The 61,343-nt window shown below is 40.4% G+C and overlaps 1 protein-coding gene across 1 annotated transcript; it reads right to left on the bottom strand.

Annotated features, from left to right (window-relative positions):
- Nucleotides 1-27,759: 27,759 nt before the first annotated feature.
- ALDH9A1 (aldehyde dehydrogenase 9 family member A1) lies at nt 27,760-48,113 on the bottom strand. Its single transcript, XM_020979013.2, has 11 exons — nt 47,909-48,113; nt 45,517-45,662; nt 42,769-42,898; nt 41,535-41,669; nt 40,229-40,425; nt 39,121-39,261; nt 37,525-37,713; nt 33,927-34,014; nt 31,171-31,312; nt 29,614-29,726; nt 27,760-29,272 (listed from the first exon to the last, which is right to left on the bottom strand). Exons 1-11 carry the CDS (start codon nt 48,090-48,092, stop codon nt 29,178-29,180), a joined length of 1,560 nt encoding a protein of 519 aa, XP_020834672.1. The 5' UTR covers nt 48,093-48,113; the 3' UTR covers nt 27,760-29,177.
- Between the last annotated feature and the right edge of the window lie 13,230 nt (nt 48,114-61,343).

Raw genomic sequence — 61,343 nt, 5'->3', positions numbered from 1 at the left:
AGGAAGTTGAGTGTAATAAACAGGCAAATGGTCTCCCTCCACCAATGACTGCTGGGAAGAGGTTAAGAAGTCCCAGGGTATGAGTAAAGTGGGATTGATTCAGAGTTACTTCTAAGAGAAGTGGGATGAGAGAAAGAACTCAGCATTTAGCTGAGAGTGAGTGCCCAAAACCTGTTGGAAATGAGGCAAGGAGATTGGTAGACTGGGTGAGGAGGAGAAAAGGGAAGGTGACTGGCTCCCTACTATGGTGGCCACGGGTACAACCATGAAACATCAGTCAGAATTGTGTGGGACTATGGAGCAAGTAGATGAAAGAAAAGAAAATATTGGCATGTGACTTATCAAAAACATAGAAAGTGACTTGTAATGATAGAATCATAATTCTATAGGTGAAAAGAACTTTTAACATAACAAGCTAGTGTTAATAAGAGGAAGAATGGTATAATGAATAGAGAGTTGGCCTTTGAGGCAAGATAACCTGTGTTCAAACTCTGGCAAACCATTTGTGTGAACCTGGGAAAATCACAACCTCTTAGTGACCCAGCCAACTCTCTAAGTATATAAGTTGCATAATAATTATTGATTAGTATTAACTAAGGGTGTTTCTTCATTTTGTAATGAAGTTACAGATCTAAACAAAAACAAAAAACTCATAATCCATGACTTCTAAGCACTTCTACTGGAAAAAAAAAACTAGAACTGAAGAGATTTTAAAAGAAAAACATAGAGAGCAACATTAGAAGTATAAGGAAGCTTTTTTCAGACTGTTTTGCAGTGTCTAAGTCCGTAGATCCTGAAAGTGGAAGAAGAGACTATCCCTAAGAGCTAATTGTGTGCGTGACAGGGGTGGGGAGTGGGGGGGGGGCAAGCCGTGTGCTTGAGTATTCAAAACAAAATGTCTAAGGGAAGAAACACCATAAGGAGTCTCATTAACCTCACTCTTATCTAGTCTGGGCAAAGAAAGGTCTCTTTTTTAAACCTTAAAAAAATAAAATTAAAGAATATAACAGTCATAATAGTGAAATAGGTAGGGTACATGGAGGGGGAGAAGATAAGTTTGGAAGGGAAGTTAGAGTGGGAAAGGGGATGGCCTCAAAGGGAAAGAAGGAATGAATAAAAGAAAGAAGTAAGAAGGGGAGGAGGGGAGGAAGGAAGAAAGGAAGGAAGAAGGAAAAGAGGGAAGGAAGAAGGGAGGGGGAAGGGAGAGAAGAAAGAGTGAGGGAGAGAAGCAAGAAAAGCAAGCAAGAAGTAAGGAAGAGACAAAAAAAATTAATAAAAAATAAATTTTTTTAAAAAGTAAGGAAGAGATGGAAGGAAGGAGGAAGGAAACATTAAGCATTTACTATATGCCAAGTATTATGCTAAGCACTAGAATTACAGATAAAAGCAAAAATAAAGTCAGTTTCTGCCCTGATAGAGCTTACATTTTAATGGGGGGAAAACAACACACAAAAGGAAACTTAAAAGGGATGGAGTGAAGGCTGCTCTGGGTCTTTCCACAAAATTAAGACTGCAGGAGGAATCCACCAGTGGGAGAAGAGGACATCCCGTTACAGTGGGATGATCCAGGTTGAGAAAGTTCCTAGGGATGGGTGGGTTTCCATGGCAAGGAGGACCCTAGTGCTGAGGGAAGTTCCAGGATAAGGCCGAGAGAGTCAAACTAATAGGGTCTGAATGAATGTAGTTTCGTACTCTCATAAAGATGTCAGTGACAATGGGATCCCACTTGCTTTGTTTCCTAATCACCTTTAGCCAGTATTACTGTGGTGCTGAAACTTGAAAATAACTAAGGTCGAGGGGACAGATTCAAGATTGCTGAGTTAAAAGGAAACATTTTTGCCTTAGCCCCCCAGAATACCTCCTTCCACAACAACCTAGAAAATGCTCCAGACTGAATTCTGAATAGGAAAGCCAAGAAAATGTCAGGGTAGCTTAGGAACACATAAAGAGAGGACTGCTTGCACTGGGGCGGAGGATGGCCAGGAGGCCACAATAGCAGTGGCAAAGGGGATAGGGGAGCATTCTAGCACCCATGAATTGAAAGGGAGCCAAGACTGAATACCAGAGCACCACCACCAGGGCAGAAAGAGAACATAGGGGAACAGCAAACTAATTCTGAGAGCAAAAACAGCTGCTCTATAACCTATTACCCATTTCTGGGTGGTAGACCCAGGGCAAAGAAGAGTAGTGGCTAATGAGAAGGGAGGGCACTAGCTGTGTACTGAGCACAGAAGAAATTCCAGAGACTCAGACATGTGGCTTTGAGCCCAGGAACAGAGAGTAACTCAGTCCTAACCATTAGCCCAACATATAAGCCTGCGGTGGAATAACCAGGGCAGGGGACCAAGACCAAAGGGGAGCCAGCAGTTCAGTCACTTTGAACATGCAGAACCCATTCTCTATATGCTAACAGTGACAGAGTCCAGTGGGGGTCTACTAAAACTTAGCTATACAAAAGCCAACATACTGAATTTGCAGAGCTCAGACCAGGAAAGCAGTGAACAAATCTTTCTCTGGAACATGCCATTTTAGAAGCATTGAAAACTTGCAGGCCTCCAGACTGAGCTGTGAAAGACAGCTCAGGCCAGACACACACATACACACACACACACACACACACACACACACACACACACACACACACACACACACACACACGAAGAAAACAAAGCCCAACATTAACATAAAGTCTTAAGTCAAGAAGTAAGCTGGAAGAATAAGCAAACAAACAAGCAAACAAAAAGAACTCAACCATGAAGAGCTACTATGGTGACAGGGGAAGCTCAAGACTTAAACATAGAAAAAGACAATGACTTGAAAACATTTATAAGTAAAGCCTCAAAATACAAATATAAATTGGACACAAGCCCACCAAGAATTTCTAGAAAAGCTAAAGAAAGAGTTAAAGGAACTAAAAAATACATTTTAAACACCAAATAAGAGCTATGGTAGAAAGACATGAAAAGAGTTCAGTAAAAGAGTTATGAAATCTTACTGAAGAAAACTCCTTGAAAATTAAAATAGGCCAAATGGAAGTTAATGACTCCATAAGACATCAAGAAATAATAAAACAAAGTCAAAAGACTGAAAAATAGGAGAAAATGTGAAATTCTTCATAAAAGAAACAATTGACCTGAAAAAATAGATCAAGGAAAGATAATTTAAGAATCATTAGACAACCTGAAAGCAATGAACAACAGCCAAAAACAAAAGAGCCTAGACATTATATTTCAAGAAATTATGAAGGAAAACTCCTAGATGTCTTAGACCCAGAAAGCAAAGAAGAAATCGAAATATCCAATGGTAACCTCCTGAAAGAAACCCCAAAATGGAAACTCTCAAAAATATTATAGCCAAAATTTAGAGCTCCTAGGTCAAGGAAAACATTTTGCATCTAGCCAGAAAGATCTTGTCCATTAAAAAATCTTGCAAGATTTGGTTAAATTCTTTGTTAAAGTTGAGTAAACCCTACATACAGAATTCCCTGTAAGTCTAAGCTGATTGATTTTTTTTTAACCAGTCTTAGATACCAATTTATACCTTGTCCAAGCAGAGCTGGAGAGGAAAAAAGAAGCAGTTGATCACTTAGAGCCTTCAAGCCAGCCAGAACTCAGTACCAGTAGTGGTCATCTTTGAAGGGCTCTTTTTTGGGCAGGCCCAGGTACTGACACTGTTTTTACATTGATTGACCTATTTTTAACAAAGCCATGGTGATTCTTTGTTGTTATTCCTTCCTTTTCTAGACATTCTCTTTAACAATATAATCAGCCATTTACCCAAGTAATCAAAGCTAACCCACTGGTCTGTAGGATACATTTCCTTTTAGAAAATCAAGATATTTGCCCTTCCTAAGTTGAGAGATTCCTTTGCTATTCTCTGTAATCTTTTGTGGATCACCTAACCTGGATGTCATCAAGCTCAAGGAAGGATTAGCAATGTGACTCATTTTCCTTCCTTTTAATCTGTTTTGATAGGTTGTTTTTAAATCAAAAATGTATTTATGCTTGTGATAACAAAATTTGCTATTGGTTTGTCAGGTGAAGACAACTTAAGAGTGCAAATCAACAGACTTCCATGAAGACTCAAAAAGAAATAAAAGTCCTTGAAACAGTTAGCATTAATAGTTAAAATCTACTGCATAATTATACAAAGTAGAGCAATTATATTCTATCCACTTTGTTAAGCTGGCTACCCTTGACAATATAATGAGAATACATCTCATAAAATTGTCACTAAGCCAAAATATAACCATTCTGATCTCCCTCTTCATTTCCCAACCAGCTGCACTCCCTTGAACTTCTCCATCATGCCCTCCAGGAACCTCATCATCACTTAGTACAATGCCTGACACATAATAGGCACTTAAGAAATGTTTACTGACTGACTGACTAAGACCTACGAGCAATTCATGATACACTAAATATAGGTGACTAACAGCGACCAGCGTTCCCTGGAAGGGGCAGACCCTCTTATTTCCCGACAAATCATGAAGAGTTGTCATTGAAGGGTCTAATAGAAATTCATGGAGAATTAGACCTCTCTTGATCAGTCTAGAAGGCATTGGTGTAGATGTTTGATAGGAAATAGGACTGAAAAAAGAGCATCCCTCAATTCTTTCCTTCTAAACAACAAAATTTCCAAAGGACGGAATGGGACTCTATCCAGTGTAGTGCTCAATTGTGCTGACAGCCAAAAGTTGTCTGTTTTATTATCCCTATATTTCCAGTTTGGAAAAGTTCTGACAATTTTTTCTCAGTTCTTCAGAATGAAAATTCCACATTACCCATCTCTACCCTGACAGTCTTCAGCTGTGATTTATCACTTGGCTATTTTTCCTGACAAATCCTATATGAAAAAAAGAACAAGAAATTAGGTGTGAGGTCTCACTAATTTTAACACCCAGATAATCCTCTAATTGTTTAGCAGACCCTGCTTGACAATTGCCTCTAGAACTATTATCAATGTTGATAAAGATCTAGTCCTGGTAGAAATGACCTCATGCTAGTTTGGTGCTGTTAACACTATTTGGGGGGTGGGGGGAGGTAGTAGGGAAACAGAATCCGGGGTGTCTGCTCTTCTGCTTATATTTGCTCCTTTGGTGATTAATGTTCTTTCCTATCAACATTTTTGATAGACAATTGATGCAGATTGGAATCAGAGTAAAGCATAGCCTTACCCCAATAGTCAGCCTGGCTCCCTGTAAAGTTAGTGATAAAGCTATTAGCTGGAATTAAATTTTAACTTATTAACTTATTTTTCCTTGACCAAGTTTTGAGATGAAACCTCTTCTAAACAACATATTATCCACCTTTGTAGTAGGAAGAATATGTTTTTTTATTATTTATTATTTTTCCCAATTAATTTTAACACTTCTTTTTCAAATTTTGAGTTCCAACTTCTCTCCCTCCCTCCCCCACTTTGAGAAGGCAAGAAATTTGACATAGGTTATATATGTGTAGTCACGCAAAAAACACATTTCCATTTAAGTCATTCTGTGAAAGAAAACATCGACAAAAAAAAATCCAAGACAAATAAAGTAAAGAAAAAGTATCTTTAATCTGCATTCAGGCTCTGCCAGTTCTTTCTCTGGAGATGGACAGAACCTTTCATCATAAGTCCTCCAGAATTGCCTTGGATCATTGTATTGCTGAGAATAGCTAAGTTATTCACAGTAGATAATCATACAACATTGCTGTTCCTGTATGTAATGTTCTCCTGATTTTGCCCATTTCACTTTGCATCAGTTCATGTAGGTCTTTCCATGCTTTTTCTGAGAGCGTTCTGTGCATCATTTTTTAAAGCACAGTAATATGCCTTCACAATCATATATGACAACTCGTGTAGCCATTCCCCAATTGATGGGCATCCCCTCAATTTCCGCTTCTTTGCCATTACTAAAAAAGTTGCTATAAACATTTTTACACACATATGTCCTTTTCCTTTTTGTTTTTTGTCTCTTTGGGATAAATATAGTGGCGTTACTTAGTCAAAGGATATATGCATGGTTGTATGGCCCTTTGGGCACAAATCCAAATTGCTCTTCAGAATGGCTGAATCAGTATGCAACTTTACTAAAAGTACATTAGTGTTTTAATTTTCCCATATCCCCACCAACATTTGTCACTTTCCATTTCTGTCATATTAGCCAATCTGACAGGTGTAAGGTAGTAGCTTAAAGTTATTTTAATTTTCATTTCTCTCATCAATAGTGATTTAGTGCATTTTTTCATATGACTATAGATGGCTTTGATTACTTTGTCATATCCTTTGACCATTTATCAATTGAGGAATGGCCCTTATTTCTATAAATTTGACTGTTTTCTGTATGTTTGAAAAATGAAGTCTTTATCAGAGAAACTCACCGTAAAAAATTTTTTTCCACAGTAGTGATTACCACCTGTGTTTTTCCCTCCATTCTATTTTCTCCCTGTTTATCCTACTCTCTCTCTCCTTTTACCCTGTCCATTCTCAAAAGTGTTTTGCTTCTGACTTTTACCTCCCCAAAACTGTCCTCCCTTCAATCAACTCCTCCCACACACACTTTTCTTACCCCCTTCCCTTCCTACTTTCCTATATGGCAAGATAGATTTCTACATCCAACTGGTAGGCATATTATTCCCTCTTTGAGCCAGTTCTGATGAGAGTAAGGTTCATGTTTTCCCCTCTCCACTTCTCCCATTTTCCCTTCCACTATAAAATCTTTTTCAGACCTCTTTTATATCACATAATTTATCCCATTCTACCTCTCCCTTTTTCTTCTCCCAGTGCATTCTTCTTTCTTATCCCTTAATTTTTTAAAAATAATTTTACCTTACACTTCTGTTTTCCAGTTATGTATACTCCTTCTAACTGCCCTAATGATGAGAAAGTTTTTAGGAGTTATAAATATCATTTTCCCATGTAAGAATATAAACAGTTTAAGCTTATTGAATCCCTTATGATTTTTCTTTCCTGTTTACCTTTTTATACTTCTCTTGATTCTTGTATCTGAAAGTCAAATTTTCTATTCAGCTCTGGTCTTTTCATCAAGAAAGCTTAAAAGTCCTCTGTCTCATTGAATATCTATTCCCCATCCCCCACCCCTGAAGGATTACACTCAGTTTTACTGGGTAGGTGATTCTTGATTGTGATTCTAACTTTTTGCTCCGTGGAATATCATATTCCAAGCCCTCCAATCCTTTAATGTAGAAGCTGTTGTATCTTATATTATCTTCCACCATACTTGAATTGTTTCTTTTTGGCTGCCTGCAGTATTTTCTCCTTGATCTCGGAGGTCTGGAATTTGGCTTATAATAATCCTGAGTTTTCATTTTGGCATCTCTTTCAGGAGGTGATTGGTGGAGTGTTTTGTTTTGGTTTTTCTTTTGGTTTTCAAGGCAATTGGGGTTAAGTGACTTGGCCAAGGTCACACAGCTAGTAAGTGTCAAGTGTCTGGTCTGAGACTGGATTTGAACTCAGGTCCTCCTGACTCCAGGGCCAGTGCTCTATCCACTGTGCCACCTAGCTGCTTCAGTGGAGTGTTTTAATTTCTATTTTACCCTTTGGTTCTAAAATATCAGAGTAGTTTTCCTTGATAATTTCTTGAAAGATGATGTCTAGGCTCTTTTTTTTTTATCATGACTCTCAGGTAGTCCAATAATTCTTAAATTATCTCTCCTGGCTCTTTCCCAGGCCAGTTATTTTTCCAATGAGATATTTCATGTTTTCTTCTATTTTTTCATTCTTTTGATTTTGTTTATTTCTTGATGTCTCATAAAGTCATTAGCTTCCACTTGCCCAATTCTAACTTTTAAGGAATTATTTTCTTCAGTGAGCTTTTGTACCTCCTTTTCCATTTGGCCAATTCTACTTTTTAAGGAGTTCTTTTCAAAAATTTTCCATTTGGTCAGTTCTGCTTTTCACGGCATTCTTCTCTTCATTTGGATTTTTGTGCCTCTTTTACCATTTGGCCTGCTCAATTTTTTTCAAGTGTTATTTTCTTCAGCATTTTTTTATGCCTCCTTTACCAAACTGTCATGATTTTCTTGCATCACTCATTTCTCTTCTCAATTTTTCCTCTACCTCTCTTACTTGATTTTTTAAAATCCTTTTTGAGCTCTTCCATGGCCTGAGACCAATTCCTATTTTTCTTTGAGGCTCTGGATGCAGGAATTTTGATTTTGTTGTCTTCTCAGTGTGTTTTTTGATCTTCCTTGTCACTATAGTTATTTTCTATGTCAGAATTTTTTTTCTGTTGTTTGCTCATTTTCCAGCCTATTCCTTGATTTTAACTCTATGCTAAAGTGGGGCTCTGTTTCCCAAGAGGAGGGGACACTATTCTGAGCTTCAGGGTTTTGTGCAGCTGTTTTCAGAGGTAATTCTGGGGACCTATAAGTTTTTGGCAGTTCCAAGGTGGTATAATCTCAAGAGAGGTAGGTTTATTCCTGTCCTGTACTATGTACTGGTTTGTGAGTGATCACAAGCACTCTTTCTAACACTACAACTGTGACCAAGGTCCCTGTTCCCCTGTGGCTACAAGCTGTGCTGTGCTAGTGCTCCTCCTCTAACTGGAACGAAGACCCAGGACCGTGATCCACATCCAATTATAGCCAATGCAACAGAGTCCTGACCCTGGTGCCAGCAAAAGGACCCCTATAAATCTCCTTCTGACTGGTTGTCCAATTCCCTTCCTATCTGTGAGCTGAGAGGTCTGGAAAGCACCACTGCTGCCACTGATTCAGTCACCTGGCTGAGGCCAGATCTGGGCTGGCAAGGCCTATGCTGGACTGTGTGCCTCTTTCACACTGGTGCAACAGACCTTTCCTGCTGACCTTCTAAGTTGTGTTGGGCTGGAAAATCATTTCTCTCCATCTTTTCATGGGTCCTGCTGCTCTAGAATTTGTTTAGAGTCATTATTGAAACGTATTTGGAGAGGTTTGGGAGAGAACTCAGACTAGTCCCCCCTGCCTTTACTTTGCCGTGTTGGCTCCACCTCCAAGATAAGCACCATGTAACTATGGGACTTTCAGAAAGAACCATGACTCATAAGACAAGTGATTCTCTAATTTCCCTACAGGATTCTGTGACCTATACAAATTCTGTTAAGTATGAAAGCACATAGGCCACGGGGCTTAAGGGTCAGAAGGAAGCATGAGAAGGGAGGCTAGAGGGGTCTACTGATGTGTCAGCCTATTGAGGAAAAATGAGTATGGAGATTCCCATAGAATAGAATATAGTAGTAATAATGCCATATATAATACAAATAATACTATACTAATATGGCATACTAGAACTAGGCTTGAGATAGGGGGTTCTGAATAATAAAAGTAAAATCAGGATTAAAACTGAGATGATTCAGATTGATCCTGTGTCATTTTCCTATTGATCCTCTTTACAATTAATTGATTTTTGTCCTGTAACTGCTTAAGCCATGGCTCTTTGTCTCTAAATTTGGATTCGAGATTCAACTGGCTTGTAAATTTAAAAATCCAGCTCTCCTACTAATCACTTATCTATTCTTGCCTCAAGGAATTTAGCCAGCCTTGGGGAATGTGTGTGAATGCAAAGGAAGTTGGGCCTAATATCTTTACACCACCAAGCTATACTTCAAAGATGTCTGGTTTGCCATCCAAAAGTCTGGGCTGCTATCTCACACCTGGACTCAAACAATGAGTACTTCTTAGTCTCGTAAGAGAAAAGGCAGAGGGGGGGGAAGTTTCATTGCTAGCCCCTATGACCAAGCTTCCAAACAATCATGTTGTTTCCTGTACCTGAGCTCTGTAACCAATCATATTATCTTCAATCCCATGTCATCTACCCTGTTCTGTTCTTTGTTCTATACTCCCAAAAATCTATAAGGAGGAAAATGACCTTTTGCTTGGAGTCTTTGGCACAATTGGAAGCAATCCATTGACCCATTTATTGACTGGGAATATACCCTGCTAATAAATATTATCTTACACAAAGATGTGCCTCAGTTTATGTTTTTGTTAAAAAATCATGACAGAAACCGGGTCTCCTTAATTCTTGTCAAATACACCATATTGTCTTGTGTGAAAATTAACCACGTGATATCTAGGAGACCACACTAATTTAATGAGCATTGACTGAAGTAAAATGTGTCCTCCATGTTGTCAAGGGATAGACTTGGAATGCCGGATGTTAGGGAAAGAGATCTTATTCTGAATACTTAATAGCATAGAGAAAACTAACTCTATTAGCTGTATTATATATTTTTACACACCAGGAAATGTATCTAAGTTCTGTCTAGGTTTTATTCTGCTCTAGTAAATCATACAACTATGGCTTCAAAGGCTTTCATCACCTTAAGGAAATCATTCTACAGCCAGACAAGCCTTTCATTCTTGTCCAAGCTGCCAGACTCTCCCAGACTTTCCCTACAATGTCGCACCCCCTCTGCTTTTCAGCTTCCTTTTATATATTTCTTCCCCCATTCGAATGTATGTTCCTTGACTGTCTTTCTGCTTGTATTTATATTCCCAGTGCTCAGCATGGCACCTGGCACATAGTAAGAACTTCATAAATGCTTGTTGACTTGACTTCTGAGATCCATAGGACCAAAATCAGTGAAAGTTCACTTTCACTAATCCATTTTCCCTGTGATCCTCAGCTATCATTTTATATCACTGAAAAGCCAAGTCCATTGGGCTAACAATATAGCAAATTCAGCTAACATCCCGTGAGCCTGCTAAATGCGCCTACCAGAAGGAGGAGGGTGAAGTATAATTATTATTGATAGAGATCAAAGTCTATATCCGAAACCAAAATATCACTCTTTATATCTGTTATCGTCTCTTATTAGTATATAAGTTCCTTAGGACTTCCTGTTAAGCTGGCAGGGTGTCAGCAATAAGTAATGATTAGAAACTTACATAGTGCTGATCAAGCTGGTGCTACGGTATTCACACTGGGACACCTCAAGCCCAGAAGCTCTGAGGTCCCTAGTTCCCTGCCCTGAGATGCCAGAAGAGTCCCTGAAAATCTAGCATTCTTAACCTCAAAGATCCAAAGGGGTCTAATCCTTGGAGGTAGAAGTCAATATGAGAACCCAGGGAAGCCAGGGAAAGGCCAAGCAGGGTTGATCATCTCACCCAAAAATGAAAGTGTGCCCCACCCCCAGCACAACGCCTCAATTTAGGAAGCAAAGCTGGAGAAATTAATAAAGCCCTCATCTACTATGAAAAAAGCATCACAAACCTAACTCCATAATAATTGCAAGCAGAAGATCAAAGAAAAAAATGGATTTTCCCCATGGACGATGTGAATGGTAGAAGAAATGAAACAAGAGATTTAAAAAATGAAATAAAGGTTGTGGAGGAAAGAATTGAAAAGATGGCTTAGAGAGGAAAGTGTAAAACCTTACCTGAGAAATGAAATCCCTGAAAACTAAAGTAGACCAAACAGAAAACAATGATTTTGTGAGAGAACAAGAAAAATTAGAACAAAATCAAAATACTGAAGAAGAAAAAAGAAAATAAAGTTAAGAAATCTGATATCAAAAACAAGTTCCCTAGAAAACAGGAGGTGTAATTTAAGAATTACTGGACTCTCTGAAAGCCATGATTCAAGAAATTATAAATAAAAATTGTCCAGATTTATTAGAACTAGAGGGCAAAGCAAAGATAGAATCAATTCACCAATCACCTCTGAAAAGAAAAGGGAAGAGAGGATAAAAGGAAAAGAGAAAGTAAAAGAAAAGAAGGGAAAGGAAATTTTAGGAAAAGAAAAAGAAAAGAGGAAAAGAGGAGAGGAAAGGAAAGGACAGGAGAGGACAGGAGAAAAGAGATCTAGGAATGTCGTAGCCAAAATACAGATCTTCCATGTCAAAGAAAAATACTACAAGTATCCAAAAATAAGCAGTTCAAATACCAAAGAATTATAATTCCTGTAGTGTGACAGGTAGGATTGCACATACCTGGCAACTGAAGAGAAGATCTTGGAATACTTCTCATTATTGGTGGTTTCCATAGTGACTATTTCATCCCTCCATTCCTTTATTTGAAGCAAAAAAAAAAAATTAATGTGTATCATTGTCAAGGCATGCTCATTTCTTCTCAAAATGGAATGGAAACATAATAACACATAACAAGGAAAAATAAAAACAGCTCTTTCTAAATAGCAGCTCCTTTTCCTAACACCATTTGTGGAAATGATGCTGCAAGTTCAAAATTTCACTTCAGAATCCATTAGAAGGAGTTCCTATCCATTTCAGCAAAAAGGTGATAATTCAAGGATCTTTTGAAATACTTAAACACAGAATCTTACATGCTCTAAAGCGTAAGTTAATAACAGGGCCCTTAATATCTAGGACACAGGACATCAGAATTTGAACTGAGAATGGAAATACATACATATACATATGCATACAAATATACATATATGTGTATAAATACATACACATACATACATACGTACATGGACACATACATAGATACATACGTTTTTGTATGTATGTATAAACACTTTCTCAGTTGCAACAGACTCAGGTATTCTACAAGCAGGCATGTGCTGGACCCAGCTCCAACCTGTTTGTAAGAGCCAATTGTAAAATTCCCAGTATGAGCACTTACACTGACAATTGGAGGCAAACACTACAAATTAGCATTTAATTTTTTTGTTTTAGTGATTGTCTAGACTTAAGAAAGTAATGGAAAAAATCATGATAATGCAGATTGAACTTAAAAGTGTTTCATATGTACATTTTTTGGAGACCTTATTGTCAAACATTTGCCCACATACTAATAAATAAAACTAGAAAAAGGAAGGCAGGGCTTTGAAGGAAAGAAAAGCATAAACCAGGATTTAAAAAATAGACAACCTGTACAGATGAGTCACTATTAAACAAAGGTGAAGTTAACTAAAGACTAGAAAATTACAGAAATTATAAAATACGTTATGGTCCAATGTGATCTATTGATCTAGACATTTACACCCCCACCCCCACTTCCTACTTTATTATAGCAGTTCAAAATTATGGCCAAAACCCAAATGTAAGTTATCATAAAAGACCAATAGAATAGCTCAAGCATAACTTTCTAAAGGAGACCAACCCTTCCAACTTGGAGAACAAATTAATAACGCTTCATCATCTTGGCCTCCAGGAGGATTTGGCAAAGCTCCATGCCCACATATGTTAAAGACAGTTTTTGCATCCTGGACAGCCAGGTGTACTTTCTTTTCTCTAGAAGGGAGGAAAATAGCAATCACTCGGTCTAAAATAAGAGTTAAAGGGACAGATATTTCAGCTATCTAAGGAACAATCAGATCCAGCATGTTCTATTTGAAGTTCTCTCTGCTCCAGTGGCACAGATCTCCTTGTTCCTGCTTTGTCTCTATCAGTCTCTCTGATCTTTACCTTCAACGTTTGCACCTAATGACATTTCTGTCTCTAATATGACTTCCCTAAAACTTACCTCGAGGATTCCAATGCTCTTCTGTTCCAGAGGTTCTGGGACATCCAATTTCTCCATTCTCATGGCCATTGCCTTAGTTTAAGCTCTCATTATCTGTCTATGCAATATCAAGCATCTCCTAGTTGGACTCCCAACTCCCAGTCTCTCTCCTCTTCAATTTATCCTCTATATGACCAATAAAACAATCTTTTTTAAATCACATGTGACCATGTCAGTTTCTCTGCTTGAGAAAATTCAAAAGCTTCCTGTTGTTTCAGTTGTGTCTTTTACAATAATGATAAGCATCCCTTATTTTTGACTTCATGAGAGGACCTCTGCATTGTTTTTAAATTAAAAGTGATTTAAAATTTACATTATTTCAAGAATTTCAAAATACTACCTGAGATCACTGGAGTAAACCCTGGCTCTTGCAAAATCAAGATTTGAAATTGAATCTATAGGATTATGAACCATTAGTCAGCCAGAAGGTGCAGTAGCTTGAGCAACAGGCCTAGAGTCAGGGTGACTTGAGTTCAGGTCCGGTCCTAGACACTTGCTAGCTGTGTAACCCTGAATAAGTCACTTAACTTCTATCTGCCTCAGTTTCCTCAGCTGTAAAATGGGGATAATAATAACACTTACCTCCCAGGGTTGTTTTGAGGATCAAATGAGATATTTGTCATGTATTTACCATGGTGCCTAGAACACAATAAGTGCTATTTAGCGTTCACTGTCTCTAGATATTACGTTATACTAATAGCTAACAGGAGCAGGAAAGTTTTTCCTTCACATGAAATGAGCCATGAAGGAAGCTAGGGATTATAAGAGGCAGAGGTCGGAGAGGATCGCATTCCAAGAGGTCCAACCCAAGTGAAGGTTTAGTGGAGAGAGATAGAGTGCTGAGTTTTGGGAACAGCAATGAGTCGTTTGCTGACAAGGAATTAATAGCTTGGAAAGGTAGTCTGGAGCCAATCAATGAAGGGCTGCCTTAAGTGTCAAGCTGAGGAGCTTATCATTTCTGATAGAGTTAAATAAGAAGCCAGGTGGCTCAGTGGATACAGTGCTGGGCCTGGAGTCAGGAAGACCTGAGTTCAAATCCAGCCTCAGACACTTACTAGTTGTGTGACCTGGGCAAGTCACTTTGCCCTGTTTGCCTCAGTTTCCTCATCTGTTAAATGAGCTGGAGAAGGAAATGGTGAACCACTCCAGTATCTTTGCCAAGAAAACCCCAAATGGGACCACAGAGTCAGACACAACTGAACCTCTGGAACAGAAGAGCACTGGAATCCTCAAGGTAATTTTTAGGGAAGTCATATTAGAGACAGAAATGTCATTAGGTGCAAACTTTGAAAGTGAAGATCAGAGAGACTGATAGAGACAAAGCAGGAACAAGGAGATCTGTGCCACTGGAGCAGAGAGAACTTCACATAGAACATGCTGGATCTGAACCAGCAGCGGAAGAGGTGAGTGAGCAAGCTCCTGCCTGCTAGGAGGGATGGGTAAAGAGTACAATGGGCAGGTGAGGCTTCCAGGCCCTTTGAGTTAAGGGAGGAATTCTAGCCTCCAGCAAGGCCAGGCAAGGCAAGGCAAGGCCACAAGCATTAAGTGATGGCTCTATGACAGGCCCTGTGCTTAGAGAAATCCTTTGACAGTTTGGTATGGCATTGCACAAGTCAATTAATTTAGATAGCACTATCATTTTATTATATTTGCTTGGCCTACCCACGAACAGTTAACCTTTCACTAGTTATTTAGATCTGTCTTTATTTCAACTAGGAGTCCTTTGTAGTTGTATTCATACTATTCCTATTTGTATCTGGGTAGATAGATTCCCAAGTATTCTATACATTCTCTAGTCATTTTAAAAGGATTTTCTCTATCTCTTCCTGGTGGGTTTTATTGGTAATATGCAGAAATGTTAATAATTACTGTGGTTTTATTTTATATCCTGCAACTTTGCTTAATTTATTACCTCAACTAATATTTTAGTTGACTCTTTAGGTTTATTTAGATAGACCAACATATCTGTACCCTCCCCTCCAAAAAAAAAAAAGATTCTGTTTGATTTTATAGTCTATGGGAAAAAGGCAATTGCTATGGTCAGAATGTGTCTGCCCTGAGTGTCAACCAGACATTTTGGAAGCAGTCACAGTCACTGGGAACCAATGAGAGGTGCTTCCTGTGTCCTTTTAGCAAAGGGGTAGGAAATATGCGCATCTCTATTGGATTGCTGGTGACCTTTTGACAAAGATTCACCCTGTGTTGTCTCATCAAGTTGTGCTGGCCTCCTGCCTCAGGTGGAGGTGTATCAAAGCAATCAGGGTCCCAGAGAAAGGGATTGAAATTCAGGATTCAAGTATCCTTAGTCATTGCTCCTATTTCTTCACCTTCACATTCCAAGTAATGTCTCCCATTGCATCCTGGCCACCTCCAGTGGTCCTGATTGATATCTGGCCACTGGACCCAGACAGCTCTGGAGGAGAAAGTGAGGCTGGTGACTGTGCACAGCCCTCCCTCACTCAAATAAAAGTTAATTCTAAGTCATGTAATCATCTCCCTGATGTCATATCCTCTTCGAGAACAAAGAACAAAAACCACAACCCTATAACAGGGTCATTCAGAAGAGGCCTATGTATTTTGTAGGAATGGAAGAGGTCGAAAGTGCATTTGACTGTTTTCCCACCCCTGATATCATAGGATTGTATTCTCCCACTTCAGGAACTCAAAATAGAGAAGAGTTTTACCATGAGCATCTTAACTTTTGCAATGAGTCAGCTTTATTGGAAGGGATTACAGTGGGCAAGGACACCTTACAAGCCAACTCTTTAATCACTGTGTCAAAGTACATTCCCAAAGTGCCTTCACCCAGGAATAGTGTGGTGGAAAAAAAAAAAGGGAGAACTATTCCTATTAACCCTACTGTGAAAAAGAATCTATGGCCACAAGTTGGGTAGAAGGAGCAGCACCTTAAGGCCCATACCCTGGGTGCCCTGCTGCTCCTGGACATCTAGCTGTATCCTCGTTTCCTTGAGTGACCTGGCTGTGTTACCCTGGCTGTATCTTTGCCCTCTCTTCCTACAACTGTCCAAAGTTAAGCATATTTTGTTACATGACATAAAATGAGACTGTGGTGGATTTTTTTTCCTACTTAACAGTATTTTGTTTTTTCTAATTACATGCAAAGATGGTTTTCAACATTCACTTTTACAAGATTTTGAGTTCCAAAGTTTTTTCTCTCTCCCTCCCCAAGACAGCATGTAATCAGATATAAGCTATACATGTATAATCATATTTAGCATATTTCCACATTAGTCATGTTGTAAAAGAAGAGTCAGAACAAAAGGGAAAAATTATGAGAAAGAAAATCAAAGAAGAGAGAAAAGAGTATGCTTCGATCTGCATTCAGACTCCATAGTTCTTTCTCTGGATGTGGACGGCATTTTCCATCATGAGTCCTTTGGAATTGTCTTAGATCATTGCATTGCTGAGAAGAGCTAAGTCTGTCAAAGTTGGTCATTGCACCATGTGACTGTTACTATGTACAATGTTCTGGTTCTGTTCACTCATCATCAGTTCATGCAAATCTTTCCAAGTTTTTTCTTGAAATCCACTTGCTCATCATTTCTTATAAAACAATAATATTCTATTACATTCATATATATGGTGGGGTTTTTTTAAAGACTTTTTAAAGTGTTAATGGTCATTTTGCTTCTGTAGAAATCTCTAAGTTCCCCCAAAGCAACTACAACCCACTGGAACACCCTAAAAGACATGGTACTAGAGAAGAGCCACCCTATACCAAGTAAATGAGAGGCTGTGTAACCTGCTAATCTACAAAGCAGCCCCTGAGAATGGGCAAGGTCCACATCTCAACTATCTTTTACCTTTGGGGAATTAGATTCCCTGGTAATCAATCATTGGGAATCAAGGCTCCAAAAAGAGCCCCCCACCATTGGCAAAAGGGTCGTTGACACCATATAATGGCCCATATAAAGGGGAATTAGATTATGATTGGGATAATGAAGAAATTGTATGTTAATGCCCCCTTGAAGGTTAATGAAGGGGGAAGCAGGGGGAAAGAAGGAGATGTTAAAACCATAGAATATCTTTCCCTTGCTTTATACTCCAGCTGTAGTGGTTCCAAGGAATGAAAGGCTACTAACAGAGCTGGACTCACTAGGGACTGAGAAAGTAACAGCCCTGGCAATCCATGGGCCAAGAATATAACTAATAGCAGATAACCACAGAAGTGCCAGGGCTATCTAGTCAGTAATAAGGCTGATATGCTCTATAGATAATAGGTGAAGAAAGTACTCCTGGTGCCAGACAATTCTCACTATTGGAATGCAATGTGTACTTCGTATGGAACATAGACATGCAATGCTATATATCACATATGACTTGTCTGTTTTCTACAGTATACAAGGCATTCTATATGATGCTGGGTGTTTTTGTGTAACTAATGTACTATATCTTTACTATGCACTCAACTGTATAATGCTACATATTGTTTCCCATGCATTGTTTCTGGGATAACATATGGCATTCTGGTACTGAATGGTCTGTATAACTGAAAAACTGCCCATGACTAAATTATAGGCAAATTAATGGACATTGGGATGTGCTCTAATGAATTGTATCGATGTTCCTGTGATATGATTGGCAGGGATACTTTTTTTTTTTGCTGAGGGGAGACAGTGATAACAGGCTTTTTACTTTAAATATAGAACCGTAGGGCAAAGGTTGCCAACTCCTTTCATCTTCCTCCACTGTTATTACTAAGTGCCTCCTCAAGGCTTATTGAAGCTTCAAGGCAATTTATATAGCTCAAGCATTGACTGCCAGGGGCATGATGGGAAATATAAGGACAAATAAAACGTATCACAGTATTAGTCTAACCTCACTTTTAGAAAATTTTGTTGAAAGATAGGCAGAGGGACATACACTTTAACCTCTTTGAGGCCAGTGGTGGTAAGAGTTGAAAATAATTTACCCTGACCTAGGCAAGAGAGATGACTGGGGAACTTTCAGGAGGGGTGTGTGGGGACAACAGGGAAGGGAGTCAGTAAAAGCAGATATTGATAGCTACTTTAGTGAGCCTTCTGTATATCAGCTAACTAACAAAAGTGCTATGACTTACCCAAAGGTATGCTGGCCCAGGGCCATCTCATTACAACAAAAAAGAAAGAAAGAAAGAAAGAAAGAAAGAAAGAAAGAAAGAAAGAAAGAAAGAAAGAAAGAAAGAAAGAAAGAAAGAAAGAAAGAAAGAAAGAAAGAAAGAAAGAAAGAAAGAAAGAAAGAAAGAAAGAAAGAAAGAAAGAAAGAAAGAAAGAAAGGAAAAGAAAAAAAGAACATAATATTAGTCACAGGAAGAAGCAATCTGAATCTCAGACGATAGATTGAGAGGACTGAAGTAGCAGTGGCTCAGTGGGTAAGAAGCTAATAGCAGCTACCAAGGCAGGGCAAATGATAGCCACAGAGTTGGATTAGAGTGACTTTTGGGCAAGGAAACCCTGGGACCATCCAAAGGATCTGGGAGAAGTCAAGCCAAGAAGCAGTGAAGCATAGCTGGCTGCCAGTGGGTGAAGTCATGAGCAATATTGCATCATGACATAACCTTCTCCATTACAGAACATAAATGTACCAAAGAGCTCTTCTCTTCCCAATTGGCTGGCCTCTTAGTCTGTAGAAGTCTTCATATATGGGGAAGGAGGATTAAGAGTCTATTCTTTGATTTTCTCTATTTACTTTGTATTTATGTCTTAATTAAATGCCTTACAATTTGACTTATGATTCCTATTTAGTCTATTGGTAGAGAATGCACAGGAACTCAAGTCACATGTCCATGATTATAGTTAATAAAAATACCTCACATTCAATCTGTGTGGTAATGTGGGTAGCAGAAGTTTCAGAATTCAACAGAACCCCTGTTAAAAAAAATTTTTGAGGAGGATGAGGTTATCATCACCTGGAGGGATCAGAGAAGGCATCATAGAGGTAGCAATAGCTACTAAACTGTGATATGAAGGAATAGGTGGTAATGTAAATCTCCCAATTTCTACTGGATACAATTAGAGGAAAGTGTTGGCCACTCACAATAGTCTTCATTGGCTAAATCCATCCTGATTCTCTGACTTCACCACCATACCTCAACTTTCCTCTCATCCTGGAACTTCCTTCAGTGCCTGGGGTCTTATCTGGAACATAGACACCCCTTTTCCTGGGATGAGCTCCCCCTGGAGCTTCCATTTTGGTGACTGGCCCAAGCAGATAATGCTTCATTCCCTTCTCAGCTCTACTTCTGACTCTCAGGACTTTACTACCATGCTCCCAAGTGGGCATCACCCCATTCCCACCCTTTTCAGCTTCCTTGTGTGTGTTGTCTTCCCTCATTAGACTTTAAGCTTCTTGAGGGCAGGAACTATCTTTCTTTTTTATTATATCTGTATGCCCGCAGCTTATTTGCCATTAGAATTAGAAGGAAAACAATTAACCAGTAATATTTGCCGAAAATTTCTCAAATAAAATCTCATTTCTAAAATATATAAGGAACTGATCCAAATTTAGAAGAACCAGAATCATGCCCCCAGTGGTAAATGATGAAAGAATATGAACAGAAAGTTTTCAAATGAAGATATCTAAGGTACCAAAAAGCATGACAAAATATTCTAAATTACTAGTTATTAGAGAAATAAATACAAATTAGAGCAATTCTAAGATTTTACTTCACACGCATCAGATTGGCAAAGATGGCAAAAAAAAAAATGACAATTGTTGGGGAGACTTGGGAAAGCAGGCATACGAATGCATTGGTATAGCCTTTCTGGAAATCAATTTTGAATTACTCTCTAATAGTCACTAAGTTATTGATTCCCTTCCATATTACTACTAAGTCTATTAAGCCTATGCCCAAAGAGATCAAAGAAAAAGAAAAGAAATCCAAATGGACAAAAATATTGATAGTAACTCTTTTTGTAATTGCAAAGACCTGGAAACTAAAGCAGTATCCATCCATTGGGAAATGGCTAAATAAATTATGGTATATGGATATAATGAAACATCACTGTGGCATAAGAAATTATAAAATGGATGGTTTCACAGTGATGTGAGAAGATCTGTATGAAATGATGCACAGTGAGGTAAGCAAAAATAGGAGAAAGATAATAACAAGAATATAAAGAAAAACAACATTGAATGACTAAAAAATCTGATTAGTATGATGACCAACTAGAATTCTAGAGGACTAATAAAAAGCATGCTTTTGACAAGTGATGGACTAAAAATAGAGAATAAGACATTCATTTTTGGACATAACAAAAGTGAGAATTCTTTTTCTATGACTATATATTTCTCACAAGGGCTTTGTTTTTATTTTATAGAAGGAAGGAAGGAAGGAAGGAAGAAAGGAAGGAAGGAAGGAAGGAAGGAAGGAAGGAAGGAAGGAAGGAAGGAAGGAAGGAAGGAAGGAAGGAAGGAAGGAAGGAAGGAAAGAAGAAAGAAGGAAGGAAGGAAGGAAGGAAGGAAGGAAGGAAGGAAGGAAGGAAGGAAGGAAGGAAGGAAGGAAGGAAGGAAGGAAGGAAGGAAGGAAGGAAGGGTCACTGAGGTATCTTTTTATAAAATGCAGTGAAGAGACTAGAAGGAAGGCCAGAAAGAAGTACATACAAACAAGCAGGAGGTTGAACTTATATACTTAAAAACAAAAGAAAGCTGTGGAGATCTGGGTTCCATGTACAGTGAGTTCAGTTATAATAAGACAAATGTGTTCCTAGAAGTCATAGCACTATGCAAAATTGCGCAATAAAAACCACAAGACTTATGGGGAAATTGGATCAGATGCACAATGCTCAAAAACTTCATTAGTGACTTATTTTTAAAAATAGGAAGCTAATCAAAATGGCAGCAGTTTCATACATGTTAAATGGTTAAGAAATATGTAAATATTACAAGAAATAGTGTTGCATTAGCAACTTTGGGCTACTGTTTGACTCATGCCACAGTTCCCATGGGGCTGGGCTGGCAAAGTTTCCCATGACTCTGCATCTCAGGAACAGAGACCTCAGCAGAAGGTGTGGGGAGGGCATGCTGTAGACCAGCCATCCTCTATCCATGGCTCTGACTGAACTAGAAGATATGAAGCAAATGCTGCATTTTACCTTGAGAAAGACCTGAAGTTTACTTGTGGAAGTGGGGAGTTACTGTGAAGTGGTAGTTAGCATTCTTACTCTTTCTAGATGACAAAATCACACATAAGCATACATGAAATTCACATTATGATCAAATTTTCCCCTAATATATCAATTGCACTGGAACAAATTTACATTTTCAAAACAAGTTTTATGGCACAATTGACTGTACAACCTTCTTTTTCTGCCCTACCATGTATATGGAAATGACTATCTTATTTGGCCTTTGTTTAAATTCACAATAATAATCCAGAAAATAGATGTGAACAGCATTGGGAGTTAGTTACTTCATGAATGCCCAAGCTCTAAGTTTCCCCAAGAGATCTAGAGATCCTAAAAGACCTTGGATGTGGGTTTCACAGATGGGGATTTCCTCAGCTCCAGTCTAGAGAAAGAAGAGTCCAGTGGATTATCCTGAAACTAGAGGATTACAGCCACATCATGCAAGCCCAACAAATGTGGAGTTTTGCCAGTCCTCCATGATTTTGATATCAGGGGCTCAAATATTGAAGATGGAAGGTGAATGGGAATTGCTTATTAAGCATCCTGGAAATTACTTTACCTTGGGGGGGGGACACATTAAGAATGGAAAAGGGGTAAGTCTAGTGGGCAATTTGAATTTCATTGTTTTTGTATTTATTCATGGGTTCTGGTGAAACCTTAGCATCTTGTGCATTTTCACTGGAGTGAATTAAATAAAAGCTACCCTATACCCAATACCTATATTGTACACTGAATATCAGGAGAATAGATAGTCCAGTGAACAAACATTTATTAAGTGCATACTATGTGCTAGGCACAGTGGTATATATATGCAAAATATACGAATACAAGCAAAAAGACAGTCCTTGCCTTCAAAAAGCTTACATTCTTTGTGTCTTCAGAATTTCATAAATTGAGCTGCTCCTGGCTAACTTTTGGAACATTTTAATCCATGGGATCCTACCTATCTTCCCCCTGAACCCTTTGAAATCCAGTTTCCCAAAATCTAAGGTGTATGTCAAACCATGCCCACATTTCTTCTCTCTCTAGAAGAAAGGGTTCTCTTCCATTCCAAGGTTCCCATCATTTTCATCCCTGCATCCAGGTTGTTTATTAGTAAATTAGAATTTTACCCTCAAGAGAGTGTGGGGAGGGGGAGGTATTTGCAAATGCAGAGACAGCAGATGTCAAGCTAAGATCAAAGAATGGCAATTAGCCTAGTTCCACTTGCCTGTAGGGTGCATGAGGGCAGCATGTTCCAATGCAATATGATGTAAGAGGACAGAGTGAAATTAAGAAATGGAAAGTTACAGTTTGGCTGAAATACAGGTCCAGAGATTTAGAGCTAGAAGAAACCTCAGCGGTCACACAATCCAACTCTCATTTTAAAGACGAGGAAATTTCAGCCCAAAGAGGTTCAGTCATTTGCCTAAGCCTTCAACCCCAGGTTTTCTAATTCCAAATCCAGGACATTTTACATTACAGAGGTACTTTACATGAAAGGGGATGGCATGACATAATGCTCAACTCCCATACTCAAATGGATCTGTGACCTTCTTCCCTTTAAATGATAACCCATCTAATCCCTGCTCTTCCTCTACAACTTTTCCATGTCCTCCCTTAAATTCATCAGACTCTCCTTTGGAGGTCTTCCCCTCTCCTGTAATCAGACTATCTGGGGATCAAGGCCTTCCATCAACCTGTTGCCTCTTGCCTTTGCCAGCCCATTTTCTTTTTCTAGATTATTCTTCCAACGACTTTTTACTCAAGTTCTTCATAAAGTTTCTGATTTGTTATTTTGCAGAATGCTCATATTCACCATGTGATCCTCCACTGGTTTCTATGTGATACTATTTTTAGTTCCTTGAAGACGGATACTCCATACCTCATGGCTGTATAATACCAATCTAGTACTGGTATTTAAAAAGATAGATTTTTGTTTGTGGGAGAAGTTTGGGGTCACTAACAGAGCTGTGCAATTTCCTGAAGGAAACCCAACTCATACTCCTCCTCCTTTTTGATTATGGGTACAACTCTCTGGCCAGTTGTACAATCTGTCCTAGACATACTTACTACTGGACAAATTCTATAGCCCATCTATCCAAATATGTATCATAACCTAAGCAGTAGAAATTTTTCATCCACTTAGTCATTCCTAAGTAGATGGTCAGGTTAAAACTCTTTTGAGTGATTTCAGGTCTCTTCCTACAAGTATGCCCCCAAAGCTATCAAACTATGCAAATTCTTTGACCTAGCAACACCACAAATTCGATGGAAAACTATTGGCTGTACAGATGAGAGACAGCTTCAGAGGAAAATCTAGAAAATCTTCTATGAATTGATGCAAAGTGAAATGAGCAGAACCAGGATAATTTATAAAGTAACAGCAATATTATAAAGATAATCAACTTTGAAAGACTTAGTAACTCTAATCAATACAACAACCACCTCCTCTTCCTCCTCCTCCTTCTTTTTGAGGAACATGGCTAGTGCAAAAATTTGTTTTGCACAGCTATACATACCTGTAATGGATTTGTTGGTTTGGGGGGTTTTTGGGGGGGGGTTAGTCTTCATAATGAGTAGGGAAGAGGGAAGGAAGAGGGAGAGAAGTTGGAACTGAAAACAAAATTGAATTTTAACAAAATATCTTCCTTCAGGTATTGCCATATTCCAAGACTTACTGAAATCAACTTGATGTCACCTGCACACAAGAGCACCTAGAAGTTCACCAACCATAGGGAAGCCCTCTCCAACTCAGACTTCATGCTGGATCTCCTTTATCACAGCAACAAAAATCTTGGACAAGCATACAGCTCCTATTTTATGCCTTGTGTTGCCTAATGTTTGTGATCAGGTTACTGATTATTAACTCTTGTTACATCGTTCAAGGAATCCTGATGGTTTTTGCTATATCGAGAGACACTTTGTGGAAGAAAAATTTCAAGACAGCATTTTACTTGACCAAATCATACAGTGAGGTAGTCTTATCTTTCTGCTAATAGTATAATGCTAAAGATGTGGCACACTGTGAAATACTGCTTGTAAAAGCCAGCATGTTCCCTGATAGCCTCATATACGTCCTCAGGGATATAATTCACTTCTAATTGTGTACATATGGGAAAGTAAGCTTATCAGTCAGAGGTTAATAATACCTGTTACCTAGGGAGGGGAGAGGGGGGTAATCAATAAATCAGAATTTTTTTCAATGTTTTTATCATTACTCCTTTCTCCTTCATTTATCTTGTGGATTAATCCTTCGATGTCTTCACAATTGATACTTCCAGAATGGTTCTCCTTTATGTATACTTGGTACATGACAGCTGCTTTTTCCACTTTCTCTTTTTCCTGTCATTTCTATGTCCTCTATAAGCACATCCAGAACTATAAGATTTGGTGAGATGGTGACACTATCCTCAATAGCGAAAAAAATTTATGAAAATCCTTAGATTGTTTCCATTTTTCTTTTAGCTTATTGTCCTCATTCCATTGTCATTCTTGAAATAACTTTGCTGAGTATTTTAAAGCAAAGTGAAGAAATATAGAGTAAAAACCAAGTAAAGAAAATTTGATGAGACTAAACAGCAAAATCATCCTGAAGAAATTGCTCCTAATTTTCCATCATCCTTCCTTACAAGAGTTTTTTTGTTTGTTTTTTTAATTAATGTTTAACCAGTACTGCCTTCTGCCACCTTATCTCTCTACTTGTCAATCGTTTACTGACTAAAGCATCTTTTAGTCTCTTTTGGTCACATTATGGCAATTAATTTTCATCTGTCAAAGTTCTGTGAAAAATCATAATTAACATTAATGAAAGTTAGATTATTTAGTACCCTTTTTTGCTAACAGTAACTTATTTAAGTAGATCAGGATTGTTATTTAATTGCATGGCATATCATTTTCTTTTTTTTTTAAGGCAATTGGGGTTAAGTGACTTGCCCAGGGTCACACAGCTAGTAAGTGTCAAATGTTTGGTCTGAGGCCACATTTGAACTCGGGTCCTCCTGACTTCAGGGCCGATGCTCTAACCGCTGCACCACCTAGCTGCCCCATGGCATATCATTTTCACATTATGATGTTTTCTATTCTGTCTTGGCTGTAACAATTGTCTGACTGTACACAGCTAATTCACGGATGTGACCCACATCAATAGTTTGGTTTTGGTTTTTTTTTTCCCATCTGTTAAAATTGAATCTAAGAGGTGGAGTTGTGAGGAAGGGATGTATTCCAGGAAAGTGGTAGCCCATGGCATGAAGGCAGGAGTATCACATAAAAGCACCCGTAAGAAGACCAATTTGGCTAAACCAGAAAGCATGTGGTAAATCACACGAGGCTGGAAAAGTAGGTTAGGGCCAGATTGTGAAAGACTTTAAATACAACAGCCCAAATGGCCAGCAATAAGAATCTGAAATGGGAAACTAGAGTAGGGACAAAGAATGGAGTGAAAGTGACCTTGGGGGGCAGCTAGGTGGCGCAGTGGATAGAGCACCAGCCTTGGATTCAGAAGGACCCGAGTTCAAATCCAGCCTCAGACACATAACACTTACTAGCTGTGTGACCCTGGGCAAGTCACTTAACCCCCACTGCCCAACCAAAAAAAGAAAGTGACCTTGGTTCCTCGATGTGGGTGATGATGAGGAGAAAAGATGATTGATGTTTTCAGCTTAAGCAAAGGAAGACTAATGAGTGCCATTTACTGAAATATAAGTTGGCAGGAGGGTCAGGTATACAAAGTGAAGAATTCCGTTTGAAATGTGCCGAGTTTGAGGTGTCAGTAGGACACGTAATGGGTGGTGTGCGTCTGGGAGTCATCCATACACAAAGGAGTGGGCTGCCCATGATGCAACTGTAGAGGGATAAGAGGGCCTCGAAAGATACCTACATAGGGATCAGCGGTCAAGATGTTGAATTGGGGTTGAACTAGAACACTTAGCTATCCTTTTCAAATTTGTAATCTGACTCTAAGAATATACAAGGCTAAAGAGTCGACTTTTCAGATGAAAACCCAGAGTTCTGAAAAGACTTTAGCAGGAAGCTATCATGGTTTCCCTCCTTCTCCCCAACTAATCCCCATCCCCTCCACTATCTTTGAACCAAGTGTGAATAGGCAGCAGGTCACCTGTAAAACCAAAGAAGGCAATCACAGTAAGGACAGAGCTGTGGTATATGCAGCTCAGTGAAACATGTATAATTTAGGAATATGTACATATCTTGGAGATATAAAAGTAAGTTTGAAAATAACATCTAAGAATCAGCTTGTAAGTCTCTGTACTAAAGAATGCATAATTATATTTACTTCTTTCTTCTTAAAATTAACAGACGTTCTTAAATTTTTTACAAGAAGCAATGTGAAGAGGGGATAGGGAGCTGGCCTCAAAGCCAGGAAGACCTAAATTGAAGCGCCAGCTCTGACACAGACTGGCTGTGTGACCCTGGTGAAGCCACAATCTCTCAGCGCTCTAGGGAACTTGCTAAATCTGCACATTGCAGAGAATTCGTTGTGTGTAGAGGGAGTTTCTGTACCAGGAGGTCCCTAGACCAATGACACCACAGGTCTAGTTTCTGTTCTATCTTCTGTTCTTTATTTCCAAATCTATCCTTCCCAGACAAATAATTCTTTTAATGAATGAAGTGCGGTTAATAAGCACATGCTACGTGCAGTGACCATCCCTGCCCTCAAACAGCTGACATCCTAATAAGGGAGGCAGCCCACATGACATGGAGGTCTCCTGCCTACCACGTCGGCAAATGGCAAAGAACTTTAGAGGTTAGATGGCCTGAGTCTCTATGTGTGCTGACTGGACAGGCCGTGGGGAGAGCCAGAACACCAGATTGAAGGTGGCACGAGTTGTGGCCCAAGTTGCTGCCTGTGGTGACCAGACTCATGCTAAAACAAGCACAACAGAAGCAACCAGACGAGAAAGACAGCAGGAAGCCGAGTGAGCAAAGTCCCCCAGAGGCCGGTAACCGTCAGTTACAACGAAGCCTGGTTCCATGATGAGCCCAAGTGGAGTGAATGATGCTGCCCCTGCATCCCCCCTTAAACACTGAGGTTTAACTATTCTGTCTCCACGGTGTGCAGAGGCCAGGAGCTTTGGGACCACTCCTCAGGGACCTGGGAGCTAGCAGAGAAGTCAGAAGGAGCTTTCCCCTTACATTTTCAAAACATTAAAACTGGGCAAAAGAAAGCAGTCTCCCTCAGCAGATGGATCTCAGATATGCTTGTAAATTTTATTTTTCATGATGACCAGTCAGGCTACTGATGAGGACAGAAGCTGAACTGGTACTTTTACACAAATAGAAGAAAAACAAAAACAAGAAAATTAATGATTAGGAAAAAATACTCTTGAACAGGCTTCAAATAGAAGTGGGATTCTACAAGGCAGTGATCACTCCACCAACTACATCACCATTACAAAAAGGAAAACAAAGAAAACTCAGCTGAGGTCAAGAATATCAGGAAAGCCAAGTACGGCCATCTGTCCCATCAGCTCAACCAGTCCAAGAAGAAGTAACAGACTGTCTGCATGTCTAGTGAAGAGCAGGTTCTGGAATCACTCTGGGGCAGGGGAAGATGTAATGGCAGAATCAAACTGAGAGGGAGGAATGTGAGAACCGAAACAGGGAACAGAAAATTCACAGCTTCCATCACATGCTCTCTTCCAAGGAACAGGTTCACTGAGGGCCTGAACTAGTAAAACTGTTCTGTTTTTTGCTCATCATATATATTTAAATTCAGATAAGCTAGATGTTCATATAATGGGATTCCATTGTGACTTATTTGCTTCAGCTTAACCTGAATGGTTCACTCCTACATTAGCATACATAAACTTTCTGGTAAGGGTTTGCCAAAAGAGGATATCTCAAGAAGGAAGTCAAAGAGACTTCCACAATGGCTCTGAAAATAAGCAAAGTCTTTGATATGACTACTGTTAAAAATTCTGTTCAATACTATAGTTTAATAACTATATTAGCAGGAGAGATGACTATCTACTTTTTACCAAGCTGTCTCCAACAACAAGGTGAGACTAGGTACAGGGGTGGGGAGCCTGCAGCCTCGAGGCCACGTGTGACCCTTTAGGTCCTCAAGTGTGGCCCTTTGACTGAATACAAACTTCACCTACCAAATCCCCTTAATGAAAGGGTTTGTTCTGTAAAACTTAAGACTCAGTCCAAAGGCCACACCCAAGGACCTAGAGGGCCACATGTGGCCTCAAAGCCGCAGCTTCCCCACCCCTGTAGTAGGATATTTAATAAAAATAATCACTAAGCAAAACTATCACCTTAGTAACTTTAACACAGGTTAGACAGAAGCAACAAACACCACTGATGGATCTAATCCCTTGAGGTCCTAGGCATTCCTGCTCCTAGAAAGAACAAAGAGTTGGCACTTTGGGATCTTGTACAGATTCACACTGGAGAGAAATCACAGCTCTTTTGGCTAATCTGTAGGAAATGTTATTACATGTTTTTCACGGGGAACGTGGGTCCTCCTGAAGGACCAGAATTCCAAAGGCTGAACAGGCCCAGGTCCCAATTAGTGTTCAGTTATGCTCGGTGGCAGGATGTTCATCTCGTGACCCCACCACGTGGTGCTGTTTTCACAGATCTTTGCCTCAGCTCATCAGAATACAGACTCCACATCACCCATCTCGACACAGACGGTCTTGAGCTGTGAATAATACTCAATTGTCACACGGCCATTCTCTCTGCCAAATCCTGAAAGAAAGAAAGGCCAAGTGATTGGGGGTGACATATCACTTCATAAATGTTTTTTGACTGATCGTACTGTGATAAAGAGCAAATAATGCGCCAACAGTTTTGTGGATATCACTAGGACTTTTTGCCAATATCGGCAGAGATCTGAGCACAGTGGAGGCGCTCTTTAGGTTTGTGCACTATCATCATGTAGACAGAGGAAGTGGAAGGGGAAGTAAGTGAATGAGTGTGTGTGTATATTTTTGCGCATGCTTCTGAGCTCTACAAAACTGGGGGGCCAAAGGCCCTTAAGTGTTCTAGGACACCATTCATTTTCCCTTTTTCTTCCCTGTGATCCTCACCTGACATCTTATAGCCACCAAAGGGCAATTCCACCGGGCTAACATTGTAATTGTTAACGTAGCACACTCCAGCTTGAAGCTCAGCCACCACTCGGTGAGCTCTCTGGATATCCCTGTAAGGGAAAAAAACAATTACTGATTACTTTCAGAGACTGAAGTTTGCAAGCAATCAGTGGGTTTCAAAGGTTATTTACCCAGGAGAAAGACTGAGCAAGAAAACCCAGTTATCATTTCCAAAATGGTTCTAAGACCTTTACCAACTGTGCTGAGTAAACAGGGTTTTTGGGTTTTATGGGCTCACATCAAAAACCTTCATTAAAATCAATGGTGGCATATCCAGATGTGTGAAGCACATCTCCCTTTGTGAAATAAGCTCCATGTCGATACAGCAGAGCAAGACCTGAGGCCTATAAACTCATCCTGCTCAAACCACAAATCCAAAAAAGGGCCTCCTGTGGTATTGCAGCCCCTATACACACAGCTCAGAAGCACAATAGCAATGTGAATTCCACCTCCCCGACTCAATAGGAGGAATGCAGCAAATCTCCAGATAACCAGATACCAACATAATGCCAAATGGGAAACAGCCTGCCCCTAAATAAGAACCATCCAGTCACCCAGGCTCACCAACCGGGCACCATCTTTAACTCCTCACTCTCATGCCCCACATCCAATCTGGTGTCAAGTCTTGTCAATTCTACCTTCCTAAGATCTCTTGCCTACACTCCTTCTCTCTTCTGACACTGTATGGACTATTACAACGGCCCTTTCTGGTTGGTCTCCCTGCCTCATCTTTCCCCACTCCAGTCTGTCAACTGCCAAAGAGAAGGTCTGACCAAGCCACCCCCTTAAACAATTAACTCCTGCAGCTCCCTATTACCTCTAGGATCAATTATAAAATCCTCTGTTTGGCATTCAAGCCCTTTTATAACACACTCCCCCCTTTCTAGTCTCCTTACACCTTGCTCCCCACCAAATACTCTATGAGGCACTGGCCTCTTGACTATTCCTCACACAACAAGCTCCATCTCCTGCAGTGGGAATGCACTCTCACCTTCTCCCTGTCTCCTGCCTTCTTTGGCTGCCCTCAAGTCCCAGCTTAAATCCCTCCTTGTACTTCAAAAAGCCTTTCTTGGACCTCCCTCCCCTTAATTCTGCTGCCTTCCCTCTGCTGACCATCTCCAATGTATCCTGCACGTATCTCGTTCGTACATGGTGGTTTGCATGTTGTCTCCCCAATTAAACTGTGAGCTCCTGGAGAGCAGGGACCGGCTCTTTGCCCTTCCTTGTAGCCCCAGCATTTAGCACAGTAGCCAGCACATAGTAGGTACTTACTAAATGCCTGCTGATACACAAGCAGCCTACCCTTGCTCTCACGTTTGCCAAGAAAATCATTCTCTACTTTGCAAAGTTCTGACGTGAGTACTACGCTCTTGGCTCCTACTGATGAGTGTGGGGCATGAAAACTAAAAAGAAATGCCCCTGGAGGCCTGAGGACAGACCACCCATTGTCTCAGGGGTCAGCTTCTGACCTGCTGCCCGAAAAGCCAGGCATACCTTGTGAAGACACCAGCGGCAAGTCCAAAGGTGGTGTCATTGGCTCTCTCGAGGACCTCAGCCTCTGTGTCAAAGGGCAAAACGGACATAACTGGGCCAAAGATCTCCTCCTTCACACAGGTCATGTCGTCTTTGCAATTTCCTGCAAGCAAGCAAAACGCAACAAAAACACACGTTAGTGCGGTGGTAACTGTTCTTGATACCTGAAACAATTTTTCTTTTTTTTATATTGTCGAAAGAAGGCTTCATTTACATACATCTTTATCTAACATGAAAATCTGTAATTAAGTTTTATAAACTTATAAAACAAATAAATGAAGGGCTAATTATTCACTTTATTACAGTTAAGCTACCCTAACAGCAAAACTGAACCTACATAGGCAGAAACATGAACAGTGTTTTTGTTGGCAAACTATGGCCTGAGGGACAAATCTGGCCCACCTCTTGCTTTTGTAAAAAAAAAAAAATTCCTAGCTCAACTGCCACAGGAAAGCAAAATCTGGCCCAAAATGAAGACTGCCAATTCCTAATTTAGATAGCAATCTCCTCACCAGACCTTTCAAAGCAATGGCCCTTCAGTACAACCTACAACACAAAGACTACTACCCTCTGTAATGAAGATGCTGCAAGATAAGCACTGAATTAAGAGACTTTGCTACCCAGGAGAAATAATTAAAATTATAATTAGTTCAGGTCTAAAGGATTTTTAGTTTTCTAGTACCTTGAAAACTCATAATCCATGTGACAACTATTAACCAGAATATTTAATTAGCCAAAACACTTCATTATCCCCCAAATCATAGCAGAAAATAATGCCTCCTATATTACCAGACTGTCTTGCCAATAGTGAGCTCTGCAGGTCAGAACTGTAATATGGTAAAAAGGAATGAGGGGGATGAAATATGCTGCCTACCTCCAGAGAGAGTGTTATGGACTCAAGACTGCACACAGAAGCAATTTTTTTAAAGACATGGCTAATGCGCAAATTTGTTTTGGATGATTATTTATGTTTGTAACGGGTTTTATTTTTCTTGCTTTCTCAGTAAAAGGGAGAACAAAAGGGAAGAGAGAGAATTTGGACCTGGAAATAAAATAAAACTGAATTTTTAAAAAAAATTTTAAAAAGAAAGAAAAAAAAAGGAATGAGAGGGTAAAACAGGAATGAAACACTCAGGGAGCAGGGAGGAAACATTGACCCAATTCTTGTCTAATATTTAACTCATCAAAGAGATTAGACCTTTAATCAGAAGTAAAAATGACCTTTAGTCACCTATGAATCTCAAGGGAATAGAGGTAGGGCTAGGCTACTTCTATGTTGAGGACTTTTCTTAGCTGTCAGCTCACAGTTTTTAACCATAGATGTGGCCTACTTTGAAGGTTAAACTGTACCTGTAAGATACTTGTGTCCTGATCTTTATGTCTGGTTTCTTTAAATCCTTCTTTCAAACACAAAAAAAATCGCCACCCCCAAATTTGTTAAAAATCAGCTTGCTCTTATCTTTAGGACAAAGTATATTAACCCATTGTAAATTTTTATCAGGTCCAAAAATACACAAGAGGCCATTGGTTAAAGCTGTTTAATGGTGTGCGAGGGTACAAGGTCAGTTTATTGTGCTTAAACTAAGACAAGAGTAGAAGGAAGAGGTGGGAAAGACAGGGCCTGAATTATCTTGTAAAGCCATATTCTAATTTTCCAAAAGCACAAAACTAAAGTTCTTCTTTTTGAGCTTAAAAATAACTAAACTGGATTCAGTAAACAATATTTCTATATTATGGTGCCCTCATATCTTATTCTGGACACAATATTTAAAACTTCCTTGTGCTATTCTCCTTACCCTACTTACCACATGAGATAACTGTACAGCATTTATTAGCACAGTGCCTAGAACATAACAAGCACTAGAAAAATATTAGCTATTATCATTATTATTGTTGTTATTATTGTTACTCTTCAATTTGTATAAAGTGCTCTTAATGAAGGATGCAAACCCTTACAGTAGGACCTGGTAATCAATGCTGATTTCAACATGTGTTAAACTGACAAAGCTCCTAGTGGCCCCCACCTCTTGGTACAAACTGTAGGAGAAGCAAGAGAGACACATTTTCAGATACAACACAAAATAATTCTGGGACCTTCAGGCATATATGTGGTTCTAGCACACCATACTTTAAAACATTCCAAAAATGTGTTTTTCTTCATTTGTTACAAGGACTTGTTTTGAGGGAATAGTGGGGGGAACAGAGGGATTAATGATAAGGAGGCAAAAAGAAAAAAAAAAGACCACCAAGAAAACATTTTTAGAAAGAAACTAGGGGACAGCTAGGTGGCAAAGTGGATAGAGCTCCAGCCCTGGAGTCAGGAGGGCCTGAGTTCAAACCCGGCCTCAGACACTTGACACTAGCTGTATGACCCTAGGCAAGTCACTTAACCCTGACTGCCTAAGTAAAACCAAAAACCAAAAACCAAAAACAAAGAAAAGAAAGAAAGAAAGAAACTGGACAGCAAAAGGAAGCTCAGAAGGCAACAGACAAGCAAGGCAGTGTTGGGATTACCACGTTAAATGTTATATTTCTAAACCAAGCTGCAACATAACAGATTCACAGCTTCATACTGAATCTTTTTTTTTTGGGGGGGGGTTCCTCCTTCTTTATTTATGGCAATGTTCATGGTTGTTTATGATGTTCTAGTTTATAAATTTTTTTTAAACAGCATAAGCTTCTACACAATGCCAGATTGCGAGCGCAAAAAGACATACCTAGTACACAAGGTTTCATGTAGTACCCATCCTTTAGCTTGGGGTCTCCTGGAACATACAAGTCTCCGCCACACAACACTTTAGCACCCTACAAATAAAAACAATGCTCATTGTATGTAAACACACGACCACAATGTGAAATTCTTCCCAGGCATTTCCAAACCATGTTGCCTCAGCTTAGCGGGGAGGACTAAGACATGAAGCTAAGGAGACACTAGTCCTAGTCCACAGCAAACACAGAAAGGAAGTTTTCAAAGACACCAGTGGACCTCAGTGACCCTCCTTCTTTCACAATGACTTGTCCAGATCCTTTCCTGGCTTCCCCTCAAGGACCCAACTGCAAGCCTGCCCGTCCCCTTCCCCCAAAACAGAAACAGAAGATGGTTTCAGATCACGATTTCACTAAGAAGACTGAGGGCAACCTCAATTCAACTCCCCTTTCCTCAACACAGAGCAGTATCATCCCCATTCTCTCCACCACAGCCAAGAGGAAGCAGCATTCCTGCTCCTTTCTAAGATCGACCCCATTGTCTGCACCCTTGATTCTATCCCTCTCCCTCTTGCTTCCTTTTCCAGCCATCTTCCCTCTCTCCCACTCCATGGGCTTCTCACCATCTGCCCATCGCCATGCTAAGGCCTTCCACTGCTCCTTACACTCTCTCCAGCTGGCAGCTCATGTCTCATCTTCCCTTTACAGCCAAACTTCATGAAAAAGTTTTCTGGATTTGATGCCTCCACTTCCTGACTTTTTGCAATGTGGTTCCCACACCTGTTATCTACTGAAGCCACAGGCAGAGAGTTCATTCGCGACCTTAGTCACCTCTATAACCTAACTGTGGCACTTCAGGTCAAAGACCCCGAGCTGGAAAGGACCTCAGAGATCATCTCATCCAGCCCCCTCAATTTACAAATCAGGAAACCTGGGCCTAGAGGGGTTCAGTAACTTACTCCAGGTCACACAAGCAGCGAGTATCAAAGGCAGGATTTGAACACAAGTCCTCTGCCTCCACAGTCAGTGCTACTTATACTGTGCCATCCTGCCTCCCCTGGCTAATGCAGACCAGCCTCTTTCTGAATACTTCCTCTTCCTTCTGCTTCTTAGATACCACCTTCTCCTGCTTTGCTTCACCCCTCTAACCACTGTCCTCTTCCACATGCACTGAGAGAGGTATCTGTCCCTAGCTCTGTCCTTGACTTCCTTCTCTCTCGCTTTGGCAACGCCAACAGAAATGGGAAGTCTAGAGGAAGGGCGGCGTTAGCGGCACACAATCTCCCTGGAGAAGAGACTGCTCTTGGTTTGGTCTTTGTACATCTCACACGCGGCGTGTGCTTAACAAATGCTTGCTGACCGTAGTCTGGGCCAACTTGAGTTTGAGATGCCACTTAGATGTATGTATAGGCAGAGATGTCCAACATTCAGTTGGAGATACTCAAGAAGGAAATCAGGGTTGGATACATAGATCTAGAAGTCATCTGTGGAAAGAGATCATTGAACCCACGAAAGTAGATGAGAACACCAAGTGAGTGAGTAAATATCAAAAGAGAAGAAGGGGAGGGAGCCCAAGGCAGAGACTGGAGGGCAGACATGCTTGGGCATGCAGTAGATAAAGTGTGTACCCTACCCAGACGGCAAAAAAAAAGATGTTTAAAAAATACACCTAGGGGCAGCTAAGTGGCACAGTGGATAGAGCACTGGCCCTGGATTCAGGAGGACCTGAGTTCAAATCCAGCCTCAGACACTTGACACTTACTAGCTGTGTGACCCTGGGCAAGCCTCATTGCCTCACAAAAAAAAAACCACACATACACCCCTAGGGGAAACTCCAGTATCCAGCACTGTCATCATCCCATTTCAGAGATAAGGAAACTGAGGCAAAGAGAAATGGAGGAACTAGCTCGGGGTCAGCAAACCAGTGTCTGAGGCTGGATTTGAACTCAGGCCTTCCTGACTCCAGGTGCAGCACTCTCTCCACCACACTACCTAGCTGTACTACACTCTGAATCTGCCAATCCACAGGAAGACAAGAATCAAATCAACGGCCAAGACCTACTTCTGGCATAATCAGCACATAGAGCATTGCTAGATCAAAGGATAGCTTGGGCTTTAACAGCACGCTTCCTCTGAAAAGTTAATGTATGACAACCCTTCCAACATCTGCTCCATAATTTCCTAGCAGAAAGAAACCACATGGGTAAAATCGCAGACTTTCAACTAAATGGATTCTGAAGGAAGCAAGAGATCTTCCCCAAACAAAAGCAGAAACGGGAAAGCAAACTGAACGTGGAGGCCTGGGTGGAAAGCTTCCAAATTATACAGGGTGATTACTGAACAGGACTCCTTCCATAACACCAGTGTCAGGAAATCACACCACGAGAAGGTGAAAATTACACAGGCGGCATCAGGACAACTGAACAAGGAATCTCGCTTGACCTTGACTCAAAAGAGCACACGTTCCTTCCCAGACCCTCTTAAGGACATCGTGCAAGGCTGCATTCATCTCTCCACCCTGAACAGAGCCTGCACTCTACCCATGTAGACTGCGAATGACCACCACCCCAAGAATCCCTGCCCCACGTCCTGTAACCAGATGTCCTGGAGAAGGCCCCACACACTCTTGGACTCACTCTACTTCTGAACACCTGTAATCCTCCCAGCATTTCCAAGTTCTGAGACAGCTGAGGGCAAAAGAGTTACTTTTCTTAAGTACAATCTTGGTTTGCATATATTGTTAGAAAGTTTCCCCAAAACAAAGTTCTACAGCTCCAACCTGTTAGGATTTAGTTGAATTCTAATTCTATCATTTAACACATTACCTAGTCCTCCCAGCTTCTGTCATCCCTAAGGATCAATCAATTAACAAGGATTTACTAAGCACCTACTAGGTGCCAGGCACCGTGCTAAGCTGGGGATACAAAAAGTACCTTCTGTGTCTTATTTAAGAAGCTTACCTTGGAAGCAGGTTCTAAGATGTAGAAACCTCTCATCTCATTCCGAAAGCTATATAGAATAAAATGCAAGCACTGACAAAGACTACAGAAGTCTTGCTACCATAATGTACATGATCACAAATGTTAATGTATATCTTTAGTCAGTTGTCTGCAGGCACTGCCATCTAGTGGCAGCTCTCTAAAGTGCTAGGCCAGAAAACAGCAAAAGAGGGATTGAGACAGGACACCGTATACATCTGGGGGAGGGGGGGGAAGAGGGAAACTTTACTGTGCCTGAGGAAAAGAGCCCAAGCATCCAACGGAGGCCAGTTTTGTCCCCTCAGAAGTTATGTGGGGTAGAGACCCAGACCGGTGAGTTGCTCAGACTGGGAAAAGACTGACATTTTGAGATCCAGCCCCCAAGGAAGCCACCATCAAAGAGAAGTCAGAAAGTGAGCAATAAGGGAAAATAAGGTTAAAAAATAAATAACCAAAGATCTCAGGAAAGAGAAAACCTAAAGACTTGGACCACAAGAAGTTAAATAAAGTATATGTGGAAGAATGCTTTATAGGCTTAGATTAGTAGCCAGGTAGAAATAAATATATAAAAGAATCAAATATTGTAATACCTGACAAGAAAAATGAGATCCATACCCTCCTTACTTCTTACCTGCTTCTTTGCCTGTTCAATGAACCCAAGGACACGTTGCAGATGTGGGCGGTTGATGAGGGGGCCCATTCTTGTGTCTTCCAGAAGGGGGTCCCCAATCTTTATCTTCTGGGTTTGTTTTACTACTTCCTCTGTGAATTTATCCAGAATTTCTCTTTGCACAAATACTCTGGTGCCATTACAGCAAACCTGGGGTGGGGGGACGGTGGGTAGAGAACAAAACAGAACATAAATTGTATGAGAAAAAAAAAATCTCTAACATATGAAAAGCTTAAAATGAAAAATAAGGGTTCTTCCTATCCCTGAGCATTTTCCAATTACATCCCTAACACCTGACAAAATACACGGTCCTTTTCAGACATAAACCCATTCTACTGGGTTTATTATTTTTCTGAGCTGAGATATTTGCTTTAAAACTATCATTAGATCAATATCACTCCTGTCCTACTACCTCATACCATTTTGGGTTGAACTTTTTTGGAGTTTTTTTTTGTTTTTGTTTTTTTTATATTTTGTAGCAGTAATATGGGGTGGGGGGGCAACAGGAAGGAGTTAGTAAATAAAAAGATTAAGAATCACTGATTTCTCTTTTCCCAAGAGAAGGTGAAGTCACTTGGCTCAAATCTTGCTTCTGTTTCTCTTCTAAGGAGAATCATTTTTAGAACTGAAAGGGCCAAAAAAAAAAAGCTAAAATGGGGTCAAAATCCAACACAAATAGAAGATAAAATAAAAGAAATAAAACAAAAGAGATCTCCCACTTCAACCCAGGATAGTGGCAAAGCTGCCAGATGTGACTGCTGAGCTATTTTAAGTAACCTTTGAAACCTCATGGCAAACAAGACGAGTGTTACAGGACAAGAGATGAGCAAATGTCCCAATTTTCACAAGAACGGGATCTGTGAAGTCTAAGTCAGCGAGCCTGACTTTGATTCACCTTGGAAAGAGTTCTCTATTGGGGATCCTTGGTGCTTTGCTGTTTGACATCTTCGTTAGTGACTTTGATAAAAAGCACAGATGGTATATTTATCAAATTTTCAAATGACAGAAAACTAGGAGAGAGAGCTAAGAGATAGCTGAGACTCAAAAAAATCTTGACACCACAGATGCCTTCAAGTATGTGAAGGACCAGGATACTGAAGGAAGATCAGATTTGTTCTTGGCTCCAAGGGGCAGAATGAGAAGCAACAAGAAAAAGTCACAGGATGAGAACAGAGCTGGGGAGAGTTGTCAGGAAAGTCACCCAGAAGTAGAACAGGAAGCCTTGGAAGGCAGTGGATTTCCCCTCACTAGAGACCTTTTACCCAAGGTGGAATGACCACTTGTATGAAAGATGCAGAGAAAATTCTAATTCCCCTATAGGTTGGGGTGACATGACCACTAAGTTCCTCTACATTTCTGAGATACTATGATTCTGTCACTTAATCCTATTAAAAATTAAATACTTCACAGCTATTTGTATCTAAAGTTAAATCAAGTAAACATCTGGATTTCCTACTTCCCTTCCCAGACAGGAGCCCAACTACTGCCCAACTACTCTTGCTACAGAATTGCCTTTTAATTCTATTAGTGCTCCTTTTCGCGGGGGAAGATGCATACCTCGCCTTGGGTGAGGAAGTTGGCCATCATGGCTCCCTTCACAGCATTCTCCATATCACAGTCCGAGAAGATGATAAGGGGAGATTTGCCTCCAAGCTCTAAGGTGACAGGTTTGATGCCTTGAGAAGACAACTCCATGATCTAATACAACAAACATTAAATTCAGAAGGTGATTGTCTTACTCTTTCCCCCTTTTACTGGCCTACCCCCACACATCACCTCCCAAGTGTACTGGTGTTCGGTCCTCTAAGCCCCCAAAGCTCTCTGGAGCTCCTGACCTTGGCCTCCCAGAATCTTTGGTGTTCTTCAAGACTCAGCGCAAGTGCCATCTTCTGCAGAAGACCTTTCCAAGGCCCCCTCACTGCTGATGTGTTCCCTCTGAGATCCCTTCCCTTTACCCTGCATAGATTTTCTACATTGTGTCCCTTCCTGCTAGCTCCCCCATTGGAACAGGAGCTCCTGGAGAGCAGAGATTGTTTTCCCTCTCTATATATCTCTGGCACTAAGCATAATGCCTGCCATATAGTAACAAATGCTTGCTGAACAACTGTTTCAGGGACCCATCCTTTTCCACTGATGCTTAGTACCAAATACTTATTAAACTTCCAAGCTAGGACAGAAAAAAGGCTACATGAATATGCACGAATGATTAAAAAAGTCCTTTTACAATTACTAGGTGTGGGGTTGGGTGTGTAGAGCACATATTAAGGTGGGAAGAAAGAGCTTTATCTAAAAAATGCATTTTAAAACTCTTTCTTCTTAGGTCCTAGCCACTACACAATACAGGGTAACAGTTTACCCTCGAAATATTAAACTCGCCCTCTGACACATACAAAAAGGAGATGATGATTTCCACCCCAATTTGGTCCTACATAAACATACCATTTCAACCAGCCAGAGTCTGCTGACCCCCTACCTTCACACCATTTAGATAAGCCTAGACTTTCAGCCAAAAACACCTGCTCAACACAATGGGATGAAAAATTAACATCAGAAAAACTAACATAAGCACTTTAGGAACTATGCTAAGCTGGAGAGACCACAGCATCTAATCTACTGACTGATGTGTGAAGCAGGGCCCTGCTGCCCAAATACCCTTCTTAGGCACCTTCTTGCCAGTGGGCACGCTCCCAGTGAAAGAAACTTTGGCCACATCGCGATGCTGGCACAGAAACTGGCCTGTAGCAGCTCCACCTTGCACCACATTGAAGAGCCCCGGTGGTGCCCCAGCCTCAGTATAGATTTCAGCCAGCAGCAACACTGACACAGGCGTGAAGGGAGAAGGTTTAAAGATCATGGCGTTACCTGCATATCAAACAGAGGGATAGCTCTGGTTGGGAAAAACCTACAAATGACTTACACGTTAATCTTCCTTCCATCCATCTTTGTGCTAAAGAATACGTTTCACTTTTCTTCCAGATTGGTTCTTTCCATTTAGCTCACACCCCCAAAAAAAGCACAACACTCTCTCAATCAACTGCCTTCATTAATCAATATCGACGAGAGGACATGGCTCAAAATAGGGGCATGAATCAATCAAAGGAATAAAATTTCAGTAGACCTCCCCAACTATAATGCTTTAGATTTATCTTGTCTATACAGTTCTCTAAAGAGAACTGAGCTTCCTTCCCTCTAACGATTACTTTAACACAGGGGTGGGGAACTTGGGGCCTTAAGGCCCCACTCCTGCTTTAAAATCATCTGCCATTCGGTGTCTCTTGCTTTCTCAACTCCATCATTTGCCTGACCCCTCTGCAATCTGACTGGCTTATGACTGTATCACTCAATGGAAATTGCTCTCTGGAACTGCCAACAAATTCTTAATTGCCAAATCCAACAGCCCATTCTCAGTCCTTATTCTTCTGGAACACTCTGTAGCATTTGATGCTGGTGCCCACCCTGCTCTGGACACCCTCTTCTCAAGTATTCATGACACTGATCTCCTCAATCTTCTTTGCAAATCTTCGTTCCACTTACTATGGATAAATGTACCTTAGGACTCTGTTCTGGGCCCTCTTCTATTACCTCACTGTAATCTCTTTTGGTGACCTCATCAGCTACCACTGGTTCAACTCTCACCTCTATGCAGAAGACTCCTTGATCTGTAAAACCAGCACCAGACTCTGTCCTGAACTCCAGTCCTACAGCATCAACTGCAGGTCCCATCAGTATATCAAACTCCAAATGTCTAAAACAGAAATCTTTCCCACCAAAATACCCCCTTCTTCCTAACTCTCCTAGTGATGTTGAGGGCACCTCCACCATCCTTCCAGTCCACATCCCTCTCTTACAACATATAAGGACTAGAGGGTAAGCTCTCAGTACATGCACCAGTTCCCCCATTTACTGAGTTATATATAGTAGGCATACATTATTGATTTAACTTGAACATGTCGTAGTGCCTCCAACCTTACCACAAGCCAAAGCTGGGGCGGACTTCCAACTAGCAATCTGGAAAGGGTAGTTCCATGCTCCAATTCCAACACATACCCCAAGAGGTTCCCGTATGGTGTATCCAAATGATCCACCAGGCAGCTGGACATGCTCACCTAAGGAAAAACACACAAGGCAAGATACAACTCTATGCTTTTCCAAGAGATACAACTCTGTTCTCCCCAACACACCATCTTGGTCAGACGGCTCCTCAATGTTCCCCAAGCATAACATGCTCATTCCCACCACCCCATTGTCTCTCCTCTTATGTTGGTCCAGCCCACAAGTTATCCCTAACTCTTCATGTAATCAAATCCCACCCATCCTTCAAAATCTAGCTCAATTCCTGAACTATCCATCAATCATTCCCTGATAACTCTAGTCTACACTGATCTCTTTCCTTCCTTACTAAATATGATATTTTGTATGTGAAGATATATATAGATATATATCTATATATCTATATATATAGATATATAGATATATAGATATATAGATATATACGTGTGAATATACAAAACTATGTATATGTGTGTGTGTATATATATATATACACACATACATATATACAAATATGTATATACATACATACATATATATATGAGAGAGAAAGAAAAAGGGAAGGTGGGAGAAATATGTACATTCTGGAACTAAAAAAAGTCTGTCTTTTCCTTTATGTAAAAAAGGATATGTAAAACCTGTCTTTCCAACAAGACTGCAAACTTCTTGAGAGTAGGAACCGTTATACATACTCCTTTTGTATCCTACATTGTTCTGGCCACATAGTGAATAATCAATACTTCCCAAAATACTGAATCTCAAAGGTGACAATGGCTAACTTCAACTTAACCCTCAATCCAAAATTCAGCTAACCATATCTTTTATTAAACAGAAAGGGTCACTGGAATATAAAGAAGGAAGTTGATGTATCCAAATTTATTAAATGAGTATAGAGTAGAATCAGGAAGGACACTGCAGATACCAAGTCTGAGGATTTTCACACTAATAATTAGCAAAACAATGAACACTTTCCTGGTCAGATGGATCTGGTCAGTCAGTCAAAAAGTGTTCAGAGGACACAGCCCACTATACTAGACAGACACATTTAAGAAGCTTTCAGAGGGGCAGCTAGGTGGCACAGTGGATAGAGTGGATGGTGGTTTATCCCAGAGTTAGGGCTTGAGACCCAGTGACTAGTCAACAGCATGATCTTACCTGCCATGGAACCAGCCAAGCCTGCATAATACTCTAAGCACTGCCAAGAAATATCAATATCTAATTGAGCCTCAAAGATAGATTTCCCATTGTTGATGGTCTCCACGGTAGCTATTTCATCCCTCCGTTCCTTCAGGTAATGAAGAAAAAACAGATTAAGAGCATAACACCTTCTGAGTGTACTTACTGTCAAATTATGGAAAATAAACAAAATATTTAGTTTTTGCAATAAAAAAAATTATCCCTGGAAGAGAATGAAAAAAGTAATAACAATGACTGAGGGGAAAAATAGAAACACAACTATTATCCAATAGTAGTCCTCTCTCTCCCTTTCACCATACCACCCCCCCCAGCAAATGCTTGTGGGACTGACATTAAACTCAAAATTTCATCTCAGAGTCTGTTAGGAAGAGATGGGTTAGGAGGAAGAAATCTATTCATATCATATATGTATATATGTATGTGTACATACATACATATTCATAAAAAACAGTTAGAGAATTAAAAATATAAAATAGCCCGATATACAACTGGCACTACAATATTCATAAATATTAATCCCTTGAATTCCATCCAAAGGAATTTAGCAGGTAGGAATTACAAAATAATTCTTCCATCATACTTGGCACATAATACTCATTGGGAGTCCTATGTTTGCCCAGTTCACATTCCACAACATCCCAGGGATATAAAGAAACAAAAAAGGTAAGCAACAAAAATGATAACCTTTTGAAAACCAGACCCTTCAAGAAAATGCTAAGAAGAAAGTTATTTGTCTACAAAGAATACCTGACTTTGGTACTCTGGAACGCAGATAGATACAGTACAACACAAAAAGGAAGATAGGATGGACAAATCGGAACAACAAAAATCAGGTAGCTCTCCAGTGCCCTTTGTGTGTTATATTTCAATGCTTAGAAGACTATAGTATAATTCTGACTCACAGGCAAATAGATAACCTCATTGAAAGAACCCTAACAACCAGATCCAATCAATCAGTTCTAATACTCTCCACTGTATTCCCTAAACAACACTGGAGAGTCTGATGTTCATTTTTCACATTTTACCCTTCTCCCTCCTCTCAGGGCAGGCTCAAAAAAACTCATAATGAAAACACATAGTTAATTTGAAAGGTATGTCAGAAAAACATGCTCCCTCTCTAATGAATCCAAGGCTCTGACACTAGCTTAACTCACAGATCAACATAAGCACAATCCTGGTGGATTTGGAGAGTTCTTAAAAAAAGAACTATTTTCCTTTGATCCATATTACAATGAACACCAATGTTACTTCTGTTTTCAACTACGATTGTCTTATCCTCAAAAGTACTGTTGAGATCTGTTTGGTTTTGATTTTTTTAATGTTGTTAGCTTAATTTTGAAGATTTTCTTCCTTGCAGCCTGCATACAGCAGAATCTCTAAGGGCTGTTCCAACAGACTCTTTTCTTTCCTTACAGAAATATCAATTTCCTCTTCCTTGCTTTCACCACATCAGTTGTTATGATTTCTCCCACACACAATTCCCCTTTGTGCCTTCACTTTTTGTTACCATTCATTCCTGCCCTCTCTTACTATACCTGGAGAAGTCCTTTAGCTACCATTTGTCCTTCACTTCAAATATCTACAAAGGCATCCAGCAATCCTGGTCAGCAAAAAATGAGCATGAATCAACAGGGTTATCAGCTCAGTCATGCTGTTAATTATCAACACTGAGAATAACAACTGAGCTTCTCTCACCACTATTACTCAGTTTATAAAAAGGTACTCTTCTGCTTTCTAATAGATGAAAGAATAATTGTCAACTATAATAAACAAAATAGGAATCTAATTAATTAAAATTAATTTTAAAGTATTTGGAAAGGTAATTGTTTTTAAGTATTAAGTACTCACTGGTCTATGATGATCCTGATCAAAATGCTGCTCAGATTTCTCATCTGGTGTGGAGGGGAGCCAGGGTTGTTAAAGGTTTTACCAGTGGATCATAACCTCTGGTAGGTCTTTAGCTTAGCAAAAAGATTTCCACTTCTACATGGACCAGCCAGCTAAGTTTAGAGAGGTTCATCAATGAACTGGCCACCAAGGTAATGACTATTTTTTTGGCAATGAAAAGTTGTGAAATCATTCACAAATCCATCAAGGGCTTTCAGCCTACATTAATAGCAAATTCCTAAAGAAATCAAGGATTGTACATCATTTTGGATGCTGAATGAAGCAAATTAAGCCAGAAGTCCTTATTATCTAGAAAACAGGGCACAAGGATGTGAAGAATGAAAACATATATAAATCTCATAGGCTACAACAGGATTCATGGAGACAGCTGGCCAGAAAAAAAGTTAGGTGGGCCATTGAGGGTTCAGTGAAATTAAGAGGGAAAAGGAAAAGAGCATAAAACAAGACAAAAAGTAAACTAACTACGAGGATGAATTAATGTCGAAGATAAACCAAGTATCTCACAGGAATTATTAAATACTCGTTTATAGTCCTATATGATCAGCTGAGCTAGGCAGATGGCACTTGCTCCCAAACTTTATTACACGTCATTTAATTTCTTTATGATGCCAAGGCATCTTATTTAGCTATATATTTCCCAATTTTTAATTATTTTAAATATTTCCCAATTACATTTGGTCCTCAGTAAGTCAGTTTGACATCTATGTTTTATAGCACTGAGTTCAAGAACCACCTGAACAGTTCAAGGGCAACTTTCTGAAGGGGACAGTCCTCTAAAAAGGAATAAAGCCAACACACTCTAATTATCCTGGCAGCTTCCAGAAGGATTCGGGAACGCTCCATGCCTGATTTTTTCCTCCATATTTTAAAAGCAGCTTTTGCACTCTGAACTGCCAAATCGACTTCCTTCTCTCCAGAACATTGGAAAGTAGCTATTACTCGGCCTAAGATGGGAATAAAAAGAAGAGATATTTCCAATGTAGACAGTTAAACAAGCAATTGAGTTAGTTAGGTGTGCTCAGTAGATGCAGTGCTGGGCCTGCTGTTGGGAATATTTGAGTTCAAATCCAGTTTCACATACTCCCTAGCCGTGTGACCCTAGGCAAGTCCTTCTTCTCTGCCTCAGTTTCCTCAACTGTAAAATAAGGATAATAACAGCATCTACTTCCCAGAGTTATGAGGGTCAAATGAGATATTTATAAAGTGCTTAACACAGTGCCTGGCACATAGTAGGCACTTAATAAATGTTTATTACCTTCATTCTCCTTCCCTCACCAATGTTTCAACACCATCAAAACAGAAGATCATGTAACTGTGCAGTATGCAATAATTAATCCCACCCTTTACAGCAGGGGTATCAAACTCAAATAGAAATGGGGACAGTACACAACATACTGACTTGGAAAACTGTATCTTAACATTATCTATGTTCCACTGTATCTTATTTAGCTATATATTTCCCAATTTTTAATTATTTTAAATATTTCCCAATTACATTTGGTCCTCAGTAAGTCAGTTTGACATCTATGTTTTATAGCACTGAGTTCATTCTATGACCTCATCAGCAGAAAACCATCTTGTTGGGTATTTCTGATCTCACAAAAGGCTTCCTAAGTCCTCCCCACCCTCTCAGAACCCACTTCTGACCAATTCTGCTATTTACACTTCCTACTAAGCCACTTACTCTACTAAACTAGTATTAATATTGCTATTAGATTCGTTTAATTAGTCTCATTTAAACTTTCCAACTCTAGAGGCAGCTAGGTGGCACAGTGGATAGAGCACTGGCCCTGGAGTCAGGAGGACCAGAGTTCAAAGCCAGCCTCAGACATGTAATACTTACTAGCTGTATGACTCTAGGCAAGCCACTGAACCCCAACTGCCTCATCAAAAAACCAAAACAACAACAAAAACAACTTTGCATCTCCCGTCCTGGTCACTGATACTCCAAGTTCAGCAAACAGTAACTTAATAAAAACTGATTTCCAACCTATACTGCACAATCCCTGTGGCAAAGAAGCCCTCTAGGCAGCACAAAATGTGGGACTTCACAAGGTAGGGAGAATCACAGATGATTATAAATGCTTATGAGTCTCTACCACTCCTTCTAAAGTATTCTGCCCTCCAGGTGAGATTACTGATGTAGAGTGCCTTGGTAACCTCAAAGTTCTATGTAGACAACAGCTATGGCAAAATTTATTTTAGCCAAACCAACACGTGGGATCCTCCCTTCCTAACCAGGCCTAAGGAACTACTTCTGTCCCTGCCACTTTCTACACACTGCTGGGTCCAAATATCTGGTCCCCAGCCTCAGGCTTCCAGCTCATTCCACCCATCCCCACCTTACCTCCCTCCTACAAAGGTTATTATATTGGACTTGGGACCCTGGAAGAGCACCCAGGAAATTGGGCGTGTAGTGGAACTGAACCTAGAATCAACAGGACCTGAGTTCAAATGCGGCCTCAGACACTTACTAGCTGTGTGGGCTGAGCAAGTCACTTACCCACTGTCTGCCTCAGTGTCTTCATTTGAAAAGGGGAGTAATTATCATCAATGGCTTCTACCTGCCAGGGCGGTGGTGAAGATCAACAGATACACTAAAGAGTGTAGTGTGTTATAACCTTCAAATCTGTATGATAATGTTCTAGCTATCATTATGATCATCCCAGGGTTGCTGGGAGGGTCATAGTCTTAAAGTCTTTAATAATGCTTAAAATCCGCTCTAAGACTTGCAGAGATGCGGATGGAAAGCAGAGCACACAGCGCAAAGGCGCGGGCTGTTGTCCACCATGGGACCAGAGGACCCCAGGAGGTCACCCAGGACCGCCCCTCCAATCTAGAGATGGGGAAACTGAGGCCAGGAGAAATCTAGAGACTTGCCCAAACTTAAATTTGCGAAACTTCACGCACCGCCCCCTCCCCTCTCTTTTCCTTCTCTCCCCCCTCCCTCATCTTCCTTCCCACTTGCCTTCCCTCTCCTCGCTCCCCCTCTCCTCTCCACTGGTACCTTCTTCTTTTCCCTCTCCTGCCCCTCCCCTTTTTTTCTCCCACCTTCCTCCCCCTACCCTTCTTCCTGTGTCCCCCTCCTCCCTTCAATCCCTCTTCCTCCCCCTTCCTCCCTCCAGCCCCTGTTTCCCCCCTCCCTCCTCCTCTCTCCTCTCCCCCCGCCTTTCCCCCTCGTGCCAGTCACCTGTGGCCGGCTCGTAGGCCTCCTCGGTGCCGGAGCCGTCGGCGGGCTGCACTCGTTTCCCGCCGCGGTAATTGAGGGCCTGCGAGACCGTGAAGCTGCCTGTGCTCATGGCGGCACAGCCGGGGGCCAGGAACACTCTGAGAAGCGCTGCTGCAGCCGCGGGGCCTGCACGGAGGAACCACATGATGGGGGCTGGGGAGGCGCAGGGGCGGGGCACCGCTGGGCGGTGAGTGACGTATGACTAAACTGCCGCGAGGCCCCGCCCCGGGCGGGGGGGGAGGAGGCCAGGAGCGGGTTGCTCACCAGCTCTGGAAATGTAAGCGCTGCCCTTGGTTTGGTCTCTATTAAAGAGAAGGCCTCTGTTAAAATGTATAACTTGTCTGGGAACCAATACTTCCTATATGATTAACTTCTCTGAACCTCAGTATAGATTTAAGATAATGATAATAATAATAATAATAATAGCTACTATTTATAGAACACCTACTATGTACCACTATACTGAGCACTTTGCAAGTTAATTTGATTGGCACAACCCTGAGAAGTAGGTGCTTCTATTATCCCCATTTTACTGGTAAGGAAACTGAAGCAAATGGAGGTTATGTGATTTGCCCGAGGTCACACAACTAGTAATTGTCTGAGGTTGGATTTGAACTCACATTTTCCTGACTAGGTTTAGCTCTCCCAACTGCCAGAACTGAAAGTGATGGGGTGTGGCCCAAGTTGCGGTCTTTGTTATCTCCCTTTGAAAGCCCTAGCCAATCAGAATTCTCATCCACACCCTTTTCCCAGACCCTCCCCTGATCACCCAGAGTCATTTTAGGATATAAGATCTCCCCTGGCCCTCATTAGGGAGGGAGACTCTCTCCTGCCCGCCAGTTTTTATGGGAGTCACCTGGCATAAGTGTTTTATTCCTTTTAATAAACTTTTCCTCTGGCTGAAGAAGATTTGGGTTGAATTCTTTCAGGCAGGGCCTGGTACCAGGATTTTGGGCTTTCCAGCAGCCCAAAACCTCTAGACCTCATCAGAAGGATCCTTAAAACCCATCCATTGTAACACCTACGTTTTGGGGATGAGAAAACAGAGACCCAGAGACTTCAAGTATTTTGCCCAAGGTTATACAATGAGTGACAGAGTAAGGTTGAATTCAAAGACTCTGACTCCAAATTCTATATGCTTTCCACTACATTGCCTGGGCTTCAATTAATTCCCTTATTTGTAAATGGAGGAAGTTGGATTTAACTAATTCCCTTATTTGTAAATGGAGGAAGTTGGATTTAACTAATTCCCTTATTTGTAAATGGAGGAAGTTGGATTTAACACTGTCTGAGGTTTCTCCCAGCTCTAAGTCCATTGGCTCTCTCCTATGGGCAGCTATTAGTCTGGCAAATAATCAGTAGCCTTTGGTGTCCTGAAAACTGGTTGGGAGTGAGGCTGAGATACAAAACACATAAACTGCAATAGTTTTGAGCTTTCCAAAAAATGAGTTTTCAACAGGAGCTGGCTGGCCAGAGGGCAATATAGGGACCTACAATTATTTAGGGCGACAGGAAATGAAATGAGAGAGAACTATCAAGGAGCTATAAAGGAGATGATATCCCCAGTGAGGAAGGGGAGGGTTTCTAAGCAGAAAGGAAAAAGAAACATGTTCAAAGGTTACCAGTCAGTTAAAGAGGAATTTTGGTTAGTTCAGAGTTTATATAGGACCAGTTCCCAGTTGTTGTACCGAGAAATCAGTGAGTGAGACTCAGACATAATTTAAAATGTGGATTTTATTAGTGAGCGGCTGCAAGGGGTATGCACATCCAAATCAAGCAGCCCTGATCAGGGGTCGAGCTAGGGTTTATATGGAAAAGAGCATGGGAAAGAAATGCCAGGAACACCGATGAGGTAATCCAAAGGTGCAAGTGTCTTTGGGGGCTATGCATGGGAAAGTACAGGGAGTATACCGGACAGGGAGGGGGATGGATCTTTGGAGTCTGGCAGGAGGAAGAGTCCTTGGGCTGGTCAAGGACACCCCTCTCCCTCTGTCTTGATGAGAGAATGCTCTGCAACAAGAGAAAGCTTTCTCACAACACAGGAACTTACAAAGGAATTGGGAGGCTTCCAGAGACATAATCTGAGGGCTGGGGCCTGAGCAGCCCAGCTCTGTGTAGCTGTACCAGGGAGAGAGATAAGGGTCATGCTGAGGCCCATGCATGAATAACTGCTAGGCACAGTGTCCTTGGGCTGGGGAATGGTTGTTAGAGACAGTGTTTCTGAGACTAGGGAGAAATTGGGGCACAAGTACAAGCATAAGCACCCGAGCACCCCATTATTACGGGTCAAAGATCACACAAACTAGACCAGGTGTCCTGGTCTCTGGTATAAACATAATTATCTAAAGCAATTATATTGCAAGCTTTCTTATCCATTTGCGTTGGAGGTACAGGCTATGCTGAGCTATGCAAGAGTACATTTCACTGTTGTTTAGATTTAGGAGGAAAGAGGTCTGGGGCAAGATTAAGCACCAACTTTTGCTTTCCATGGCTTAAAGGGCCCTACTACCTAAAAGGCAAAATAATGTTCTGCATTACATTCCCCACTTCTTTTGTGTACCACGTCAAACCCTTGATACCACGTCAAACCCTTGACGTGGCGGGGGCTGCATCATTGTAGGGTGCAAAGGAGGCGGACGCCAGGGGCTGATAGCGGGGATCTCTGACTAACAGTAACTTAACTGAATTAATATAGGATCTAACAAAGTCAAGGAGTTGATTAACTAGACAAGGGCCAAGAATTAGGACTATAGTAAGGAGGAGGAGAGGCCCGGCTAAGGCAGAAATAAGAGTGGTCAACCATGGGGAAGTCTGAAACAGGCTCTGGTACCAATTTTCATTCCCTTCCCGTTCTCCCTGCCTGTCTGCAATATTTTTCCATACTGGGGAAAGGCTCTCCTGATCTACACCTGAGTTATTAGCATAGAAACAGCAGGCCTCCCCTAGGGCGGCACAAAGGCCGCCTTGCCTGAGAAACAATAAGTCCAGACCCCTCCGGTTCTGCAGAACCATCTCTGCCAAGGAGGTGACCTGTCTCTCCAGTTGGGAGATAGAGTGCTTCAGATGACTGACTGAGGTCTGCATCGACCTGAGCTCTAAGTTCCTGGTAACTGGCCTCTCCTCAGAGAGGGATAGGGATGAGAAGGGGAACAGCTCACTTGCTTCAGTAGGACACACTGCCTTCATGAGTGAAGTACTCCCAACCCTCCGGGCCCTGAAGAAGGGAGACCCTGGGGATAAGGGAGACTAATATACATAGAGGCTCAGATTCTTTTAGGAACACCACAGCGGAGACACACTGTGTGATCCCATCCAGACAGGCCCACCAAGTGCCAGATGGTGCTGAATAAAAAAGGAGGAGGATTGTGGAACAACCACAGTACTATTACAAACAGGAGAGTAAGGAGAAGTTTTCAGGGATGAGGTGGATGAGGTAAGACAGGTACCTTTGCCTTGGACATCCCCGAGGGTCAACTTAGGTTGTTCCCACCAGCAATTCTCCAAGTCTGGGCTATGGGAAACAGAACCATTAACTGCCACTCCCACATAGTATGGGGGTTGTGCATCCATACACAGCCAGCTGCTAGGTCCTAGGTCAGGACGGGTGGAGTTGACAACGCTATGGATGGCTCGGAGCAGTCTCATAATCAAGGGGTTAGGGGGATCAGCCTGAGGGGTCTTACTAGGAGCCGGAGGATCGGGAAGAATCTTAGGTGGCTGAGGGGTGCTGAGTCGGTCAGAGGGGATCCTAGTGGGGGTTGGAGGATTGGGAAGAATTTTAGGTGGGCGGGCCAGTCCTGTTAGGGGACTGATGGGCAAAGGAGACCAATGGGCAAAGGGGACCTGTCGGGGACCTGTTTATACACAGTGAGGAGCATTCCTTCTTCTCCCCCCTTACAGGCATACAAACCCCAGGTCTGGGGTGTGAGCCACTGGAGGGACTGTTGATTAGGGATAACAAGAGTCATATGAGTAGAGTTGGCCATGAGGGTAAAAGATGCTGTCGGGTCAAAGTACTCAGAAGGCTGACATACCCTTAACCCTGGGCAGAGAAAGGGTTTGGAAGGGATACTGGAGCACGGTGGTTTTGGAACACTGAAGAGGGCGCCAGGGCCGTGGGGGCCAGGCAGGCAGTCAGGCAGAGTAAGGGTGTTTTTAAGGTTAGCCCCCTGGATTAGAGGACCCACTTAGGTTTTGGCAAAGGAGCACAGGGATTAGGATGTCCAATGCAAGGGATTAAAAAAACAAGGGAAAAGGTTAGGAAGGGGATGTTCGGGAGTAACGCAACTTGAGGGGATCTGGACCAGGTATTGTTTCCCATTTCTCAGGACTGGTAGATGAAGCGGCTGCCTTTACTCGTGAATGATGAAGCCAGGCAGGGATAGAGTCCACCTTTATGGCTGTTGGAGTGGTCAGGATCACGGTATAGGGATCTTTCCACTTAGGTTTCAGGCCAGAGGCAGTGTACTTCTTGACCAAGACTGGGTCTCCTGGGCTGAAAGCGGGTACAGGCTGAGAGGTAGAGACTGGTAGCCGTCCTGGACAGATTTTAGGATAGTCCTCTGTGTTTTCTTTCTGGAGTCCCTGCAGGAACTTGGTGAAGGAAGAATTAGTGCCATCCGCCCTGAGTTCCTACTCCCCCTTTTAGTTTTTGGCAAAGGAATCATCCAAGGAAGAGGACTGCCGTAAGAGCGGACCCATACTGCCAACCCCCACTAAATAGTAAACAAGAGCAAACAACAATATGCATACCTTACATTAATCCACAGGCCCCAATACATACATAGATATATGAAAGAATCCATTTTAACACAGTGCATATAGGATCTTAAATGTTTCAGTCATGCCATGTTTCTCTGATGACATGGACAAGATAAACCACAAGCCATTTCCCTTTTAACATTATTAATTGCAACACAACTTTAAACAAGTGATATTACCCAAATAACAAAATAACATTCTCACAAACCCCTGACCTAATTGTAAAGAACCTTAACTCATATGGGAACACACACAGGAACACAAGTCCCAGTTCTATAGTACCCTAAGATGTTACATAATGTCACATTGCCTAAGGAACATTTCCAAAATGAGCCCTAAAAAGCTTGCATGCATTTCCACTCTTGTGCATAAAACCTCACTAAATTGGTGCAAAAGTTCTTAAATAACACAAATTCCAGGGTAGTATTAAGGAAACTGAATTCCTAAGTATTACAGAATCCCTCATAAGTCTTTAGTTAAAGGCACATAGAGATGGTTCAGTTTTCCCAGTCACACAGGACTAGGTTCAAACAATACAACAAAGTTTACTCATAATTTGCAAAATTGCATAATTACATTAAGTCAGGTACAGATTAAACTAATCAGAGAGCTCACAATGGACTAGTTTGGAAAAGAGAGATTTACATGTAATCAGTAACAAAGAAACCTTAGACATGAACCATACAGATCAATACAATCAGTATTACCTATACTAAGTAAGATTAAGTTCCGTGCTCATGTACAATCGGTTTAACATAGGCAGTTCAAAAAGGGAGCTCTGCTTCTCTGGCTTAGTGTAAAAATCCAAAACTGTGATCTTCCTACCTAAACATGCTTAAAGCTTGGATTGCCATGATAGATACATCTTGGAAGCCAATATGTCAGTCTAATCTTGTTGCTTTTCTCAAAATTTGCTATCCTATTTAGTTAGACATCTATCACATTTCCTCCTTAGGGGGATGTTATCCCTATATTATTATTATTGTGCCATGAATGTACTTGCATCCCATTATGGTAACGCAGAGATGTTCCAGAGGGACGGGGTCATATATCATATCAGAAGGAAAGAACTTCCTTAGCTCTATTCGATTCCAGGCATGAGTCATATCTGATAGGCAATCATGCTGTCACTGGATGGTAAAAGCAGGGCTTGGGATTAATCAGGTGGGGATTTTCCTGTTCAGAAAGGAAATAGCACAATTGGGAAATAGAGTCAGGAAGATCCTACCTAGGCTGTGTCCAAGGTTGTCCTCAAAAGTCTTCCCAGGCACAGACTTCCACCTTTATCAGTTATCAGCCTGCAGCACATGCCATTCTACTATTGGCTTTATGACAACTCAGACAAGTACCCTGGTAATCAAAGCTCAGAACAATAGTAAATTTCTGTCCCATAAAATCACAAATCCTAGATAATAAGAATTTAATCTCACATTGGTAATAGTAAGAGACTGATCACAGACAAATACTACTGCTCTCATAATCCCTTTAAACAATGGGAACATCTTGAGGTGAGTCTCCAGAAGTTTGTATAAATTGCTGTACATGTTCTAATTCCAGATTTAAAATAATATTAGATTTCCCATTAATTTAACACAAAAGAGCCCTTACTACTCTTCACTAACATAACTATGCTGGAATCCTATTCCTTAAACAAAACAAAGAGGTTACTAACTTCAAACTCACAAGTTGATGGATTTATGCCCGTGTTCACAAGCTTGTTTATTCTTCTCTAATTATACTTTCAGAAATTGAATCTTTTACATATGATAAATTAAAACACTGATTGTATACTTAGGCCATGGGATAACTACAAATTCAGATCAAAACAGCAAGATCTCACATACTTATATTGTGCTAATATTTTTTACTGACCACTTGCTCTGATCAGAGAAATCTACTATAAAAGGAAAAAGGCAGGGACATGTGACATCCAAATATGACAGGATAGAAAATCCTTAGCTCTGTTTGAATTCAGGTAACAGTTACAGTTCTCCAACCATGCAATATCAATTCCACATCATAGCCAGACTCAGGAATACTCAGGTGGGAAACATTCCTTCTCAAAGGAACACAATGGGGAAACTGAGCCAGGAGGATTCCATCCTAGATTGAAGCTAAGATTGTCCTCACAGCTTTTTCCCAGATGCAGATCTCTACCCGTTAGTAGCTTGTGGCATTTCTCTCAGATACCCATATTCCTTTGAGAAGATAAACCATTAGCAAATTCCATTTTTAAAGGAGTTAAACCAAATTGCTAGTATGAAAAATAGGAAGGATGAAGAAATAAATGAAATTATTAGAAACTAATTTGAATAAGTAATGAGATATCTATGTGGCACAGGATAGAGTGCTGGACCTGGAGTGATTTAGATCTGAGTTCAAATCCATTCTCTAACAGCAGCTGTGTGACCCTGGACAAATCACTTAATCTCTGCCTAAATTTCCTCCTCTGTAAAATGGGGTAATGGTACCTACTTCACAAAGTTGTTGTGAGGATAAAATGAAATAACATTTGTAAAATCTTTGCAAACCTTAAATCACTATATAAATGCTAGCCCTTATTATTGTTATCAATAAAACTGTCAAGGGAAAGGAAAGGTATGATTGTATACAAAAATGTAAAATGCCCAGATTAACAGAACAAAAAAGAGAGCTTAAATAACCCAGTGTCAGAAAAAGAACCTGAATAAGCCATAAATGATTTCCCAAAGAAGGAGAGAAACAAGACTAGATGAATTTGTAGGAGAATTCTATCAAACATTCAAAAAAAATAATTCTAATGCTACACAAACTTTGTAGAAAAAGGCATAGAATTCCTTCCATAATGTAAATGTAATCTTTATACACAAATCAGGGAGAAATAGAACAGAAAGAAAATCATATCCCCAAATTCCTAAATAAAAACAATAACCCTAAAGAATATTGAGGCAAAATGTTATAAATTATTCTCCTCTTTCTGCTCACTTCATTCTGTATCACTTGACATAAATATCACCAGGTTTTTTGAAATTATGTCTTTCATTATTTCTTAATGTACAATATTATTATATAGTATTAATGTATCACAATTTGAATGGCCTGCCTCAGAATGTGATTTCCCCCTCATTGTGGTTCTTCAAGCAAAGGTCAGAAAACCACTTGTTATGTGTGTTGCAAAGGGTGGATTAATTTTCTAATATGGGTTTGACAAGATAGACACTGACATCTATTTTGACTCTGAAATTCTGTGATTCTGTGATCTAAGAAGGATGACTTGGATTGGAGAATCTAGTAGTATAGGAATTAGATTAGTGTGGTATGCTCCAGGAACATACGTTAAATAACAGAGGTCTATCTGAGTTAATATGCTCCATAGTCCATGATGGAATTTGGAATTTTGGTATTCTGAAGGAGGCCTGAATGGAACCTCTTCTCCTTTCCTTCCCTTTAATTGGGAAAGAAAAAGAATCAAACTAATTTCATGGGAAGAGCGTTTTTGTGGAGCATATTCTTGGCATCTGGAATCTATGGGAACGGGATAGAAGGATAAAGCAAATGGACCACATATCTCTGAACCCAGACAGGCTCAGAGGTCAAGAATCTCCACACACCACCTAAACAAAAGCTGTATAAATAAAAATATAATACCCAGAAAAGATACAAAAACAACTCATGCTAACAAACCTCATCTGAAGTAGTGTGTAAAGTAGTGGGCACCATACTTTAAGAGGAAGATTGACAAATTAGACAAGAGACAAGAAAATGAGAGGTCTTGAAGCCATATCAAATGAATAGTAGTTGAAGAAACTGAGGGATGTTTAGCTTGTAGAAGAGACTATTTAATGGTAACATAATGGCTGTCTTCAAATATCTGTCATGTGGAATGAAATTAAATTAAAAATACATTTACTAAGTACCTACTGCATGTGGTTCATCATGCTAGTTGCTGAGGATTAACAAAATTTTAAATAACATACCTCCTTTTTTTGAGATTATAACTTAATAAAGGGGACAAGATATATGCACAGGTAAATGTTATAACATGTGGCTGTGGTGTATACTCATAAGTTCTGGGCTAGCATTGGTCAATCTCCCATTACCCTATAATATACAATATTACATAATAAAAGTGATACATGAGTTCCCAAAGGGAAGATCATTACCGAGGTAGGGACCAAGAAAAAAAAGGAATGGATCCATTCTATCAATCTCCAGAAATCACAACTAAGACAAAGGAGTAGAAGTTATAGGAGAAAAGATTTTGACTCAGTAGAGAACTTTTATACCAGTTATATCTATCCAATAGAGGAACAGATAGACCTGCAGAATGAGCATGTTCCTCAGCAGTGTTAAAGTAGAGGCTGCTTGACCACCCATCAGGGATACCACGGAAGGGTTTCCTGCGTTACCTAAGAGGTAAGAATCAATAACATCTAAACTTAAGATTCTATAGCACCTCTAAAAGGATCACAGACTTACCAAAAATAATAGTCCTGAAAACTGCCTGAGCAGTGAGAAATGGCGCCATCTATTGAGCGGTCATGTAGAAATCCCTGTTTCAAGTGTGCTCACATCTGCCATCTAGTGCTGAAACGATACATTGCTCTGAACATTGGCAAGGAGAGTTGAACTCTGCTAGACACAGGAAAATATGAAAAGTCTTCACAATCCCTCCTTTAGGTTGTAAACTCCTTGTGGATGAAACCATATATTTTGCATTTTTCTGTATTTCAAAAAGCACCTAGGAAAAATACCACAGATGCAAACACTTAGTAAACACTTGTCGATTTCAATTTGCTTGCTTCTGCTTCTTTATGCTCAGCTGACCCTTCACTCTCCTTTACATAAAAATCAGTGTGGGGGCAGCTAGGTGGCACTGTGGATAGAGCACCAGCCCTGGAGTTAGGAGGGCCTGGGTTCAAATTCGACCTCAGAAACATAACGCTTAATGACTTTGTGGCTCTGGGCAACTCATTTAACCCCAATTACCTCACCAACAAAAAAAAATCAAAAATCAATGTGCATACTGGCACCTAGTTGGATTCATTTTCAGCATGCCAAGTTGACCTGAATATTATCTTCTAAGAAAAATAATTTATTTTTTAAGTTTGATAAAAATCCTTTCCATACTGTGGTATAGCAGAAGGGATATTGGACTAAGAGTCAGCAGACCTAGGTTCAATAATTATAATAACTCACATTTATATGGCACTTTAAAGGGCTACAGTTATTTCCTCCCAACAGCACTGTGATATAAGTAAAGCATTATTATCCTCATTTTACAGATGACAAAACTGAGGCTCAGAAGAGTTAAGCAGTTTGCCTATGATCACCTAGAATCTGAAGCAGGATTTAACCTCTGTCTACTACTGCCTCTGTTATTGGCTCTGTCCTCAATGAACCTGGCTAAGTCATAACCTCTCCAAGCCTCATTTCCTTGCTATGAATTGAAAATAAAAATGTCAGCTGAATACACATGGTTGTAGGGAGTGAGGGCAAGGGTGTGTACAATGCCTGGCCAATGGTAGGTATTTAATAAATGTTGATTGATTGGTTGATTGATTGATAAGTATTATGCATTTTCTACAAAAATATAATTCCTTAAGAAAACAGCACTTACATTGATTAGTTTCTACTCATAATCAACCTAATGCACCAGTAAGAGTTGAATTTGATGTCGTATGTTAACTGGACAGCCCTGGTAGCATAAAGTGTGCAACACTCATCTCCATAAATTGTTCTAATTTCCCGTGTATTTCAAAGTATAAGTTTAAAATAATTGAATTTGGAATTCATTCTTTGGTCTGTCCTCACTGTTCCATACTGCCAAATATGTTGAAAGAGTTAAGGTCTTTGTGTTTGGGGTGGAAGAAGAGCATTGAATTAGAAATAAATTTACCAGTATACAAAAAGATACTAATGGATGTAATATAGACATTTTCCCCAAAATATGTAGAAGTGTTCTATATATGTACGTGTGTATGATATGCAGGCACTCTAAAATATTTAATTTAGTCACACCAAATACAGTGCCATAATCCCTGTGTTTAATAAATTGATGATGGTAAAATAATAATGTTACAAATAAATTGATGACAAAAGATTCCCATATTTACTAGAAAAGGTACTAAAAAGGTTGTTTTTTTTATAAGATGACTGTTCTTAATATCTCCTGTTCCCTCCACAGTTAATGAGCTACACTGAAATATTTCACTATATTCAAAGGTTTTAATGGAAGTATCATATAAATCCAAATATTACTTAGTACAAGAATATGTGACCATGGACCTGCAGTATTTCATTGATAAGTATTCCTTCTTCTAAGCTTGAATTTTGTAGTCATATGTAAGATGCTGATAGCTTCTAAACATCTGGAACTTATTAAAACAATCAAGGGGGAAATATAAAGGAGGTTAGTGATCACGGGTAATTCCAACAAATAACAAACATGATTTGTTAATTCATATTAAATTTATTCCTTTTTAGACCCTAAAATCTGGTGGGGTTACACAACATTGCCAACATGAGTTCTGTCCAGGGTACTTTATTGGAAAGGGCATTGAATAAGGAATCAAAAAAACCCAGGTTCTCAGTCCAATTCTTATGTTACATGATGTGTGGCATGGACAAATCATTTTGTGCCTCTGGGCCTTAGTTTTTTCATCTGCAAAATGGAGCAATGAGACTAGATGGTCTTCTAGGCCCTCTCCAGATCCAATAGTCTATGACTACATAATTATAAATGAAATCTATCTGATACAGTATTGTACTAATAATTGGAAATACTATTGCAGCTAAAAAAATCCCCACCTTGTTAAAGAAGTTGTTCCAACATCTATTTTTCCTTAGCCTCACCTGAACAATGTAAGAATATTCCCATTTTTTGCTAACTTGAGAAAACTGATAATGATGATGATGACATAATGGAAGGAAGATTTGATTGGGATTCAAGAAATCTGGATTCTCATCTCAGCTCTGCTATGAAGTCTTTCATCATATGCAAGATATTTGCCCTCTCTGAACCTCAGTTTACTCAACTTTAAAAGGAGGGTTGGATTAGATGATCTAACATTTTGTGACTTGGGTAATTTGGGGTTCTGCTTTTGCAGTCGCCTTTCTTTATAATTTACTGCCATGTGTAGAAAGAAATAAACCTTTTTTATTTTTGTTTTTGATAGAAGGATGCTATCCATTGCAAAAGGGGAGTCTTGGAATAAAAAAGATTACCAGTCATCATTCTACAGCATTAAGGAAACCAAGGACTCCTTCTAAGCACAATGAAAAGGATCCAGCCTACGAGGCTTTCCTTCCCAATTTAGGGTAAAATTCCCAACCCTTTCCTATGGTCCCATCATCTGGATTTCTTTTTTTGTCTTGATATACAGCAAGAGGAAAGATCAGTTGGCACTGGAATGAGAGTCAGAGGTCCTAGGTTTGAATCCTGGCTCTTGAATCTGAGCAAGTTGCTTAACCTGTCTATCACTCAGTTTCCTCAACTGTAAAATGAGGAGACTGAATTAGATAACCTCTAACATCCTGCCCTGCTCTAAGTCCTGTGGTCCTATGACTCTGTAGAGTGGTGTTCACATTAATGATAACAGGCAGGAAAGTACATAATGGCTTCCACAGTGAGAACACCTGCTCCATTGGAGTGTCTGACCTACTGCCTCTAGACCGGACGTTGGCAACCATCAGTGACCCCAACCTAGAGTAGCCATGTATGATTGCAAAGACATAATCAAAAATCAATCAACGTTTATTAAGTACCTACTGTGTGCTAGACGCTGTTGCAGATGAGTCAAAGGCGATTCAGCAGGATTCCAAAGAATGCGCTACTCAGGTCCTGGAGAAGTATAACCTAGAAAACACCGTAGCCACCCAGATCCAAAAGTAGTTAGACAAGAAGTACAACACCACCATAGCAAAACAGTTATCTTTGTATTAATTATATACTCCATACTCCATCCTTCTCTGCCCCCCATCCAGTTCTTCTTTTATTAAAAATAAACCTGTTGGAGATCGTGTGTGTGTGTGTGTGTGTGTGTGTGTGTGTGTGTGTACGTGCACACATACTAAAAAAAAGCAGGACTCAACTTTTTTTAAAAAATGTTTAAAAATGGTTTTAACATGTAATGGGGGGGAATAAAATAGCATTTTTTTTTTAAAAAAGAAGGCAGGACAGATTGCTACCACCAGGTGGCAAACAGAGATAACCAGCTGGTTATGGAGGGGGAAAGATTGGAGCTGAAAGAGGAAGAGGAAGAGTTTAGAGCAATAAAAGTACGAGAGAGAGACAGAAACACAGAGAGAGAGAGACAGAGAGGAGGGGTGAAGGAAGAGAGGGAGAGAGAGAGAAAGAAAAAGAGGGAAAGTGATGGGGGTGGGGCCCAAGCCAAGATCTTTGCCCCTTACACCAAAGGGAATCTGACTCCCACTTGTCTACAGACCCCAGCTCCTCATCTCCCTTTGAAAGCCTTAGCCTTACCTTTTAATCTTTTTCAAATGTGCCTTTGCCCCTTGCCCTAAAAGAATCTGGCTCCCTTTTGTCTGAGCCCCAGAAAGGCCTTACTCTGGTCTCATATAGTTCCTTATCGACTCCCCTTATCTCCCTTTGAAAGTCCTAGCCCCACCCTTTGATCTTGTGCAGATGCCTTTC

The sequence above is a fragment of the Phascolarctos cinereus genome, unplaced genomic scaffold (assembly GCF_003287225.1).
Source record: "Phascolarctos cinereus isolate Bilbo 61053 unplaced genomic scaffold, phaCin_HiC Scaffold_5;HRSCAF=322, whole genome shotgun sequence".
Lineage (NCBI taxonomy): Eukaryota > Metazoa > Chordata > Mammalia > Diprotodontia > Phascolarctidae > Phascolarctos > Phascolarctos cinereus.
This window is presented reverse-complemented; position numbering and strand designations above follow the sequence as displayed.

Excerpts from the sequence above, each read along its gene's own strand:
- ALDH9A1 (XM_020979013.2), bottom strand. The coding sequence starts at position 48,092 with ATGTGGTTCCTCCGTGCAGGCCCCGCGGCTGCAGCAGCGCTTCTCAGA. Across the intron at positions 41,670-42,768 it reads CTTGGCTGGTTCCATGGCAG|GTGAGCATGTCCAGCTGCCT; the intron begins GTAAGATCATGC and ends GTTTTTCCTTAG. Across the intron at positions 37,714-39,120 it reads ACTTCCTCACCCAAGGCGAG|GTTTGCTGTAATGGCACCAG; the intron begins GTATGCATCTTC and ends CCCCCACCCCAG.